Here is a 72089-nt window from a genome sequence, read left to right on the forward strand (position 1 = left end):
GACAATGAAGCAGCAGGGAGATGCCAGGTAGGGATGTGGAGAGGGCAAAGGAGACCTGGCCATCTGCAAGCGCCAGAATTTATGGAGCTTGAGAGGAGGAGGAAGGCAGAAGCTTTGGTCCCTGCGTGTGCGTGCGCGTGAGCCTGCAGAAACCGTTCTGGTTTTCTCTGCTCGCCTTGCGGTGCAGACCTTCCACACTTCTGGTTTCTCTAGTCCTTCAGACTTCTTCCCAGTTCTTGGCAAACAGCCTTATTCCCACTTTCCAATCCAGTGGCAGGTCCCTCACCCTCTTGCTTTCAAATTACTGGTCAATTTTCTGGTCCTTTCCTACTGCGATGGAGGAGCTGCAGTTTGTCTTCAACAAGTCAATGCTTTCCTCCTGTAGTTTGGACCCCATCGCCTCCATGCTTTCAAGGAATTGCTTCTCTTATTTTCCTTCAGTCTCTTCCTTCCATCACAACTGAATGAACAACTCCCACTAGAAGTATTTCAATTTGCCCAAACCTCCTGTATCTTCAAAATAAAATATCCTTGCCCCGCCCCCCGTTTTCCATTACACTTTATATCTTCTCTATCATAGTCCGAATTTTCACGCATATTCCCTTGTATTCCTGGGCTCATTGTCTTTCCTTCTCATTCATTGTTTAGCCTTCTCCAATCTGCTTCAGCCTTCCTTCTCTGTCCGGCTCCTCTTCCTGGGATCATCAGTGATCTGCAGATTTCCAGATCCATAACTCCAGCCCACATTTTCCCGGGAGCTCCATATCTGCTCATCTGCCCTCTGGCATCTCCACTTACACCTTAATGTTTCTACCAGCTGTGGAAATGTTTCTGCCCAAACCTTGGTAACAGACTTTTGACTCTTCCTTGCTCACCTCTCCTTCCCCTCTAATGTCTTCTCCATAACGGAGGCCAAAAGTGAAAACCTGATCATGTAGTACTCTTATTTAAAACCCTTTGACAGCTTCCTATTGGTAGGGGATTAACTGTCAGGGTTGTGATTGGAGTCGACATGGGTCACCATGCTCTGGTCCTCTTACCTTCCTTACCTTATCTGATTCAGGTGTCAGGGGGGCTGGTAAGCCCAGAGTGGTTACAACAGGCATTGTATCCCTAGTTTGCAGGTCCCTCCCCTGGTTTCTCACTGGCTGAGTGCTATGGGGTGTGCAGTCTTCCGGGGCATTGCCTACGTTTTATTATTTCCTACTGGGTTATTTAAAAATATGTCTCCCTTGGGGTTGGTCAAGTTTTAGAAGCAGGCTTTAGTCATCTCCACCTCCCTTTGTGGTGGGAGGGCCTCCCTGTTTGATATGTGCTTTCTGGCATGTACATAGCTTTTACCCATTTCCTCATTTTATCCTGGTTTATCCTTCCCAGTTTAAGTTCCCTCATCAGTTGCCCCCCCTACCCCAACATCCTGTTAGTGACTTTCCAGGTGCATGAGCTTTGTCATGTCTAAGCTCTGTGCTAGCAGTAATTTTCCGTTTGGGGTTAAATGCTTGGCCGTGAAAATGGACCATATCTCCAACACTCATTAATGCTGAGTCTGTCTCCAGCATCACTATTTAGAAAAGCCTTGCTTGACTCCGCCTCAGGTTCTCCTGTGGCATGCCTCTCTACAGTGCCATTGACCCTTCCTTGGAGTAGGAAAAAACCCTGGGTCAGAAGATAGGAAATGTAACTTTTATCTATGCTGAGGTGTGTCTATTTTTGTGAAATTAGGCAGGTAACATAACAAAACTCCAGTTTCTTTATCCGAACTCATTCACTCATTCATCCATTCAAAAGTTGTTTATTGAAGTATTTGCAACAAATGACATCGTTGTTTCTTCAAAAGACTCACAGTCCAAAGAGGGAGACAGACTCAAGGCCCTACCCCGTGAAGACAAGCATAATAACAGAGGAAGTCCTAGGGAGTCACGGCAGGGACCATGGGATGGCAGAAAAAGAGAGAGAGGGTCAGAGTGATCTGTGTGGAGGAGCTGGAGTCTGAGATAAGGCAGGTAGGGCAAAGTGAGTTGGCATGAAGGGAGTTTGAGTCAAAGCAAGGGGAAAGTTCCCTGTATCACCCTTAAGCTTTCCTCCACTTTCCCCTACTTAACAGACTGTGCTTTTGCTTTCAAGTGTCCCAAAGCTGTAGTGGTGTTCCTAAGGAGGAGTCTGTATCAACCTAGGGCCATGGCAGACACTATAGGAGGGCAGGGAAGCAAGCAGCAAGGGACCCAGGCACCTGCTTCCTCCATGAACCCTGCAATGGGACACGGCTTCTCTTGAGAGCTGTTTGCCCTAGTGAGTTCCTTCATGGAACTGCTTGACAAATGTGGGACCTAGCAACTCTGGGTTTGCAAAACAGCTATTGGAAAACTTCCACCATCCACCCAGTAGAAAACTTCCCTCCTCAGTCTTGAAGCAAGCCTGTTCTTGTGATGTGTACCATGGGTCTCATTCAGATAAAGGGTATGGGAACAAGGCAGCTGAGGTTTGTCCTCCTGTGAGGGCTTCTCACTTGGCTTCCCTATCAGCTTTACAGTGTCCCCGAACAGCTGTTGTCTCCCTACTTCTGGTGCCCTCAGCAATGCATGACTGCTACTTGCTTAGGGGCCCATATGGCTTCTAGTAGTTCCAGAATTTCTTGTCTGTACCTAACATTTTTTTTTATCCCGAGTTAATGAGCCCCCTTTCTTTACCTAAGGCTCTATGGACATGAATGGTAGTAAAGGGATATTTAGAGTCCATATAGATGTTTACCTTCACTCCTGCAGTGATCTGGAGTGCCCACATGAGAGCAATGAGCTTGGCTTTTTGTGCAGAGGACCCAACCAGCAGTGTCCAGAGTCACTACTGCATATCCAGCAAAACATGTGCCGTCCCATACAAAGCTGCTGCCATCTGTGAAATACTCAGCGTTCAGATGACTAATAGGCTGGTCAAGCATGGCTGGCTGGAGAACACCTCATTTATAACCTCTGAACAGTCATGCTCTGGGGGACCTGAATCAACTGGCAGTAGGGTGGCCAAGTTTAGAGTCTTAACAACCTTTAGTCAGATACATGGGTTTTTACATAACATGCTTTGATATTTGACCTTTCAGGAGTTTGTCAGCCAATAATTTCCTTTATATTCCATGAGAGTCAAAACAGAGTGGGGAACTTGGACTGTGAGTTTCTGTCCCAAAGTAAGTTTGTCTGCTTTAGCCACCAAGACGGCAGTGGCCAGCAGGGTGCACAGGCAGGGCAGTCAGCCTCAGGAAGCTGCATCAAGTTGCTTTGATAAATAGGCCACTGGGTGGTGCCAGGAACCTAGCAGCTGGGTCAAGACTCCCACAGCTGACCCTAGTCTCCAAGTACATATAGGAAGAAGGGCTTTGTCACATCTGGCAGGCCCAGAGCAGGGACATTTGTGAGTGCCCTCTTAACTTCTTTAAAGGACTTTTCTCACTCCTCTTCTCCTACCATGGGTTTCTCTTCTCCTCCTTTGTGGCTTCATAAAGGGATTTTGCCAAGAGAGAGTAACTGGGGTCCAGATCTGGCAGAAACCTGTAGCTCCTAGAAGTTCTCTAATCTGTTGAAGGGTCTTGGGGGCCAGAAAGGAACAGATTGCCTGTTTCCTCTCAGGGGCCAGTCTACATTGTCCTTGTGACAGGTGAAATCCTAGGCATTTGACAGTATCCTGGCAAATCTGAGCCTCCTTTTGCAGGCCTGCTACAAAAGGGAGAGAAGGAGGTGAATTCCTTCCATACAATCCTCCTGAGTTGGCCTAGCCAACCAAAGGTCATTCATGTGCTGGAGTTGTGTGTAACCATGCTGGTTGGCTGAGAAAGCCTTTAGGTCTGACACCAAGGCAGTCCCAAAGATAGTGGGAGAGTTTTTGAAGTCTGTGGAAACTGAGTCCAAGTCAATTGTCCCTTCTCTCCAGTACTAGAAGTTTCCCATTGGAAGGCAAAGATGAGTTGGCTCTGTGGGGCCAGGTGGATGCAAAAAAATGCATTCTTAAGGTCCAGGCAGGTAAAGAACTTTGCCTCAGCTGGGATAAGGCCCCAAATCATGTATGGTTTGGGACTACAGAGTGTAAAGTAACAGTTACTGAGTTGACTGCATTGGAGGTCCTGAACTGGCCTGAAGTTTTCAGTTCCTGGTTTTTGGATAGGCAGTAAAGGAGTGTTCCAGGGAGACTGACAAGGCCAAAGAATCCCATACTTTAGGAGTCTGTTAAGATGCTTTTGGATCCCAATTTGGGCCTTGTGAGGAATGTAGTATTGGCTCTGGCTAACAGGAATGGTTCCTGGCTTTAAATCTACCACCACCAGAACTTTGTTCTGAGCCAGTCCGGGGTGGGGGGTGTTGTCCTCATCCTGTACTACTGGAATCTTAAAGGGAAGCTCAGGAATCTCCAGAATCTTTTTCTTAGAGGCACAGGGCCACCATTCCCCCTCCTGTGCATCTGTGAGAGTTAGAATCTTGGCCTCAGGCCCTCTCAGCTTTAAGGCTGCTCTACCATCCGAGTCAAAAGTTATCTGTGCCCTCAGTTTGCCCAACAAGTCTCTGCCCATCAAGGCCATAGGGCAATCAGGAAGGTAGAGGAACTCATGCTTTCCAAGATTGCACTTTCTGGACAGGAGGAAGGGGCGGCGAGTCTGATCTCCTGTGGTCCTGACAATGGTTGGATGTCTCGGTGAGAGAGGGCCTCACGGGATGGGTTACAACCAAATGGGTCATACCAGTGTCCACCAGTAGGTCAATGGGACTGCCCCCTATCTTCGTTTGTACCGTAGCCTCCTGGGGGCCCAGTAGAATGGAGCCTGGTCTGTCCTGGTCCCCCTCATAATCCTCAAAAGGGGCCACTTCTCCCTGAGCAGGCTGATACTTTCTTTCAACAACTTGGCCTCTGCCTCTGGTCTGGGGGACCTTCTGGGGGTCCCTGGGCCACTGGGGACATTCATTTTTCCAGTGTCCATCCTGATGACAGTAGGCACACTGGTCTCACCTTAGTTCCTCTCTAGGGTGAGGCCATTCCAGGGATGCTGACTAAAATCCACAGGGATTGCCTCTTCCTCTGCCATGGCCTGCATGCCAGAGCCCAGCCACCTGTTTGGCTAGAGCTGCAGCAAAGAGGTCCACCTGCCTTTTCATCTTTCTATCAGCCTCCTGATCTTGATTGACAAAGACTTTTGTGGCAACCTCCAGAAGCTGGCTGGTGTTCATACCAGTAAACCCCTCAAGCTTTTATAATTTTCACCTTACTATCCCTGTGCCCGACTGACAAATGCTGCATTAATCATCTTCTGGTTTTTGGTTACCTCTGGGTTGAAAGGGGTGTACAGGCAGAAGGCCTCACATAGCCATTCATGACACTGGCTGGGGCTCTTGTCTGGCCCTTGGTGGACTTCTGTTATCTTACTCATGTTCACGGCCTTTTCCCTTCTTCCTTCGTGCCTCCTAATAATGCCTCCTGACACGTCCAAACTGCTGGTAATCTAGGTCATCATTGGGGTCCCAATGGGGGGTCCTCCTTGGGGAACTGGCCTGAGTATAGGCTTGGGCATGATCTTCCAGCCACTTTAGAGCTCCCAAGGTTGTATGGCATCACTCCTCCAATAGAGTCAGAAGAAGCTGTTGGCAGTCTGCCCAGGTGGGCTTACAAGTTTGGATGATGGGCTGCATTAGATCAATCAGAGCCTGAGGCTTTTCCATGAAGGAGGGGTTGTGGGGCTTCCAATTTAGGAGGTCTGTGGTGGTAAAGGGCTGGTAGACTAATGTCTACCTTCCTCCTTGTATCTGGCCATGCTGGTCATAATATATTGGGCCCTGGACCTCTCTCAGGGGCATCTGCAGGGTTGGGGGAGGTCTCAGGGTGGGGGGATGCTAGGCCAGTATTGGGACTGTTTAAATGTTCCTGATTGAACCTAGGGGCTAATTTCACAGGGAGCTGCAAAACGTGGACTAGTGGGCTTGGAGTGAGCATGAGGTTCATGGGGCATGAGGAAGATGGGGTTGTTGCAGTTTCAAGGACTCCTTGCTGCTGGGACTTCCCCATCTGATGCTCCTTCCCTTTCTGAGGGTAGAGGTGAAGAGATGGAAGGCAAAGGTGGGTACAGTGGCACATAAGGGTTGGGGTCTCTTCCAGGTCCCCTGCTAATATGGGTTTCTTTGGCTTTTTACCTTTTTCCCTGCACTTGGGACCTGCTGCCACCCTGGCTACCATGACCCTACATGCTTTCTCTAGGTGGGGCTTTAGCTACATGGGCCAATTGAGGACTGCATCCTGCCAGTCAATATAAGGAAATTGATCTGGGTGTCCAGGCTCCCCTATAACCACTTCAAAAACTCTATTGACCCATCCGAGAGCCATCCTACACCAAAAGCAGTCCACTGTATTTCACAGATGGTCCTAAGCTTGTCAGAAGTCAGCTTGACTCCATAATCTCCATTAAATCCCTATTTAAAGTTCTTAAGCATGTACCCCAGGGGGTATTCTTACTCTGACCTCCTCCCATTCCTCCCATTGCCAGATGTCCAGACAGAGACAGAAACAGACGGGATGAGGATTGTGGAGAGGAGGTAAGAGGTCTTTCTTTCTGGCACACAGGGGAAAACAAATAACACCACTCACTTTGTCTGTCTCTGGCCACTACCCTCATGGAGATTTAGGCATCTCTTGGCCACAGTGACTCCTTATAAACCCTGGACCAGAGGCCCTGTTAGGGCTCACCCATATAAATTCACCACAGATCCACAGATTGGGACCCTGCACTCCTTCATGGCTGGGCAGCGTCTCAGGCTCACACTTTTACACACTCTCACACAGCGCAGTACTTCCACCCCACTCCCTGAATCTGAGAAACATGGTTTCACTCCAAAAGACAGTTACTAGGGTGTCTCCGCTGGAAGTTGATCAAGCTCTCCTTCTGCCTGTTAGGGGCAGGCCTAAATTCAAACCTGGGTTCTTACCAGGCTGATGAATAGGGCTCCCAAGTTAGTTCCTGAGCCTTTCTGGGTTCCTTTGTGTGACTGAAACTCACCTCCTCACTTCACTGGGAGAGAGGCTCCCTCCCCTCAGATCAACACATCTGGTGGCACCTGGCAGGGGCTGCCCTCCTGATGGGCTGGGGAAGCTGAGCAGGCAACAAGGAGGTGAAAACACCACCGTCCAAACCCCAGACAAGCCCCCAGAAATGTTGTAGGATGGCTGAGACAGAGAGACAGGGCACAAAAGCTTTCGGGAAGCAAGTTTATTAAGCAGGCCAGCAGCCAACTCAGAGGATTTGCATCCAAAAGCTGAGCCCTGAGAACAAAGGGGGCTTCCTTAGAGCAGGTTACAGAAATGGGAGGTGGTACATCTTGTCCCATACATGGTCACATACTATTTCATTGGCCATTCTAACCTCTGGGGCGAGGTGACCCTTCTCTGGTCTCACCCCAGGTGCTACTTCCTCAAATCTGGCTTTTTTGTTGTTGTTGTTTTACTGTTGCACTGACTATTTCTCATTGTCTTTCTTATTGTCTCTCATTATCTCCCTTCCCCCTCCCTACCTTCCTGCTCCAGTACCATTGTGCATTTGAAAGAGAGAGTTTCCATGAAATATCTCCTGATTCTGAAATGCTAATTTTAATTTTTTTCTTTTTCAAAATAATAGTTGAAATATTTGAAGAAGCCAAAAAGCACCAGGGGCTTATAGTAAAAAGGGACAATCTTTGCCCACCTTGTCCTAACTAAGAGACAAAGTAACCACTTAAGACTTTTGAAAAAAAAGTCTTTTGCCTGTTTGCTCTGCTTTTTATTTTTATATTTCTAAATAACAAGCTTGACTTGCTATTTCTTGAGTCATCATTCTTGTGACTTCCTGTTGTGGAAGATGAGACTGAGATCCTTTATAACCTGGCTTCTCCCCACATCTAGGCAATCAAATTGGAAACTTCATCAATGTTAAGATCCACTGGGCTCATTAGCATGTTAGGAGCCAAGAGATCCTGCATGAAGAACTGCATTATGGTGCCTCCCTAAGGATCACTGAACCTCTTGGACCACAGAGTCATGGTTCATTGTTTCTTACACTAGTCTGTGTCACTAGCTTCTGTGGAGCACCCTGGCAAGGCTGCCTTAGAATTTTATTCATGAGACAACTGGAGTCCACAGCCTCTGGGCTGCCTAAGGCCTCCAGGTGAACAAACAGAAAGGCAGAATTCAAATAGCCTAGTCTTGCTACTGAGAACCTTGTGGAGGGGACAACTGTGTCTTGGGCTGTCCTGTTGTCTTGTGTATGCTGAGGGGTGTCCAGAGAACCTCTGCCTTCCCCAACACATGCCAGGAGCACCCTGTCCTGCACTTACGACACCTGAAAGTGTCTTCAGATATTGCTGAATGCCTCCCATGAGCAAAGTCACCTGGTTGATTTGTGCTTCTCAAGCTTGGGTGCAAAGCAGAGTCACATGGGGACGGCAAAAGCCAGGCACTGAGTCTTCTCTGTGAGGTTTCAGTCCAGTGGTTCTGGGCAGGGCTGGAGATCAGTGTGTAGTGAGTTCCTGGGTGGTATTGACTTCTGGTCTGTGCTAAGTGGCTGCACAGATGGACATGTCATCCTCTATGAAATCGATGTAACAGCACTCTTGACATTTGCAGAACAGAGAGAGGGTGTGACTAGGTCAGCAAGTGGAGTTTGGGTGTTTAGAAATCAGAGTATTGGGCAGTATTGGGGAGTATTGGGATGGTGGCTCAGGGGTAGATCGCTTGTCTAGCACACATGAAGCCCTGGGTTCCAGCACCAGCACTGCAAAACAAAACAACAACCAAACCAAACCAAAAGAAAAACTGCCATGACAAGAAGATGGAAGGCAACTGAAAAATTTTAGCTTATGGAGCAAATGAAAATTTGGGTTGCACTTGCTATAAATTTAGTGACTTATCTCAAATAATATCACTATAGAGGTGACCAAAAATGAAAAAAAACAATCTCAGGAAAAATGACCAAGACGACTGCAATGAATCTAACTTGACAATACTACTGCCCACCAGCTTCATTGAACACATTCCCAATTGCTCTTGTTAAACTTTCTGTGAGGAATTTCATATCAATTCCCTGGTGCTGTCAAAGGGCTCTCCACCACACTTCAGTTAATGTCACACACTTTTAAATACCTTTCCTGAGCAATTTGTGTAGAACAGCAGAAAACTACTGGAATGAATGCAGGACACGTTTCTGCAAATTGGAGAAAGACTAATAAAAGAAATCACAATAGCCAGAATTTAAACCTAATCTTCAGGGGTTGCTAGGAATGATGGAGGTCCACAGAGGCAGTTTTAATCATGGCTTTTTAGCTCTCATCAGAGCCTGCCCTGCTGCCTGGTGCTAACACTTAATTGTAGCCAAGAGAGTCTGAAAAATACAATCTATCTCCACCCCAGAAAGCTGCAAACAAAATCAATAACCCTGTGCTGGCAACCTTACTTTATTGTTGTCTTCTTAATCTCCCCTACTCATTTGCAATTACTTTTATTACTACTGCTCATTTAATGAAACCATAGAGTTTGGAGTCAGACAGTGACATTCGTTAAATCTGGAAGATGCTAATGGAATTGAGTTCAAACCAGGTTAAAAGTAATAGGATTTACAAGCGTTAGTGGTCAGCACCTCACACACACAGCCTGTGTACCTGTTACATGCCAGAAATTAGTGTCGGCCTCAAATGCAAAGACTGGAACAAAGTTCAGAGGGATCCTGTGTGCAACTTCGCTCACTCATTCAACACACTTGTTGCTTCAGTGTAACGTAAACAAGATGGCTGTGGTCCCTGAATCATGGAGCCTGTAGTCTGCTAGAGGAGAAAGACAATATCAAGCAAGCAACCATAATCACTACCCATGCGTGGTAGTTTTCCTTACAAAACAGGTAACAAAATACCTGACAGAACCAAATTAGAAATAAGAAAGGTTTATTTTGACTCACAGTTTTTGGGGTTTCAGTCCATGACCAATTAGCTTTGTTGCTTTGTGCCTGTGACACCACAGTACAACTGTGCAAGAAGCTTGTGGTAGGGGAAAGCTTTCACCTTGTAACTGAAAGAGGAAGACAGAGGAGGAAAAGGAGGAGACTGGGATCCTACACTCCTCTTGGGGTAAGCCATAGATGACCTAAAACTTCCCACTGAGCCTCACCTCTTAAAGGTTTCCAGAACCTTCCAATAGAGCAAAGCTGAGGATACATGGGCCTCTGGGGGACGTTCCAGATCCCAGCTATAGGAATGGAATCGTCAGAAGCATGATTTCCCACTTTGGGCAGAAGGCAGGCAAAACCTAGCCAGTATTTTGGTGAATAAAGCTGCCTTAGGATCAGCAGAGCCTCACAGGACAGACCACCCCAAATGAGGACAATGACCAAAGATGAAGAAACTGCACGTAGGGACAGGAGTTATCATCTTATGGGAACCAGATTGCTCTCCTCAGGTGATGATAGGAATAACAACTTCTGACGCTCAAAGAACCAGAACTGAGATAGTCACAGCCAGGCCACAGTGGGACAGGGACTGTTTAATAATTATGCATGTCTCTCACTGCCTGCCCTAATTCCTTCTCTATTTAAGCCTGAAGCTTCTGTTTATACCCAAAGGGGTACTGAAGTGACTACTTTGCTTGTGCTTCATAATAAACCTCTTTTCTCTGCCCTTCATCATTACTTGTCATATAATTTGGGGTATTGGAGTGAGTGACAGACCTGATGTGTGGAACTCCTAGAGTTGGACCTCTGGTCTAGAACTCCCAGTTACAATTATGAACCATAAATTGCCAGATCTAAATAGGCAGCAATTTAGGTTCACAATACTGTTGAATATACAAAGGAACAGCCCACACGGAGCTCTGAGTCTCTTGGTGTCTTTTGCTGTGGGCTAAAGTCCCCTGGTGAGGTCTAAACTTCAAAAGTGGCCTCAAATTGGAAATGTTCCATAGGAAAGGTCAGCAGTAAATATTGACCCCAGATCAATTGTTTCTGTTTAAGTTCCAGGCTGCCCCAACAAGTGAGAGCAGCTAGGTCACATTTGACAAAGACAGTGCTCTTAGGAAGACTTGCTATCCTGAAGCCTGACAGAGACAATCTCCCTGGTTCTGAGTTAAACCTCTTCTTCCCACAATGGAGAGGAGGGTGCTGAAGGTATTGGTTGTGTTTGCTCTTGCAGTGGACTACTGGGCTTGCTCAGGTAAGGAACTCAACACCAGGGCCACATGGTCTTAGTGATGCACAGTTACCCTGTCTTATCTCACTGTGGCCATGTGCTGTGTGTCCAGGGTTCCCGGTGTACAACTACGATCCACACTCCCTGCAGGAGGCCCTCAAGGCCTCTGTGGCAAAAGTGAATTCTCAGGACCTGAGTCCATACCTGTTTCGGGCATTCCAAAGTTCATTGAAAAGGGTAAGTGTGAGGTAAAGCCTCTCTGTTCTTTGCACTTCTGTATTTCCTTTGGTTAGGGTCTTAGACAGAATTTTTTTATTATTCCAGTTGAAAAAGATAATAGCTAGTCATCTCCCACTGACTTTTTGGACACAGAAAGGATTTAATTACCAGTTTTGTCCTGAGATTCTTAAAGCTGCTTTAGACAACTGATTCTTCTGCAGTGTTCTCCCTTCTGACCTTGTCTTCTGTTTCTCTGCACCTGCCTTTGAATCTGAAGTCCTCAGGGGTCCTCTGGCCACTTTTTTTTTTATTATTAAGAACTACTCCTTATCAGAAATGAACCTCGTTTCTAATTTACTAATTCTGCTCTGAATACTTACAGGAAAAAAATGCCGACTTTTGAGCCAAAGGAATCCATGTTCCTTTGTCAAATTGATAGTGTTCTGTTTCCTGATAGCCTGGGGACCTAGGGAAGAAAAAAATTTCTTGAGCTTTCACTAAGTCTGTCAAAAGCAAAGGGAAAATATAGGGACACCCTTCAGAGGAAATGAGAAACAGGGAGCAAGTCCCCCCACTCCTTCCTGTCCCCCAAGTAATCACTGCCTACTTATCTTTTTAATGAGAGAGAGGAAAAGAAAAACCCTCAGGCAAATTTAGGGTACGGTGAGAGGTGGGGGAGGTTCCATTAAGGTAGGAGCCATAGGAACTGAAACTGTGCAACTAGATTTATTGGAGTAAAATAGAGCAAGGTCAGGCACCCTGACCTGCCTGCTCCTTTTCCTTTCTCCTTTGCGTCCCCTCCACAGTTCACACTTATCTTGTTCTCCCTGCTACTCACATACAGTCTCCAGACAGGACATGTTTATCTTGACCATACTTTGCAGAAACTAGCTCCAAATTCTAAGCAAATAATTGAATTATCTCAGTTGCTTCTTCTAATTGGATCATAGGTCATGAAGACTTTGAGTTGTGCCTTAGTTAGGGGTCCATCCCAGGACCTGGCTGTCAGGGTCAGAGTAATGTTGTTTAAACCTAGATGTGACAGGGGAGACCCTGAGGTAGGTGGGATCAGCTGCCTAGCCATAGGCCAGACTGTTTGTGGAGAGTAGGGCGTCAGAATGAAGAACTGTCTTCCTAGCTGGGAGTATTGGCCTCTAAATACCAGTGGCCATTTTGTTTGACGAGACCCTCTTGCATTGTGGTGAGAACCATGTCCTCTGGCCAAGCTTGTAGATGAACTGTGAAAATCAACTTGTGATTTAGCTATTGCTCACTGCATAGCAAAGTTAGTAATTCAGTGAGTGAGCACATGAGCACAGATTCTGAGAGACTGTGGAAGTCTGGCCTGTGGAGATGAGCTCGTGTGAGGCATGGCCATCATAGCACGTGTACCATCTGTCAGGTGCACACAGGCCTGAGCCTAGGGGTATGTCTTAAAGATAAGCATGTGTACAGGTGATGCATGTGATCCTTACAAGTACATGAATATGAGGCACCTCCCTGTCTCAAGCCCGTGGGTCTCCTGTTTGCAAGTCTTCCTGTCCTTGCTTGCCTCCAGTCTTTCTTGAATATTCTCTCATTGGTCAAGCTACTTTCGCCATGCCCTATTCTTGAACATCCATTTATTTTCCTCCCCTTATAGGGAAGACCTTCTCCTTTGATCTTTCCTGGTGTATTTCTTTCTTCTTGGAGCTGTTTCACATTTTGCTTTATGTTGTGTGTATTAACCATGTCTTTTACAAATACACTATAGATGACCCCAAATGTACCAATTTTCTCCATCCTTATTGAGATGGGGATAGGATGGGGATACATCAAGATGCAAAGTCCTCAGGAGAGAATTGAGTGAACAGAGCACTGGCACAGACAGTACAAATAATTCACAAAAAAATTGAATAAGAAACATTGGAAAAATATTTAACCTCTCTAACCTCCAAAAAATCAGAATTAAAATAATAAGGTAGAGAGGAAGAACAGTGAGGTGAAAATAAATCTCAAACACTGCTGGAGAGAGTATAACTTGGCAAAAATTTTCTTCAAAGAGCAATTTGGAAATATGTGCTAAGTGTATTTGCAAACACGTCCAGCATTAAAATTAGCAAATATATTAAAGTTTGTATAATTTCACTTCTAGGAAGACCTGGACCAAATGCTGTGAGACTTGATTTCAAGTCTCTATCTCTTGGACTCCAAGTTTAGAAAAGGACAAGAAAGGGTTGCGCTGCATGACTTCAGCAGTGATGGCTTCCTTGCTCCAACTTTTACATTAGCTTCACTTAGACTTTCTCAGCGGACATGAGTGTAGAAAGAAAAGGTGGACTCAGGCCCTGTGCTGGGGACAAGCAGTGAAAAATAGAAACCAGATGAGGTTGGGTGTTCATGGAACTCACATTCTACTGGGGAAAAAGGGGAAGGAGGGAATGGGTGCTGACAGATAGATGATGATGGTAGATAGATAGATAGATGGATAGAGCTCACTTCGGAGTGGTGAGTGCAGTGGAGAAGACAAAGCAGGTTGACAGGTGGATGAGCCAAGACTGAGGCAGTAGTCAGATGGCAAAAGTCTCCACTGAAGCCATCATATTTGCGTTCATTTAATTGACAAGAAGTTCCAGCCAGGGGAAGACCTTTGGAGGAAGTACCAGAGAGTGCTGGGCAGAACAAGTAGGAGGGCACCAAAGCACAGAAAACAAACAAACAAACAAACTTAAGAGCAAGTCTGGCTAGGGTCACTTGAGCAAGAGAGAAAGAAGAAGGAATGGAGAGGTAGGCAGGAGTTGACATGGCTGGGTCATGACTTTGAGGAGCTGGGAGGACAGGAGGCCTTCAAGGAGGTTTCAAACAGAGAATACATTTACATTTGCAGACAATCTCTGTTTTACTCAGCAGGGGCTGCTATAACAAATTACCATAGACCGGATGGCTTCACACAACAGAGATCTATTTCTCATGGTTCTTTAGGCTAGAAATCACAGATCAAAATTTTAACCATGACAAGTTTGTGGTTAGAACTATCTTCTGGGTTGCATATGGTCAACTTCTCATTGCATTCTCACATGGCAGAGAGAGAAGTAAGCTAGCTTTCTGGCCTCTGTTATAGGACACTAATCACATTCATGAGGGCTCCACCCTCATGACCTAATCACCTCCCAAAGACTCTGCCTCCAAATGCCATCTCACTGGGATTAGGATTTCAACATATAAAATTGAGGGGTGGTGAATCATTCAGTCCATTGTACTTTCTCTAGTACAATGTGTGGAGGGGGAGTACAAGGGAGGAAGCCAAGACTGATGAGATCCTGGTGTTGAATCCAGGTAAACGTAGTCTTAGTCTGTATCCTAGTCCATTTTCTCTTGCTATAACAGGTACCTGACACCTAGTAATTTATAAAGAAAAGAGGTTTATGTAGCTGATACTTCTAGAACTGAGAAGCCCACAAGCATGGTGCTGTCATTTGTTCAGTTTCTGGTGAGAGCTTTCTTGCTGCATTATTACATGGTGGAGAGTGTCACACAGCAACACAGAGCAAACATGCCGGAGAGAGCTGTCTTTTATAACTCCAACAATAACCCATTACTTTATGAAGTGATTGATCCACTCATGAGGGCAGAGCTGTCATTATCTGATCACCTCACAAAAGGTCCTGACTCTCAATACCACTGTGTGGGAAAACAAATTTCAAGAACCTGAGCATTTGGAGGACACATTCAAACACAGAAATCCACTTTCTGTTGCTGAAACAGAACACCTGAGATTAAGCAATTTATAAAAAAAAGAAGTTTATTTGGGCTTATGTTTCTGGAGGTTAGGAAGTTTAAGAGCATGGTGACAGAGAGGGTCCCATGCTGCGTCAAGAGGAAGGCAAAGTGGGCAGGTGAAGAAGAGGCCAAATACAAAGTGTGCCCTACTTGTGAAAAACCCATTTTCATAACTAACCCAGTACCACGTGAGCAAGAACTCACTCACTATCACAGGACGTACCCATCTCACAAGAAAGGCACTAATTTATTCATGAGAGCTCCATCCTCATGACCAAACATTTCCCAATAAGCCCCACCTCCCAATGCTGAGACGTTGAGAAATTAAAGTTCCAAAAGTGAACATCAACTTAAATATTAATAACAAAAGACTGTACTGTAAAATAGGTACAGTGTATATAGGGGGGTACTTGTGGGGGGGGTGAAGGAAGGAGATTAAGGTGAGGGTATATGGTAGATGGACTTCTTATACCTATATGAAATAGAACAAAGAAACCTCTTGCAATTGCTTTAAGTGGGGGTGGGGAGGTGTTTTGGGGATAGATGACTAATGTACAATATAAGCCTAATCGGAATTGTCACTATGAATTCCCTATTATTTGGATATGACTACATCCTAATAGAAATTTTATAATAAAAAAAAGTTCCAACAGGTATGTCATATGATAGAGCAGAGATGGTAACTGGTTCTCATTGGGGGTGGAGTGGATGGGAGGAGTGGGTGGATTTGGGGAACATTGGAGGCAACCACAGGATATTTAGGATCTGTTGTGCCCATCCAAGCTCATTTTTGTCCATTATTACCCATTATCTTCTTTTGGGGGTTTTGGTTTTCTATATTATTCTTAAGTATTTCAGAGATAACCATCTATTTCTGGTCTTTACCCATTGTCCAGCATTGGGATTTGTTAGAGAAACAGAACCAATAGGGTCATACATGTGTGCATGCATATGTGTAAGTGTTGTGGGGGGGGACTTAAGAAACTGTCAGATCCCAAGGGCTCTGCCATCATGAATACACTGATGCTCCTATGGAGGCATTGAGTTAGTTATTGCAGGATGGGTTCCTGATAAAAAGGTGGGTTGGCTCCCTTCCCCCTTTCTCGCATGTGCTCTTTTGCCATGTGATACCTTCTGCCAAGTTATGATGCAGCAGGAAGTTCTTACCAGATATAGCCCTTAACTGAGGGCTTCCCAGCCTCCAGAACTGTATGAAATAAATCTCTGTTCTGTATAAATAGTCTAGCTTCAGATAAAATAGATTAAGACAGAAAATAGGTAACCAAGATAGAGACTTTTGTTGTAATAAACACCTGAAAATGTGAAAGCTGCTTTGTAACTGGGTGATGGGTAGAGCATGGAGGAGCGGCCTAGAGAAAGCCTAGATTTCTCTGAATGGAGCATTCTGGGAAGCTTTGGTAGGGGCTCAGAGGAAGAGAAGAGACAGGGAGTATAGCCTAAATCTCCTTAGGGTTTACTGAAGTGGTTGTAAGCACAATGCTGAGGTCTCAGTCAGAAATAAAGAACAACACACTGGAAATGGGAGTAAACGCCACCCTTGTTCTATATTGCTGCAAAAACCTTGGTTGAGTCATGTCCATTTCCTGGGACTTTGAGGAATGCAGAACTTAGAGTGACAAAATAGCCGGGCATCGTGGTGCATGCCTGTCATCCCAGCACTAGGCAGGAGGATCTTGAGTTTGAGATCCATGGCTGCTTTGGCCATATACAGTAAAATGAGAGAAAAGAGAACTGACTTAAGTATGGAGCTTATGATGAAAACGGAAGCAAAACAGAGAGATTTTGAAACTCCCAGCCTGGTCATGGAAGATATGAAAAGATAGACTAAGGGAGAGAATACCAGTGGTGTGGCCAAGAGACTGTCTAAAGGGATCAGTATGGGTAAAGAGAAGCCTGGGTTGAGTCTCTTCCATCTAAGCACCTTCCCAAGGGCTATCATGAATTGTGTGAAACCCCTTCTCTCCAGCATTGCAGTAAATGGTTCTCCCCTGTTCATGTTTGCTCCAGCAACATGGTTCAGACTTCTCCCTGCCCCAGGGCATTGGCTCTGCTTTTTCCTCACATGATGGGTTTCTTCCCACCCTTCAAGTGTGTCAGCTTAAATTTTCCTTCTTCTAGAGGATTTGTCTGGCACTTTCTCTAATGTAGCTATATTCTGTCCCACCACCATTACCGTGTTGTTGCAACTGGAACTGTCTGGAATGGGTTTTCAGCTTTCTTCCATGCATTTTTGGTGTGGCACCCACTGTAGAATCCCAGCTGCCTGGCATTTTCCCCACTCGACCTCTGGTGTTGCACATGTAGTGAACACGTGATAAGTCATAACACCTCTGTGTTTTCAGAGCTTCCAGATTTGTCAGGAAGTTTGGGAGACTTCCCCAGCACCCCACCCTTGGTGGAAAGAAGTAGAGAGTCATGCAAATATCATCATAGCTCAGAACCACTCAAGCAGGAGCCAGGGCTGGAAAATGCTGTGCAGCTGAGATGCACTTGTTGCTCCATTACCGATCCCAGGAATTATTAAGAAATTATGGAGCTTCTGTTTAGGAAAACAACACTTAAGACTCCATCTGGTTGATTCTCATTATTTGTGGTAGTTCTGTTGTTCAAAATTGCCGTAAACATTGAATGTGTGAATACAGAGTCATTGCTCCCAGGAGAAATACAGGGATAGGTTCCTACAAGTCTTGGCTTATGGCATTTTTGTTGACCAATCAATACGCAACCTTGTTTTTGTGGGTTCCTGTTCAAAGATACCTAATCTAATGTGCAGTGTAGATTCATTATCACTGAGCACACAGACAAGGACACCAGGATTCCTGTCTAAAGGAAACTTATCCAACATTGTATTTTTTCTCCATAAGGTGCTTCCCACTATTCTTGACCTTAAGAATACTGGGAAGCTCTTTAGTCTTAGCTGGGGGAGGGGAGAGGGAAGATGAAATTATCAGTGAAAATCACAAAAATGCCAAAAACATGGTGCTAAATAGACCAGCATGTTTGCAGAATGGGAGCTGAAACCAGAAGCAGAGCATCTCCCTGTTTGGCCTCTGGTGAAAACGTGCACGATGGCAACTTAAACTTTCTGCCACTGCATGTGTCCTTGAATGACTGCAAGAATTCTGTGAGTATTAATTTTGGAATTGTGTATAAAGTTTATGAGTAGACAAATTTGCAAGCATAGAATCCATGAATACTGAGGGTGAATTGTTAAAGTAAATCTTTAGATACAATACTGGCCTTGGAGTTAGAATACCTTCCGTCTTTCTTTGTTTCTTTGTCTCTCTCTCTCTCTCTCTCTCTCTCCCTTCATCCCTCCCTTCCTTCCTTGTTTTGAGACAGGATCTTGCTATATAGCCCAGGCTGACCTCAAATTCATCTCCCTTCTGCTTCAGCCTCTCAAGGGCTGGAATTATAGGCATGTACCACAGTGCCCAGTTTCCCTGGTTTCATTTTTGTCAATACTGAATGACTGGTAAATCAGTTTTTCTCTCTGGTCTTTAGAATAAAGGCACACTACCAGGCTCATTGCTAAGATAACTTACAGTTTGCATGGCGGATGATTCTGTAGATGTCTTCTCTTTGGGTAGAGAGAATCATGTCTAACATCATAAACTTCAGAAACACATCTACTGAAAACTGATGCTTTGTTTTTGTGAAGGTCAATGTCCTGGATGAGGACAACTTGATCATGAATTTAGAGTTCACCGTTCGAGAAACTACATGCTTGAGAGATTCCAAAGAAGATCCATCTACCTGTGCCTTCCAAAGGGGCTACTACGTGGTAGGTGTGGCAGAGGTCCTGGGCTAGGAAACTACCACAAGAATCCCACTTCTTCCCTGACCAGAGTGCATTTGGACTCATAGAGGGAGACTGACCACTGCCTGGCTGGCTTTCAGCCACAAACTAAATGTGTCACTACCGTGTTTCCTGGCACAGGCGGTGTTGAGGATATCCATTCTTGAGCCCTGGAACCTGTGGTCCTGGCTGACTCTTTAATCCCTGGTGCCCCTGCTTCCTGCTCTTTAAATTATGACTGGATTTATATCAGATAAAGTAGATACAAAGAGGTCTATATCAAAGAAAAATCCAGACTCATTTCAGATTGTTGTAAATGGATGTAAAACGTGAACTATGCTTGTGGCCTGTGTCACGTTATTTTGTAGTTGGCCGTCCCGTGGTATGTCTCCCTTAGTAGTTCAGGCTCCATGAGTTCAGGAACATGGCAGGTTCATTCCTGTATCATGTCTGTTCATTTCTGTCAGAATAGAGTCTGACATTTGGTCACTCTCTGTGGGCAGGAGTCCCCTCTGGTCAAGGCAACACCATGCATCCAGAATTTTCCTCCCATGGGGTTCATTCAGATGTATGACTTCAGTGATTGTTTCGTTATTTATTTAATGAAACTTTTCACTGAGCCGCTCTGTCTTACAAGGACCCGAGTGTCACCAGCATCTGCTTCTAACAAAATCTGAGGACATAGTTCTGTGGGGCCTTCACCAGTTGCTGATGTTATTCAGATGACAATGGATTCAAGGCAACCCCTCAGTGCTCACAAAGGGATTGCAAGTTTTCCCTAGAGACTTGCAAGGTACCAAAACCTGAGAGACATCTAAATGTCTCATTTGTCTCTGTGTAGTTTTTGAGAAATTTTCATTTTGGAAAGTTGAGCTGTCTCTGTGATTCTTTTCCTTTCTTTTGGCATCTCTTTGTCAAGCCCCACAGCACGGCCCAATCTTTTGTGCAGGGGCTACTCCCCTACACGATGCTGGAGGTGACTGAACATTTTGTTTCGTCTTTTCCAGCCAACAGCTGCTTGCAGAAGCACTGTGCAGCTGTCTGCCGAGCAGGTGCAAGGTGTGTGGGTTCACTGCCGCTGGTCCTCCACGTCTGAGTCTTATAGCAGCGAAGAGGTATGATCAGGGGATGTTGCCTTGTGGAGAGCACATCTTAGGGTCCGTGTGGATCTGTGAAAAGCCAACTGGTTTGATAGGGTAGCTGGATCATCACCCAAGAGTTGTTCGCAGAACTGCTTACATAGCTGGATTCTCCCAGGGGTTCCCCAGTCTCATTTTCTATCTTCTACTTCTCCCAGTCTCCTCTCGTTCTCTCCCCACCCTGAGCTTTGGGACATGATTTTAAAATGATAATAAGCAAATCTTCAAAGCTTTAGAACTAAGAAAGTGGTTGTGTGGAGAGAAGAGGGGTATTTTTGTTGGACCAGTGTTCAAGACTATTTACCAGATGTGCAGTCTAGGTCAGGTTACTTATTAACCTTCACTTCACCCTTAAGAACCACAGCTTGTCATCTGTTAACCTAATAAAGACTGCCTTACAGGTTGTTGAGAGAATTGAGCAAGTCGATGAACATGAAACATCTGCTCCCATGTTTAGAATATAATAGATACTCCGTTAATGGTAGAATCCTTTTTCTCTCTAATTGCATTAGAAGTAATTTACAATAATGGTATGAAATTAATTATATTTATTTCTGGATTGAAATTATTCTACATTATTTAACTGCTTTTCTTGCTAGACTGTGTTTCCTGAGCTCTGCTCTGGGACGTTTGTCTTTATCAGCTTAGGACAATATTTGATGCCTGGTAGATGCTCCCTAAAGACTTGTTGAATGAATAGAAAACTAGGGAAGAAATGGCCGTGAATACAGTGTGAAAAGAAAGCCACTTGACTCTAAACTAGGGATAAAAATATCAGTTATGTTATTGTTCATTCATAATTGGATAATACTTTTGACAGATATTTAAAATTTCTTCAACCATTTTGTAGCTAAATCTAACAACTTTCTCTACATCCTCTATTTTTATTCAGTTTTTCAAGATGTTATTCTATACTGAAAATTACATTAAAAGTGTAAAATTTCCACTTCAAGAACTACACATAAAAGTTAATGTCCCCATGTTATTACCACAATCACACCTTAACTATTTTGCATGAGGTCCATTTTAGAATTAGGAAGGCGTAAAACCAATGGCTGGGGATTGAGGTGGATAAAACACCATTAGGAGTGAAATAATGAAAACACAGGCATAAGGCTACCAGGTAGGGTGATGTTGAACAATACCAGGCCAAGACAGCCTTCTGGGTCATATCCAACATTTCTGGCTTTCTTCTAATGAGAGGAAGGGCCTTGGGTCTGGGTTGGGGGTAGAGTCAGATGAAGAATGGACTGGGACAGGGAAGAGTGGACATGGAGCGCTAGGAGCCGGGCAGAAGAGGTGAGAATGCTAGGGCCTGGTAGTGAATGTGGGGAGAAATAGTTTCTACCTCATTCTATGACCTTCTACACAGTTGACATTAATTTAACAAATGGCCACTTAATGTAGCCCTCTTTCATTTTGGATTAGGAAAGTTGATTCTTATTATACCTTGCATAAGTCTGCTGCAAGTTTCCAACCACATGGGGAAGCCCACTCCCTCTTCTTTTCTCTTCTCTTTCAAGTTTTATGCTCTGATGTTATTATGTTAGCCCCTAGGAAAAACTGAAATAAATTCCAAGGTGCTTGTCCTTAAAGATTAAGCAATAATAAAAAATTATGAAAAATTAAAAAGAAAATAATTCCACAAAATAAAGAATTCTACAGCTTCAAAGAAAAAGAAGAAAACAGGTAGACATTTTAAAGTAACTCTTAGGAACTCTGAAATGGACTTCTTTCTTAAATAAATTTTTAATTGATATAATAACTATAATAATAATATAGGGTATGATGTGATTTTTAACCTATTTATACATTATAGAAATATTTCTCATGTGAAACAAAAAATTAGGAAGTAGTGGTTAACCACTTTTAGTGAAATACATAGTGACATCTCAACCATGAAAGATAATTTACTTGGATAAATTTAGTCATAGAACAAATAAATCATTGTTGGAAGTATAAAATAGAAGAAATGAAGCTAAGAAAGTTCCAGAATATTGAAAATAAAGACCACTTGAAAAACATGTAGAATACAGAAGAATTTCCATAGTGAGGAACATAGTATCAACAAAGATGGAAGCCATGAAAAATAAGGCCAAAAATCCAAATTATGACTGATCAAGTGAAAATAACTCAAGCAAGAAATAATCTAGTAAGGACACAAAGAGAGAAACTGTCCTGAATATGAAAAGTCTGAACTTCCCATTACATAATTTAAAAAATATTGAGAAAATAAATATTTAAATTTGCCAACAGTCTCCTCTCCTTTAAAACAACAGATATTTGAATTATGGGTAGTTTGTACTTTTTTTTTATTCTGAAAGGGGAGCATGCAGAGGAGGAAAGGTGCCTTTGTGGTGCAGAAGCATGAGCTCCACCATGTGACGGTGCCATCTGTCATACGTGTGGTGCCAATGTGGGCACCTGAGTTTTCTTTTAGTCTGCAGCTTCCACCCAGTGGATGGAGCAAGGTTTCAGCCAAGAGTCAACACAGTCCAAAAGAGAGAAACTGAGGAAGAATAACAGCAGGAATTCTCAGCTCAGGAGAGGAATAAATTTACTGCTTTCCATTTCAAAAGACAGGAGTCCAAGAAGGAGTCTAAACCAAGAAGAAGTCTAAGTCAAAACGGGATAATTCCTGGATCACATTTCCAGAAAGGAAAAGGAGATGAATTCATGGATGCCTCCATTTAGGAATCTTCAACACCACGCACCATCTTCTCCTTCTTCCCCTCTTTCCACTCCTTCTCCTCCTCCTAATTTCATCTCCTTATACTCCTCCCCCTCGTCGTCTTCCTTCTATTGTCTCTCCCTCTCCCTCCTTCCTGTACCTCTTCCTCCCATTGCCGTGAGCTTTGTTCTTGCATCAGGAAATAAAGCCACAGCTACTCCACATTGACATCCCCTGAACTTAGAAGGAAAAGGAAACATTTATTTTTTATTTCCAGTTGTAGTAAGTGAAATTTCTTGGCATTGTTGTTAGCAGGCTTTGTTCATGTGCCCCTCATATGTATATATATATATATGTATAGTTCTTTGTTGCTTATTAATTTAACTGTAAATATTTACCATGCACAACATGATGTTTTGTATGGTACCAGGAGTCAACCCCAGGGTCTCACACATGTAAAACACACTGTACCACTGAACTATGTCCCCAGCCCCCCCTTTCTTTGGTATTGGGGGTCACCCTCAGGCCTTGGACATGCTAGGCAGGCACTGTATCCACCCCACAGCACGGTGTTTTGCTATCCTGTGTTTTTAAGCAACACCTTGTGGAGATACAATTCCCAACCATACAATTCACCTTTCAATGTACAGAGTTCAGTGACTTTTCTGTATGTCCACAGGGCTGTCAAGCTGCCACCACTATCGTCACCCTGAAAAGAGACTCCTGGTTTGAGTCATTCCCTATTGCTCGTTAGAACCAGGGAGCTGCTTTCTGTGTCTGTGGACTGCCCATCCTGTCCATTTCATAAATGGAGCCATGTAATATGTGTTTTTTGTGACTGCCTATTGCACTTCATACAACGCTTTGTGGGTTCATATATGCCCCAGGATCTTGAACATGTTTACATGTGACGTGTGAAAAGGACTGGAAGGTACACCATTCCTTTTTAGTCAAATGACTGTCCAGTGTGTGGATATGGCACATTTGACCTATCCACTTGTTATTTGATAAACATTGGATCACTTCCCCTCTTTGGCTGTTGAAGAATGATGTCATGAGCATTCATGTCACAATTTTGGGTGGATATATTTTTAGATTTATTGGAAGTGAAATTGCTGGATCTTATGTAACTTTTTTTTTAAACTTTTTGAGCAATAACCAAACCGTTTCCAATAGCAGCTTACATTCCTACCAATAATGCATGAGAGTTTCAATCCCAGGCCTCGAACACACAGTAGGCATGTGTTCTCTCACTTGGGCCACTTTTGTTTTCACTTTGGTTCTGAGAAGGTCTTGCTAACTTTGTTCAGGCTGGCCTTGAACTCATGATCCTCTTGCTTCCACCTCCTGAGCAAGCTGGAATTACAGATGTGCACTGCCAGGCCCGCCTCTCGTCTAGTGGGTGTGAAGTGGTATTTCATTGTAGTTTATTTGCATTTTCCTATTGGCTAATGATTGGCCATTTGTAAATGTTTTTGGAGAATTGTCTATTCAGATCCTTTCCCCATGTTTTAATGAGGGTACTTATGTTTTTATGGCTGAGTTATTTGCAATTTTTCCTCCACTTTGTGTGTCTTTTCACTTTCTTAATGATGCTCTTTGTTAAGTTTGTTAAGTTCTTTTGTCATTTGTGTGGCCTACATTTACAATCCGTTTTGATTTAATTTTTGTACACAGTGTGAGGAAGGGCTCCAACAGTACTCTTTCACTTATGGTATCCAGTGGTATCAGTGTTTCCTTTCTTTCCTTTTCTTTTTTGAGGTGGGGGGAGTACTGGGATTTGAACTCCAGGCTTTGTGCTTGTTTGGCAGACACTCTACCATTTGAGTCACACATCCATGCTCCCTTCGTTCCTTTCTTCCTCCCTTCCTTTCTCCCTCCTTCCTTCCTTCCTTCCTTCCTTCCTTCCTTCCTTCCTTCCTTCCTTCCTTCCTTCCTTCCTTCCTTCCTTCCTTCCTTCCTCTCTCTCTCCCTCCCTCCCTTCCTCCCTCCTTCCTCCCTTCCCTTTCTCCCTCCTTCCTTCCTTCCTTTTCTTTCTTTCTCACAATATCTTGTTACATAATCTAGGCTGGCCTCAGACTTTCCATCCTCCTGCCGTAATCTTGTAAGTTTGGGGCTTACAGGCATGTACCACCATGCTGGGCTTACCTATGCTTTCTTAAAAATACATGTTTGATATCATATAGTTATTAAACATAGTATATATCCTTATTTATTGAAGTGTATTGTCATAAGAGTCCTGTAGGTGATACTTACAGGTTTTGCAATACATTTCTTTTCTCTTCTGTCACATGCTGATATGTACTAATGCCTATATTTCTTTAGATGATTTTTGGGGACACAGGAAGAGCCTATATGTGGAGAAACAGTTATCCACTTGGTGAGTTGACAGCTCTTCTCTTTAAATGTTTTCCTTAAAACAACTTCATATTACACTTCTTTGTGAGTGAGTCATTTAAAACTAGAAATAACTACATATAAACTTTGAACAATTCCAGTGATGACACAATGTAAACATTTTAGTTTGCTTTTGCTCCTTTCTTCTCACTATTCATTTAGATATTTCTTTATATTTCTATAGACCTTTCCATATATGATCCCTCTTGATAGTCCCAACACCTCTGCATATCAGCAGGGTCAATATTGATTTTCCCCATGCTTGAACCAAACATTTGTTCCCTCCTGGTGCACTGCATATGTTATCGAGCAGGTGTACAGTACGGTGTAGCTGGGAGAATCAGGACTTGCCCTCACCTGACTGGTTGAGGCTGAACTCTGTAATCCTCAAGTCATATGAGTAGAGCTGACCACGTCAGAGTGTCTTCGTTGGGAGAGGAAGGAGGCTCTTTTTCTTCTTCCTTGTATAATATCTAATCTGAAATGGGACTGGGTTACTGTTCTATAGTTTAGGAGCCATTTTTTTATGTTTCTAGTGACTTTTCATATTAGTGCTGATGGCAGCAAAATTCTTTGGTGATCCGCCATTTCTTTGCCTAAGAAGCTTATTTGTGGCATTGGTCACACAATCACAGAACATTCTGGAACTGGGAGGAGAGGTCTAGTCTTACGGCTGTTACTGTGTTTCAGGTCCCGTTCCTGACCCATCAAGAAATGAGCAATTTGACGATCGTGGTAAGTGGTCTGTTTCTTTCCAGAGGACACCATCAGACCCTTTTCTGATCAACCTAGCCTGCGCTGAATCCACGGCATAGGAATCAAACCCCGAAAGACAAAGTAGTTTAAGTGAAAATCAAGAAGAATAGGAATGTACGAACTTGTTTTGCAAGTCATTAAAAAGGTAACTTTGAGTCACTGACTCACTCAGGGGTCACCAGGAATCTAGCTATGAAGTCCAGCCACGAGATCCGCACCTGGAGCATTTTCTGAGCAGCCACTTCTGATTGTCTCTTTTCGATGCCATTTGGGTGGTCTGGGCACCTCCTGGGTGTGAGTGACCCAGGTTCTTGGCTAATTGAACAAAGAATTTGAAAAATGCTCAGAAGTAGCAAGCAAGGCATGGATTCATTGGAAGTGGAGCTACACTCCCGCAGATGGGGCCAACCTGAATTTAAGGTCCAAAGGGAGTTGAGAGGGGATTTTGAGAGGATCATCCCTCTTATGATGGACAGCTTTGATTTGCAGGAGAATGTTAGGTAACTTGTTTTTGGCTGTGCATTTCCTTACCCATAATGCATTCCAATATAATTACATGCATGAGATGCATTATATATGTATGAAGCTTTAAGTGTGTGTGTGCGGGGGGAGTGTCTCAAAAGGTCACCTGAGGACAGGTTCCCCAGCCTGTAGCACATATGCTAGCTCCAGGACTTTCTCCTCTGCCCAAACATCCTCCCTTATGCAGTGGTCACCGAGCTGGCCACAGAGGGGATTCCAAGGATGTTCCCAGTCGGATGCCTCCTTAAGGGAGCATGTCCTAGGCAGGACTTTTTGTGACATTTTATCTGGTCAGTCTCCATCCCATCTTGACCATCCTGTACTTTCCTATTCTCTTTGCCAGATTCGACCAAACCACTCCGTAAGTGGGTGCATCTGGCTCTTTCGTCTCTTCCCTTTAAGACAGTCTTCTCATTCAACCTTCGTAATGGCTCTGAAAGCCAGGTGTGTTTAGCTTATTCAGGTAAAGCAGTGAGTAGCTACTCAGGATATTAATCAGCAGGCATAAAATGCTCATCCCAATTTCCCTCCCCAGCCCACACACCCATCCTAAGAGGTGGTATTGTGTTCTCACCCATTTTGTAGGTGAGCAAACCAAGGCTGGGTGAGCTGCTGTAACTTGCTCGAGGCTGCAGTGCCAACAACCCAGGCTGTCCATGGCAGAGGCAGGACTTGGAGCAGACCTGTCAGAACTGATGGCCTGGGCCTCTCCTGTGCTGCTTCTGGAGCATTTCGAAATCCATTCTGTGCTCAGAGCTCCCCATTTCATTGCATAACCCAGACATGAGTTGCTTGGGGCACTCAGTGTCTCATTTTCATTAGACTCATCTCAATTTATTTGACGTGCCAGGGTTTAAACCTGGAACTTAATTTTTAAGAATACTTAAGTTTTATACCTCTTCTAGGTTGTCACTTTGGGAAAATATACAGTTATTCTGACCACTGTGGAAAATGTTCTTCTGAACATTTCTTTTGGAATTGTCTTCAGAATCTATGGCTTATTCTTTTGAATCTCTGTTGTAGTAGTAAATAGTGACCCTTGGATTTGTTTTGGAAATAGCCAAAAGCTATCAATAGCTACCTATTTCTGTATTGACTTATCCCAAAATGTAGCAGCTTAAAACAGCAAAGATTTATTATCTTATAGTTTCTGGGGATCACGGTCCTAGGAGCAACTTAGCTGGGTGCTTCTGGATCAGAGTCTACTCGAGATTGCAGATAAATTGTTGATGGGGCTACAATGTCAGTTCAAAGTTCTCCCGGGTCCCCAGACCCAGTTTCCAGCTCTCTTACGCAGTTGATGGAAGTGAAGGTCTTGGTTCTTCATAGGGTTTTGGACTGAGGAGTTCAGTTTCTTACCATGTGGACATTTCAACAGGACTCTGTGAGTGTCCTTAAATATGACATTTGGAATCCCCTGGTGACAAGGTTGAGAGAGAGAGAAAGAGGATATGAGAATGAGCAAGCAAGAGAGTACCCGAGTTGAGTCAGAAAGCCTGGTCTTTTTGAACCTAACATGAGACTTGGAAGTGATGTATCATCGTGACTCACATAGACTACTTGGTGCAGTGACAGGGGCTGCCAAAGAATGTGAGCATTAGGAGGCCATCTTGGAGTCTGTTGCACTGGAAAAATGCCATTTGAGATGAAAAATATTGCACAGATAGGAGTGAGTGTGATCAACTCTTTTATATGTCTCAGAAGGTCTCTCTAAGCCAAATATTAACCACATTTTGGGCCCTGAGAGCATCGTTAATGCAGATGTGCAGTCATCTCAGAGATGGCTTTGAATGTGACAATTTAATTTAATTCAACAAATGTGTGTGACAAGCATGGGGCAGATCCTGTGGAGGACTGAAAGAGAAATGTGACAGTCCCTGCCCTTAAGGGCTTGCAGCCATGGCTGGGACAAATCACATGGGTAGCACAGAGTGGGGAGGAATCAGCTCTGGGGTCCACAGTGTAGCGGAGGACAAGAGGCTGAATCAAAAACAGGTTCAGGTCTTCTCTGGGCTGCATGGGTTCAGGTTGTGCTGGTCACAGTTCTCATTAATTTATAGTCACCTAATTGTTGTCTCAGATTGTGACATGACTGACAGAGCCTCTGTCTCCCTCTTCTGTCTTTAGAGATCACAAGAAGAGGTATTCCTCCTGGAAGTCGAAGGTACCCCAATCAATGGCACAGAACAGGAATAAATACTGGCTTTGAGTGACAGCCTTGAGGTAAGGGAATGTGCTGAAAATACATGCCCTTAGGAATAGAAGGTACTTGGAGCCAATGCCATGCAGCTGGCAACCTCCAAGCCTCTGTACTGTGCTACACAATGTCCCCCTGCCTTTCCACTTTTGCTGGCCTCCTCCAGTTACTGCACTTCAATTGTGGCTTCAAACTCTCGACCCTCAATCTTTTCCCATGGCTCTGTAACTGCTGCCATGGACGTTTAAGAGCAAACAACAGAGAACAGCCCTGTCGTTTGACCCAGGCTCACCCAACCCAGCAACTGCCTTTGCTCTATTCTTTCATCCAGGCTGAGCTCTGTGACATTTCTTGTGAAATCTGAACTAGCTTCCTCTCCTGTACCTATAATCTAAATATCGGTGACCACTTGTATTATCTTCTTAGCCAAATTCTATTCCCTGTTCTGCAGATTTCTCTTTCATCTCTTCCTCTTGCTTAACTTTCACTGTCACTGATGTGTGATTATTTTTGAGTGTGTCACACTCTATCACAAGATCCACGTCCTTATGTCAACTGCCTATCTGATGCAGTTGCCATAGGTCTCCTGTGGGCCCTGAAATTCAACTAACTTCTTGCCAAGCTCTCTTTGTTGGTGACATTGCTCTTCACCTAACTTGTTTAACCTAAAACTCTTGGTGGTGTCACTGATTCTGCTTTGTCCTTTGTCTTTTGGCACCCACAAGAGTCCACTATTGTTCATTTCACCCACACATTTTCTGTTTTCTCTGACGTTGGCCCATCATTACCATATATTACCACTGAATAATTGATTTCGTTCTTGCCTCAGGTCTTGATCCCACACCGTCTGCATTTCTGGCTGTCCTCAGCTTTACTTTGAAACACAGGATTCTCCCTCACTTAAGCCTTTTGGTGCTGGTTTCACCTGTGGGGTGAAGCAGAGGTGTGCAAAAGCCAACACCAAGTCAAGCAGGAGAATAGGTTTCATGTTTTCCCCAGTGCTGGAGGGAGCTGGAGGCTGAAACCCAGTTTATCATACACAGCATCACAGAGTCACCAGTATGTAAATTCCCAGTTACTAGGGATTTGGCAAATGTAGCTAAGTATTTTTGAAGACTCCCAAGTATAAAATGGGCATTGTGAAGGGAATCCTAAGACGTGGATTCAGTCACGTTTATATGCACACATACAAGTTATTAATGAAGCTTGAGTGTTCACACACCTTACAGTTTACACCACACCACTTGCCATCAGTATAAAGCATGGTCATTCAGAATGCCCCAGTGTCATTCACAGTGACCTTACTGATCCAGCTTTGCCCACATCTCTAACTTATCTCTCCCAAGTCCACCTGGCCCCTGAGTTTCAGGGGTACTGACTGACATACTTAGCGCCCCCGGGCATCATCCACTCACTCATCCTGACCAGTCCTGCTGGTCATTCAGGTCTCAGCTCAGCTGTTCACTGCCATCCAAACCACCACCACCAAAGCAGACACACTGATGTCCCTTCTGGACCTCCATGGAACCCTTCACCAAGGGCATGGCAACTGCTGGTTTCCTCTCTGCCCATCATGCTCTCTTACTCCCTGAGACAGAGCTCAAGGACACTCCTCTGCCTTTGTCCCCCAGTGTCTTGCACGTAGCCTGGGACACTCGATACACCCACCCTCTGTAAATACCTTTTGGTGGATGATGGAATCTTTCATTTTGGCTTTTGAGACTCTTTTACCTAAAAATAAAGTTAAACCTAGCATAATTAATTTTTAACCATTTAGAATTTGAAAGAAGTCAATTGACATTTTACTAAAATATAAGAAAAATGCACCAGTGAGGCCGTCTTGGATGAAAGATTTTCATTTTAATTTATGATGTACTCTAAAAATAAAAATCAGTTTCATACTGAGATCAAGAAACTACTCATTATGAAGAAACAGATTCATCATTTTCCTTTTATATAAATGTAAAAAAAATGCTTTGCCTTCTAGAAGCATCTTGGCAGGAGGCAGAGGAAGGGTAGCATTCTCAATGGACTGGATGAGTTTTGTTAGTAACATTATTACATTGATGGAGCATACATAATGTATCAAAATATAAATGTGTCATCTGATTTCCAGAAAGAAATTGATGACCTAAGACATGTGTCCTTAAGGCAAAACAGGCTGCAGACTGAATGCTGCAGAGCTGGTTTGGACATTGATTTTGATCGGAGTCCCAGTTATGTCTCTGTCCTCCTGTGACCTTTAGCAGGGCAGGTTTCTACCCTGTGCTCTGAGTTCCCTAGAGTTATAAATTGAAGCTGGCAAGGCCAGCACAGTGGCCCAATTAGGAGGCAGAGCCAGTGGGGTCTGCAATCGTTGTACCTGGCTCTGAACCTGCTCTTTCTCCCTGTAATAGTCACAGCCCTTTTAGCTTCTCAGGACTCACCTTCAAAGCTTTATATTTCTTTCCTCTAGACCAAGAACTCCTTGTCTTTATTATTTTATTTAATACTAAGTAAATATTATTAATGGTATGACTATGTAAAATTATTAACAATATCCTTATCAGCTTCATACTGCTAAGAACAGCATATTGTACTCAATTAGGATGGGAAAAAGGAACGAATTTGTGATTTTCAAATTGTGTGTGACATTTTTCCTATGAGGAGCTCTTTGAACATTGAGACTTTGGCTCATTTATCATGGACTCACCAGATCCTGTCTCAGTCCCTGGAATAAAATAGAAGCTGAGTGTTTCTATGATTTAATGAACACTATTCTAGGATTCTTTCAGGTTTCTAGAAAATGATTTCATATATGAACGGATAGTGAAATGTAATATTTAATAAAAGAGCTCTGAAATTGTTTCTTGATTGAACTCTAAAATACAGAACATCAGAACCTGACTCTCATGTTGAAAGGAGTCTGTTTGAGAGCACTGCACTTTCTTGTTCTTTTGTAGCAGGAGCTGTTTTGACTTCCCAGTTATGGGGCAGGAGACGCTCATCCTCTGAGCCATGGAAACATGAGTGACTTATCTTCCTTTATGTGGCTATGCTGATTTCTGTAAACTATGCCCAAGAGCAGCTCTGATTGAAGCCTTGGTGGAAAGAATCAATCCTGAAATTTCACTATTTGTTTAACTAGTGTTTATCAAATGACTGCTCTGCTCCTGCCCCCTGCACCCAGGAAGATCACAATCTTCAAGTGTGTCTGTGTCTGTATTTGTGCCTTCCACACAGAGCATTGCCCATGTTAACCATGCAACAATCCAAATGAAGACTTATTATCATCTGTGTTTCCTGGATGAGGAGGCAAGGTTCTTAGAGGCCCCTGCTTTCAGAGGCAGTGGCTGGGATTGGAGTTTCACCTAGATTTCTGCTACCAAAGCCCCTCTTTTCCCTTCCTGTGAGGACTCACATCTCTGTGTTTGCAAGATAACTTCAAGGATGATTTGTTTAAGAAATGTTTGTCATATGCTGGGTGGAGCCTCATATGTGCTTGCCAATTGAGATAAAGACTTTGATTGGCAGGGTTAGCAGCAGACCTATCTACCATCACCCATGTGGGAGGTCTGGCCCCTAACACCTGGGCTGCTTCTGCAGGCTCCCCCTAGAGATTTCAGTATTCAGGTATCAGACTCATTAGTGAGAACTTCTTGTCCTGATCTCCCATCATAGACCACCCACTAGAAGGAGCAAGACATGTTCCTCCCCCAAGGTGGAAAAGATCCCACCAAGGCTAGAGAGACAGAAACCTGGCTATGTGCTGCTGTTTATTTATGCTTTTCACTGACATTCATTCACTACACATTCCTACTTATTAGCTCACAGGTGCAGTTACTTCTCATGATTTGTGGTAGTTACAGTCTACAAATGTTGCAAACACTCCATGAGTGAATACTGAACCATTGCTCCTATGGGAAATATAGGCTTAGGTGCCTTTGAGACTTTGGTCACATTTTCCTAAAAAAGACCTGTAGACAACCTCATTTTATGTCTGTTTCTGTTTCGATGCCTTATTTAATATATTTTGTCGATTCATTACCTTTGAATGCATGGTCAATAATATCATAACTCATGGCTGAAAGAAGTTTACCTAACACGTGCTTTTTCTCTACAAGGCATATCCCAACCCTACTGAGCTTAGCTACTGAGCACTGTATTTGGAGCCATTTTGAAGAGTAAAATTATCAACAAAAAGCATAAAAATGCAGAAAGCATGACATTAACTAGACCTTGAGAAGGACACTTGTTTTAGCATGAGAAGTGAAACAAGAAGGCAAAGGACAGCCTTATTTGACCTTAGTGAGGAACATGTGAACAGGACAACACAGGATTACTCAAACTTTTTTCACAGTCTGTGCGTGTATGTGTACGGATGAACAAGAAAGCACTATAAGCCTTGATTTGGAAGACACAAATAAATACCAGTGAGCAGGTGAATTCACCTTCATCCCCAGGCCCCTGATGCTGGAGTTCAACATCCCGCCCAGTTCTCCCAAGTGAGGCTTGCCTGTCTTCTCTAGGAGCAATTGTCCTGGGTGGGGAGCAGGGGGGTGGAGAGGGGTGTCCCCAAAGGCAGATGTCTCTGACATCACATTTACCATGTTATATCTGTGTATCTGTCTTCTCCATTAGTTTGTGTTTTTTTCTTTTTCTCCTTCCTTCCTTCCTTCCTTCCTTCCTTCCTTCCTTCCTTCCTTCCTTCCTTCCTTCCTTCCTTCCTTCCTTCCTTCCTTCCTTCCTCCACCCTTCCCTCCCTTTTTCCTTCTTCCTTCTTTCTGTGTCTTTTTGTCTCTTACTCTGTCTCTCTCTCTCCTCTTTCTCTGTCAGGGCTATGTCTTTTTGATCCTTGTAATCCCCAGTAAATGCTCCACACATCCTTGTTCACTGAATGGATTAATTGATGAGGGAGTGCATGGATGCATAACATTTCTGTCTCCTGCCCCATACCCTCAGAAGACTGCAGCCAGCCTACTCAGTTACTGGCTTGATTGGTTCCTTCCTACAACTCTCATACAACTAGCAACTCCTTAGATGAGCCTGAGTCCCACCACCTGGCCAGAGCCTCTCCTCCCTTTCCTTTTTGACACTTGGGCTTCCTTTCTGAGGCTGTGTCTCTGTTTCCTAACTCCATTAAGACTTCCTCCTGTAGGTGTCTCTCACTCCTTTCTTCCAGGAGCTGGGTATTCCAGTCTGTGGTGCCATCTGCAATCTGTTTTTGAGCAGTGCCCAAAGATCTTGGTTCTGGGCATCTAATGCAGGAATGTGAATACAAGCAGTGATGGTCTAATCCTTCCTTCCTTCTCTCTTCTAACAGCAAAGTGCGTGGAGGGAAGAGAAGCTCCCATGAACAAGGATACTTTATGAGTTGTGGGATTTTTCTTTGAATCATCTCCAGTCTATAATAAATGTCTTCCTTTTCCTGTAAGATTCTTTCTTTCATTGCCTGATTTAAAAAAGAATAAAATTAACTACCACATTTTTGGATGAGAAGTTACTGGCATGAGAAAATTGGTATTAGCTAAGGGTTTTAGGAGTCTAGGCTCACAAAGTGACAGTGTTTAGCGTGTTTTAGATGAATTTACAATGGTTATAATTTCCTTGTTACTAGAAAGACAAGCAGCCCCAAGCAGCTGAGTATCAGAAGAGACAGTGTCTCTTTTATGTCTAGCTTCAATGTTGAAAAATCACCCATGGAGCTGCAGGTTCTTTTAGGGCAGCAAAATGATTCTATACAATGCTGTAACATGACATTTTGCATTTGTTAAAACCCATAGAATGTATGAAAACAAAATCTGAACCCTAAAGTAAACTATGGAATTTATTTCATAATAACACACCAACATTGGTTCACCAGTTTTAACAAATGTGCCACAATAATGCAAGGTGTTAATACTGGAGGAAGTCATGTGGGGTGAGGGAGTACTTCTGCACAATTCTTCTGTAAGATTAAAACTTCTCTAAAAATCAAGTTTGTTAATTTAAAAAGTTCATCTGCTGTCTAAGGAGTAAGAAGCATCACAGTCAACCATGGTTACCCCAAAAACCACTTTTGCTTCTTTTCCTTCAAGTTTTGTAATGTAGGAAATCATCAGGAGCAATGAGCATTCTACCAAAGTAGGTATTGGTGGGCAAGTCCCTGAGGGAATGGGCTGTGTTCTCTAAGCTAACTGGTCAGAGGCTTGCCCTAATTGGGACAGCTTTGTGTGGGGCTGATGGAGAAGTGAGAGGATCTGAGACGTGAAAATCCCCAAAACTGATCCTGACCCCTTACTAGGTCTAACATTGGGGACCCACAATGGTTCCCAAGGCTTTGGTGACAGACACTATGCATCTATCTGGGTTGCTGTCAGTCTGTTGAACCTGGATACAGATGTGACTGCAAAATGCTGCTCCAGGAGCAAATAGCTTTACCCACTCAGCTTTTGAGTCAAATTAACTATATCAAATTTATGGATTAATTTAGGGAAAATTGACATCTTTATATTTTTGAGTTTTGCTCTATATGACTAAGAGACACGTTTCTGTTTACTCAAGTCTCCTTTTTATATTACTTAATAGAGATTAATAGTTTGTTTATATGTGTTCTGCATATTTCTTTTTAAATTTGTTTCTTTGCATTATTCTTTTTTATGATTATTAATGAGATCTTTTGTCATTATAATTTGTAATACAAATTGACTAAGCTGTATAGGTTCTGGGCTTGCCTTCCTGGTGAATATTGATATTGTTGCTAAAAGGTTTTCAGTTGCTACTCTTTAAATTACAGGTATACAGCCATAACTTATGCAAATAATATTAATTTTTACTCTCCTTTCCATTCTTTAAAATGGCACTTATTTCTTCTTCCTACTTTCTTTGATGAGCATATTCTAACAGGTATAAGTAACAGTAATATGATAAGTTTCCTTGTTTTGTTCCTTACTTTGACAGCATCCTAAGAAGCATCAAAGTGTTTCAGCAGTAAGTACAATGCCAGCTTATGACTTGGTGTCCGAGGCATCTACATTTGTAATCATAAGATTATGTCTACTCTTCTACTGTTAAGAGTTTGTAACATAAAGATATATTAGCTTTATCTTATTATTGAAGTTGTCTCATTTTCCTTCTTTGATAACAAGTAGGATGAATGAAGTATGCTAGCAAATCACTGGCATTGAGCCATCTTTGCATTCCTGGAAGAACTGCACTTGGTCATGGCTTACTTTTCTGTGAACATGCCCATTTCAGCTAGAATATTTACATCAATGTTCACAAGTAAGAGGGCTGTGTGATTTATTTTTGTGCTACCTTTGCTTGGTTTTAGTAGCAGTGTTGTAAAATCCTTTCTATCTTTACAGTCCCTGTATGAAACCTCCTTCTGCCCCACTCACCCCCAGTACTCTGGGCAAATAAAAGACCTTATCCTCAAACAACTGTGGTTCCAATATGATATTAACTATCTATAAAGTAATTAATTTATATATATTTGCAATTTTCCAATCTTAGAATTTATAGTCTTTCCCAAACATTGTTGCCAACGCATTGCTTCCACTTTCTTCTGCAAAGAACAGTAGTAAAAACACACTAGGTATGAGATGTGTAATCCTCACCTGGCACTGGTCACTGGCTCATGGGAAGGCTGAGGGTGTAGCAATATCTGCTGACAGAGCTGTCTGATGCGTTCTGTAAACATGTGTATGTGGTTTGTGTGAGCCAATGCCACTGCTGAACATGGATGTCTATGCTGCAGCCCAGCCCAGGCCCTCTTAACGCACTGCTTCTCCTCAGGTGCTAGCCAGCCTGTAAGGCTACAACTCAGTTGGTGGGGAAAGTGGGTTCATCAGCTCTGGCCAGCAATAAAGACATCCTGAAGGAGCACAGAGACCACAGGACCCACCTGCTCTGGATCTGTGCCGAGGTGGTTTCTAAACAAACATGATCTAACTCTTTTAGGCTAGAATTTAGGTGAGCAGTTTTCTGTTAAACAAAGCACCCAGATGGAATTTTTTTTTCATTTTTCTTTTATTATTCATATGTGCATACAAGGCTTGGTTCATTTCTCCCCCCTGCCCCCACCCCCTCCCTTACCACCCACTCCACCCCCTCCCTCTTCCCTCCCCAATACCCAGCAGAAACTATTTTGCCCTTATTTCTAATTTTGTTGTAGAGAGAGTATAAGCAATAATAGGAAGGAACAAGGGTTTTTGCTGGTTGAGATAAGGATAGCTATACAGGGCATTGACTCACATTGATTTCCTGTGCGTGGGTGTTACCTTCTAGGTTAATTCTTTTTGTTCTCACCTTTTCTCTAGTTCCTGGTCCCCTTCTCCTATTGGCCTCAGTTGCTTTAAGGTATCTGCTTTAGTTTCTCTGCGTTAAGGGCAACAAATGCTAGCTAGTTTTTTAGGTGTCTTACCTATCCTCACCCCTCCCTTGTGTGCTCTCGCTTTTATCATGTGCTCATAGTCCAGTCCCCTTGTTGTGTTTGCCCTTGACCAGATGGAATTTTTTGTTGAGTGGTTCACACCTGCCCTCAACCATGGGGTTGAGTAATGTGGTCGATGCTAGAATTGCCTCTCAGCTCTGACACCTGTAGAAATCACAGCATAAGTCAAACAGTGGCAAACCTCTCCATAAAGAGAGGTTTGTGCCACCATAAGGCTTGTGGCAGAAAAATTCTGACCTGCCTCCAGAGGTAGGTGTGACTGGAGCTGCCTGTCAGAAGTGGCTTTTTTACTGTAGAATCATCAGTAGCATCAAGCGTGACAATATGGCATTCTTGAGAGCTCCTGGGAATGTGCACATGGCTTTGCAGACAGTGTTTACCCTCCTATCCTTTCACAGGTAGGGATTAAAAATTGCCCAGAGTTCAAATATTTAATGTTCTTCCTGTTTTTCTGTCCCTGGAATGTCTCAGTGTGGCCTGACTTAATATCAACGTGCCACACACCCTCCCTCACCCAGGTTACCCTGTGCGGGAAAAGCTGGATGATCAGTTCCTATTGACTCCAGGCTTCCTCGGTCTGTAAACCGATCCGTGTCCTCCATAAGTTTGGGGGGAGCTTCCTAAAGCTTTCTGTTCTGTGTTATGTTCCTTTCCAGACTACAAAAAGACATTAATTTTGATAATGAGGATAATTTTGTTCACATTTTACAATGTTTTGTCTTGTTCCTTCAAAGGCCATGGAGAATACAAGCAAGAGAAATGCAAAAGGGGAGGTAAGAATTATTCTGTGCAGTTTCCTATGGCAGAGGTGCTAAGTTCTAGCCTTTTAAAATGAAGCTAGATTTAAAATCTGTTCCTTAACTCTGAGTTTTCCAGATGACCCCCCGCCCCCTTTCTTCCTCTATTTTCTCAACATGCCTGTCACCTAAGTCTGCTTGGAAAGAGGGAGTATTTGAGTGAGGAAGTGGTGCTCCTAGATGTTTGGCAGAGTGGGCTGACATTTGAAGTCACCACAGCCTGCAAGAAGTGTTGTGTGGCCGAGGGCCCAATTACAGTTGCTATGGTAGCAGCTGTGGCCACTGTTTCCACGTAGCACATAAATGTAGTCTCTTATGGAAGTGAGCTGAAGTGTCTTACAAGAGTACACAGGACCTGGGAACACTGATGTCTTAGACTGGCTGCTAGAACAAGATAGCATAGACTGACTTAAACAACAGAAATTCATTTCTTATGGTTCTGGGCCTGGGAAGTCTAAGAACAAGGTGTGGGCAGATTTGGTTCCTGGTGAATGCTCTCTTCCTGGATTGTGGTTGGCAGCCTCCTCGTTGTGTCTTCATACAGTGGAGAGAGGGAGCCCGTGAGCCCTGGTTATGGTTCCCCTTATAAGAACACCAGTCCCATCATGGGGACCTCACTGTCAAGACCTCATCTAAGCCATTTATCTTTTAAAGGTCCCACCTTCAAATGCCATCACTTTAGGAATTAGGGCCAACATATGAATTTGGGGGTACATAAACATTCAATTCGAAGCAAGCAATCATGAGGCATTATACACATCAAAGTCATTACACTTTCCATTGACCCCAGGAACTTTGAGAGGCAGGTCACATATGCTGAAACTGGAATTTTCGGCCCCATGCCCAACTCCAGAGGTACCACACATCAGTTCCAGCCACTCATCTCCAGGATCCAGATAAAGAGACAAGTAATGGTGGAGGGCAGAGAAAGGAGGTTTATTATGTGACACTGACATGCATGGGACGAGGCAAAGTAAGCACTTCAGTCTGTTTTCCACCATCTTCAGGGTGTAGACACTTGCTTTAGTGTGAAAGGTTAAGAATAATTACTAAACAGTCCTGGTCAAAGCTGTGGTCTGGTTAATCATCATCTCAATCCTGGTTTGGGGAGAGTTCTAGAGAAATTGTTATCTTTGTGATCACTTGAGGGCAGCAATCTGGTCAGGATAAGTAAGTCATGGTGGTGCAGAGCTCTGTCCTGCAGAGGCTCTGGTGGTTCCTTTTTTGTGGAGCAGCTTCCTCCTCCCCTCCTTGTAAAGATGTTATCAATCAGTCCTGTCCTTCATGAATTCCAAGGTGACTGCAATGTGAATGGCTCAGAGCAAAGACAGATACAACATGGACATAGGGATGCCAAGACTTTCTTCTGCTCTTAGTTAATTTTGGGGCTCAAGTAAGGAGTCAGTGCAAAAGCACTTCCCTCCCCAGGACAGAGTTGCATTTTGGTTCCACCACTGGACTCTCATAGAGGTTACAGCCCTCCTCAGCTCACCCTGCAAAGGAATGGAACCCCCAATGTAGAAACCAATCCTCCTGGACATGCCAGAAGGCAGAAGGGAAGCCACCCAAGTGCACTCATTCTGATTGACTTTCCAACCACGTTTACAGAACAGCAGCAGGCTGGTGAGAGAAGCCCAGGTCTGAGAGCCCAGATTTCTCATATGCTTGAGTTTGCATATTTACCACAAATCCACAGCCACTCTTCTTTCCTCTTTTCATTCCACCTTCATCTCCGACCTCCACCCCGAAGGGTCTTTTGCACCGTCCTGAGGGTGGCGCAGAGCTGATTTTCCTTTTCATCTCAGATTTGTGCACCTCGCTCCTTGCATTTTCACGGCCCATGGGACATGGTGTGGGGTTGGGATATCTGCTTGGGTCTCTGTTCTTTACTTCCTTAGTAGTATTATCTCTAATGATGCAAAGCATTAGACACTTATTTTCTACTCTCTCTTAAGTCGTTATTAAAATGAACTGAATGCTTCTTTACACTTTCATGTTGTTTTGTGATATATGTTATGCAGGTCAATTTTATTTCAAATGATCTCTACTCATTTCTAGCATACTCTTTGAATGTGGCCAGACTAGCATAGTTAATGGTTAGTTTTGCAATCAATAATTTTCTTGCTAATAGATTTACCCCGAATGAACCTTTGGACTGTTGACCAAGAGGAAATCACTTGTATAAAAAAGTACTTACATTTTCTGGCCCAGTATGTAACAGGCTTAGAGGTCATAATAAAAAGTAAAAATCTGATCAGACTGAGAATCAACAATTCTTCTTAGATTTGTCAGAAAAATGAGGTTACAGGGCACACTGATGGCTCCAAAATCAGAGAGACAGAGCAGCAGATAGGAGGAGTCAACTTACCAGAGCAGAAATTCATAAGGAAAAACTTCCAAGGGAACTGTTCTAGGGTAGAAAACCTGAACTGCAATTGACAAATTTCTAGCTCAGGATAGACAAGTCTGAGAGTCAGCCACTCCACAGGGGACAGTCATAGGTATAGTTGTGCCCCACACTTTTGACTCCAGAACCTCTACTAGGTCCACAAAGTGAATATCCCCCCAGTACACCATGTCTACCTTTTAACAAGAATTATAAAGCATACTAAAAGAGGGAGAATCACACACACACACACACACACACACACAGAGCAAGAGAGAGAGAGAGAGAGAGAGAGAGAGAGTCTTAAAGAGACTGAACAAGCATCAGAATCAGGCAGATATGGCAGGAATGTTGGAATTATCACATTTGTGTCTTGGGGTCTCAGTTTTCTACTGCTATAACAGAATACCACAGACTGAATAACTGATAAACAACAGAAGTGCTTTTGTCTCACGGCTTGGAGGCTGGAAAGTCCAGTTGAGAGGTATCTATAGAGGGCCTTTTTGCTGCGTCATAACATGACAAAAGACATTGAATGGCAAGAGTGCTCATGAGAGAGACAGAAAAGGCCAGTCTCTCCTCTTTTATAACTAATGGTCTTATTCCATTCACGAGAGTGGCATTCTGATGACCTAATCACCTCTTAAAGTTCCTACCTCAATATCATCACAATGGCAATTAATTTTTAATGTGAGTTTTGGAGAAGCGTTTAAGCCACAGCAACAGAGAAGTAACACATACATATATAGTACATATATATATCATATATATGATTAATATGCTAAGGGCTTTAATGGAAAAATTATACAATGTGGAGAAAGTAATCAGAGAGATGGAAATTCTCAGGAAAAATAGAAAAGAAATGTTAGAGTCCCCCAAAGGTTCAACAGAAATTAAGAGTGCCTTTGATATGTTCCTTAACAGTCTGGGCAGTGCTGAGGAAAGAAATCTCTGAGCTTGAGAATAAATTAATAGGAATTTTCAGAGAGGCAAGGAACAAAGACAGAACAAAACAGAGGATCAAATGACTGTAGGGTGATTGTAAAAGGTATAACATCTGTGCAGTGAGAATATTAGAAGGAAAAGAGAAGAGGACAAAGCAATATTTGGAGTAATAATGACTAAGATTTTCTCCAAATTAATGCCAGACACCAAAACATAGATCCAGGAAGCTCAGCGAAAACAAGAAAGGATAAATACCAAAACCAAATACAACTAGGCATATCATATTCAACCTTTAGAAAACCAAAGGTTGATAAGAATTAGATTTAGGATGGTTGCCTAAAAGGTGGTTGACACTAGGTGGGGCCCAGTGGGAAGACTGAGGTCATTAGGATTACACCCTTGAAGGCAATAGTGGACTCCCAGTCCCTTCCTTTACCTCTCCTTTTCATTCCAGTACTGAGGTGAGCAGCTTTGCCCGACCATGTGTCTCCATCATGATATGCCACCTTGCCAAAGGCCCAAAGCAATGGGGCCTATGAACTGAAACCTCCACAGCTGTGAGCCAAAATAACCCTCTTCTCCTTATTTGTTCTTATCTTAAGTATTTGTTACAATAATGAAAAACTGACTATCACAAAGATAAAGGGAGACAATCTTGAAAGAAGTCAGTGTAGGAGGAAGGAGTATGTGTGGACATTTTACTTAATGATGAACAAAGATATGAATTATATCTGACTTCTCAAAACCATGCAATCAAGGAGAGAATGGAGTGAAATACATGAAATATTCAGAGGAAAAACAAAACCCATGAACAAATTCTTTCCTCTATGAAATTATTCTTCAAAAGTCAAGGAGAAATAAAGACTTTGCTTGATAAAATTTAATGGAATTTGTTGCCAGTAGTCCTATGTTTCTAGAAATGCTAAAATAAGTTCTTTAGAGAGAAGCAAATAATGTAGATCAGAAACACGGGACTACATAAAGAAACGAAGAGCACTGGAGAAGGAATAAGTGAAAGTAAACACATATATTTCTCATTTGTAATTGAGCTAACAGATAATAGTGTCCTAGAAACAATAATAGTAGCAATGTATCCTCATACATTGTATGTGCTTCTGTATAAGTGAAGTGGATGATAGCAGTGAATAAGGAATAAGAGGGGAATTTAGGGATTTTTTGTGTTATAAGGTACTTTTCCTATATGTGAAGTGATAAAAGTGTTATTCTAAAGTGAGCTTAGATTCATTATAAGCATATATTGCAAGCTCTGAGGAAATCACTAAAAAATACAACTGTTAAGAAAGGAAAGAAAATAGAATTATATAAAAGGCTCAACTAACACACAAAAGGAAAATAAAGTGTTGAAGACAAAAATAGGAACAGAGAAAAATGGCAGCATGTAGAAAACAGCAACAAACATGGTAGATATTAATCCAATCATATTAATAACCATTTAAGCAGTAAGTGTCTGAATATATTGATTAAAAGGCAGAAATTGTCAGGATGGATCAAAAAAACAATACCTAAGTATATCTTGTTCACAAAATCCCACTTTAAATATAGAGACACGTATAGATTAAAAGTAAACACGTGAAACAGTCATACCATGCTAACACTAACCAAACTAAAGCAAGAGTAGCTATATTAATTTCAGGTAGAGTGGACTGCAGGGAACGTGATCAGGAATAGAGAGGCTCTAGATGATGACAGAAAGACAATACTTCCAGAAGACGTAACAGCTCTCAGTGTGCATGCACCTAACAACAGAGCATCAAAATACATAAGGCAAAAGCCAATCACTTTCCTGGAGACCAGCAATGGAAAAGTATAATTTGAAATTAAAAACATATTACCATTTATGTTAGAACTTCCCCCCAATATAAAATACTTAGGTATAAGTTCTAACAAAATATGTGAACGGTCTTAAGAGTAAAATTATACAACTTTCATGAATGCTGTCAGAGGGTGGTGGTGCACACCTGTAATTCCAGCACTTGGGAGGCAGAAGTAGGAGGATCATGAGTTCAAAGTCAGCCTCAGCTGCATAGCATGACCCTGTCTCAAAAGAGAATAAATAAACCAGGGAAGATTCATTCCACATTCATGGATAAGAAGTTTCAAAATTGTCAAGATACTAGTTTTTCCCAACTTTGTCTATAGATAAAATAAAAATTCCAATATATTACTTTGTGGCTATCAACACTGGTTGTAAAATTTATATGGAGATGAAAATGACCCCAAATAGACAACTCAGTATGGAAGGACAAGAAGAAAGTCAGAGAGGACATGACTGTACTTCAAGATACACGTAGACCTCACAGAAGAAGACATGCGGGTGGTAAATGAGCACATGAAAAAATGTTAAGCAGTATGTGTCATTAAGGAATTGCAAATTAAGAGGAGGAGCTACCACTCCACACCTATTAGAATGGCCAAAACCCAAAACATCGAACGTATGCTGGTGTGGAGCAACAGGAATGCTTGTTCATTGCTGTGGCATGCAGATGGTACAGCTGCTTTGGAAGACAGTCTGAGAGTTTCTTATAAAACCAAACACACTCTTACCACATAAGCCAGAAAACATGATTCTTGGTATTTACCCAAATGAATTTAAAACTATGGCTACACTTGAATACACATTTACAGCAGCCTCATTCACAGTTGCTCAAAGTTGGAAGCATCCGAGAGGTCCCTCAGGAGGTGAGTGGATAAATAAATTATGGTATATCCACACAGTGGAATATTATTTGGCAATTAAAAAGTAATGAAATATCGATCCACGCAAAGACTTGGAGGAAACTAAATTGCCCTTTATTTAAGGGAAAGAAGCCAATCTAAAAAGGCTGCATATGGTTTCGTTCCGAACAGATGACATATTAGAAAAGGCAAAACTATGAAGCCAGTGAAAAGGTTAGTGGTGCAACATTTTAGGGAGGAGGCAAGGATGAGTAGATGGAACAGTGGAGGTTTTTAGGACAGTGAAACAATTTTGTATGGTACTACAATATAGATGCATGTCTCTGTGATTTGTCCAAACTCATAGAAGGTCCAACATCAAGAGGGAGCCCTAAGAAAGCTGTGGACTTGGGCGTGAATGTTGATAACCAGGGAAGCTATGCCCGTACAGTGGCAGGGAAAATATAAGAAAAACTTTGTATCTTCTGTTTGATTTTGCTCTGAACCTAAAACTGCTCTACAAAATAAATCTTCTCAATTTAAAATAAGAGCCTGAATCAATGTGAAAGAACTGAGGATTTGGTAAATTTATATCAGTTTCTTATTGCTGCTAAACAAAAGACCACAATCTCAATGTATTAAAATAATACCAAATTACCATCTTATACTTCTGGAGAACAGAAATCTGAAGTGAGTTTCACTGGACTAAAATTATGGTGCTGACGGGGCTGTTTTCTTCTGGAGGCCCCAGGGGAGAATCCCTTCTCTTGCCCTTCCAGTTTCTGGATTGACCTCCTTCTCCATCCTTGTAATGCAAGACTCCAATCTATGAACATCATCACATGGTCTTCTGACGCTGACCTTCTTCCTCTTATAAGAACTCTTGTGATTCCATTGGGTCCATGGGATACATCAGGATAATCTACCCTTCTCAAGATTCTTAATAACACCTGCCAAATCCCTTTTACCTAGTAAGGTAACTGTTATGACGGACTGTGGCCCCAAAAATTCATATGTTGAAATTCTAGTCCCAAGTTCCTCAGAATGTGACTGTATTTGGACATGGCATCTTTAAAGAGGTAATTAGGGTAACATGAGGTCACATGACTGGGTCCTAATCCAATATGACCAGCACCCTTATAAGAAGAGGATATTTGGACACAGGCATACACAGAGGAGAGACCTCATGAAGACACAGCGGGAAGAGAAATGACCATGTCCAGGGCAAGTGGACCGGCTCAGAAGAATCCTAACCTGCAGACACTCTGATATGGGCTTCCAGTCCCCAAGAACTGTAAGGAAATAGATTTCTGTGGTTTGAGCCACTCCATCTGTGGTATTTTGTTATGGCAGCCCTAGAAAAACTAATACAGTTAATATACTCACAAATTTGTAGATGAGAACATGGATGTCTTTAGGGGTTGGGAAGCCCTTATTCAGGTGCCACAAGAGCCACAATCAAATCTTTCAGATAGCTGACTTTTATTGAAAGCAGTGGGCCACATAAGCACTTTGTATTAAACAGTTAATTCTTAGAACAGCTCTATTGAGTATTGACCACTATCAATGAGGACGGTTTAGGAAAACATCTGTCCATCATTAGTACGAGGCAAAATCAGGGCTTACTTCTTAGCTCTCTGAATTCTGTTCTCCCCTCCTTCTAAAAAAGAAAAAAACTTAAGGTAGGGGGGTTGCTGCTGTCTGGAAATATATGGCACAAAGGGTTGCATTAAGTGCAACCTTGGTCCTCTAAGTCCACTGTAGGACCTCTGTGCAGGGGTAGGGTAGGGGCCTACTCTAGTCCAAAAGACCCTGTTAAACTCTGACACTCCTGCCTGTCAGCTTCTTCTCCAGATGGAAGGCCTGCAGTTCTCAGCTTCCAACATTTGACAGGAGTTGGGGTATTTCCAAGTTCTTTGCCCATGACCCTGACATTTTTTCTTTTGATATCCAAATAGACACTCCCTTGGCTCTCACTCAACAGAAAGCTGGCATCCTTCAAAGCCAAATAAAACTTGCCTGGGAAGGAAAAACAAATTTAATGAACAAATAGGAAATCTGAGCCTTATTTTTTCTCTGAATGAGGGTATTGGGGAGGCTTTGTGAATAACCTGGAGGAGGGGGGAAAGAAGAACAAAGCTGATGTTTAATGTTGGTTCTGCCGCTGCCATGGGGCCTGCTGAGCCCAAGGGCACTAGGTGGCAGAACTTGCTAAGCACAGCTCCCTGAGCTGTCAGAGCCGTGGGCTTGTGGCAAAGAGAGAAGGACTGTTTTGCCAGGGTCTATAACTAGGTCACAGTTACATGGGAGAATGTGTGTTCTGTGGGCAGAAGTGCAGGGGCTGTGGCAGCTTACTGCAAAGCAGAGCTCTGCCTGGTTGCTGCAAATACAAAACTACCTGCCGGTCTCAGCCTCTGCTCCTGTCCTTTCTTTGTCTGGCCACACCATGTGCCCCTCCTGTGGACCTACAGGGATATCACCCAGTATAACACTGCTGGCATCTCAAAGGACAGGGGACTTTACTGCTTCACACCTCAACCACACATCCAGTTAGAAGCATTCCTTTCTCAACCCTTACAAGGTAGCCTCTGGTGGCAAAACTCAGCTTTTCAAGAAAATGCATTGTAAAAGAAAACATTCGAGTTAAAAGATAAAGTAATTCATCAGAAACGCTTCACTTCTATTTGTCTCCTAGGCTTCCTTTCAGAACTCATATGGAAATCTTCCTCAGCCACGAATGAGAATGCTGGCTGGACATGGCCACTTTCAGATAATAACAAACTCTCTAGTTTCAGCCCTAAAATACATTCAGGTCTTCCATTAGGATAATGTCATATGATAATCTACATGGGTAGACTATAATAACACGCCTGTTAGCAGATGTCCTATGATACTGTCAACATTCTAAGCTGGGCGCCATTGCCCTCTTTCCTGCCACCTCTCAGATATGTTTGGAACTGGGCCTGGAATGAGAAGGGGCTGTGATTCTCTACACTTACTCCTTGCAAACTGAACCAGGCCATGGACAGTTCTGAAAGGACTCAGTACCTTTGTGACCCAGGCATAAAGGGCACAACTAGCCTTCCTTGGTTTCCTTTGGCTGGACCTTGAGTGAAGCCAGATCCATCTTAGAGAGTACCTTCATCCTCCTGCACACCACCCTCCTTCTTAGGTCTCGTGCCCCTCCACAGAGCCAAATGGGACTAACTCAAGATGACCCTGTCCTGTACCGGGTAGACAGCTGTATTGGGTTGAACTGTGTCTCCCTAAATTTCATGTCCCTGAAGAACCTCAGGATGTGACTTTTTTGGGAAATATGGTCTTGCAGATATAATTAGATAAGATGAGCTCATACTGGAATAGAGTGGGCTCTAGTCCAGTGATTGGTGTCCTTATGAGAAAGAAAGCAGAGGCTCAGAGACAGAGGGAAGAAGTCTGTGGTGATGGAGGCAGACATCTGAGTTACAGGTCCACATGCCAAGGAATGCCTAGGTTGGTGGGAACTAGAAGAGAGGCTCACTCAGAGATTCTAGAAGCCTTGATGATCCCTTTAATCTCAGACTTTTGGCCTCGAGAACTAGGGAAGAATAAATATTTGTTGTTTTTAAGGCCTCAGTTTGTGGTGCTTCTTTTTGGTAGCACTAGGAAATAAGTAAACTGACTGTCTTCCAATTAATCCATGTCTGTTCCTAGGAAACACCATGTCTCCATAAAACCATGAACAGGCAGGTTCTCCAAGAGAAGCCTTCTCCTGACTCCAAAGCCCTTGGAGCACCTTTCACTTGTCTGCCAATCTCCCCAGTCTTCTATCCACTCCACTTTTCCTTCCCAGGTGCAGATCAGTTATGAGTCCTCAGTATCACTGACTTCAAATGGGTCCCTTGAGCCTCCCTCTTTGGCACTAGTAGCTCCTTCCTGTTCCCTATGGGGTGACCTCCCACCACAGATCTTCACCTGTGTCCCCAGAGCCTCTCTCCCTCTGAGACTTTGCAAATCAGTGGCGGTGCTAAGAGTTTCATGCTTCCGGCCACCAGTTCTCCTTCATTTCTTTTGAGAACTCTGCATATGAGGGCAGTGACAGTGTCTTTTCACACTCATTTGAGTTCTAGTATTTTGTTATACATGTATATTTTTACCTTATTGAAATAAGGCTGCATATAGTTATATACATTGCTTTTCTAATTAATTCTAGTGGGCTGAATTGTGTCCCCCTCCCCTTTCAGAGAGTAAGGCCCACTCAAAGCTTGTGAATGTGTCCTTATATTGAAAAAGGGTCTTTGCAGATATAATTCAATTAAGAATCTTGAGATGAGATCATCCTGGACTTAGGGTAGACCCCAAACCCAAGAATAGATGTCCTTATAAGAAGGGCAATCAGAGACACATATGGAGATGGCTGTGTGACCACAAAGCAGAGGTTGGAGTGATGCTGCCACCACCTAGGAAAATTTGGAGTCACCAGCAGCTGGAAAAGATGTGGACTGATCCTCTGTTGGGGTCTGCAGAGGGAGCCGACCCCATCAACACCTGGATTTAGACTTGTGTCCTTCACAAGGGTGACAGAATACATTTCTAATGTTGGAAGCCACCCAGTTGGCGGTAATTTGCTATGCCAATCAAGGAAACTAATATTCTAATAATATAAACATTTTTCCTAATGCTTATGTTCTGTGGTATGAAGGAGTGAGTCCATCCTCTCTTGTAAGCTATTTAATGTTTAAAGACTGCACTATAATAAATACAAAGGAATTAAATTTGCTTAAACATCCATTTTGAGTATCTGACTATCTCTCAGGAGGGTTTCCTAGAGGTGGAATTACTGAGACAAAGGGCACACCCTTGATTTTGGCACTGTGCAAGCCCTCTTGCATAAAGCCTGTCACTCAAAGCCTGTAATTTCTGAAAATATTATTTTATACTAGTTGGTGCAAGACGTAATAACTCTGTGACTCATTCATGTAACAGTGATTACAAATGTCTTCCTTGTGAGTGTGAAAAGCAACCTTCTGAAAACCAGGCACAACCCAGTACTTAGGCTGTCTGGGTTACCCATGTGATATATTTTAGTCACAGTGAGCTCATCTCCCTCAGTTTTGGTACCAGATGTGTATTTAAAATGTGCTTCTTTGTGATTTTCTTTTATTGGTCTCAACTCTAAAAGCCCGTTCTGAAATACAGCAAATCATCCTTAAGTACTTAGAACGTAAGTGGTTTGGGCCACTTTTTTCCTCATTTTCTAATAGTTAGTGAAATAGAGTCTGGAAGTCATGAGAGCCCATGTGGTCTCTGAGAACCTTTGTCCTGACAATGTCCACGTGGCAAAGTCAGTGAAGCTATGTTCACTTGCTCTTTGCTAACATCAGATGTGTCAGAACCACATCACTGGGACAAGTCTTTCTAAGTGCTTTGCTCCAAGGTGATGTTTTGTGTGTGTGTGTGTGTGGTGGGGGAGGACTAGGGTTTGAACTCAGGTTATCACACTTGCAAAGCAGACTACTACTTCAGCCACACCTCCAGTCTATTTTGTTGTGGTTAATTTTCTGGAGATGGGGTCTCATGAACTATTTGTTCCCACTGGCCTCCAACTGTGATCCTTTGGTTTCAGCCTCCCAATTAGCTAGGATTATAGGTGTGAGCCACCAGCACCTGGCCTCAAGGTGGTATCTTAAGTAAAGACCTAGCCAAAACAACCGCTAGTGTCAAAATTACATTAAGCAGATGCAATTGTACCAGGGGCCTACCTAACTTTTTCATTAGCATAAAACATTTAATCTTCATACACAAGGTTATAGTTAGAAACAAAAAATGAAATCATAGAATTATACTCAACTCCCTGTGTGCATAGGCACAAATATGAATTGCAAATTTATAAGAGCTCTATGGTCAGGCACAAACTTATCCTAAGAGTCTGTAATTTTGATGTGGAGTCTGAAAATGATTAAAAGTTTAGTCTAGAAAGAAGTGAATTAAAGCCAAATTAGAGATTCATTAATACTTTGGCCAATAATAATAATAATAATAATTCAATAATAATCTTTGATTCTGCAAGATGACCGTGCACAATACATATACATACATGTATGTATATGTGCATCCACCCTAAAAAGTCTATATGGATACAAGACAGCTCTTCACCTTCCTCCTCTTTGCCCCTTTGTGGTAGAGCCTCTTCTTCAGGATGATGTAGCAATATATATCAGAGGACAGGCCTGTCCTATAAAATTAGCATAGGAATGGATGTTTCCTATGTAACAACCCTCTTGAAGTTTGTAAAAACCCAGTAGGCACCGGTCCTTAAGTTGCACATGGTATCATTAGAAGACCCAGGTGCAATTTTAAGTAAATTATTTGGATTTATTTTCCTTCAGTGTTTAGTCACTATTTTGGTTTCCTTAACTTTTCTAATTTATTATCTAATTTTTATTATTTGATGAGACCTGTTGACTTTTTAGAGTTAGATGAAACCTTGGAGACTTTCTACAGTAGAGCACAAAGTCTCTTTGCCCCCTTCCTGTCTGTCTTAGAGTTGAGCCAATATGGGAAGATGGATACACTCCATCAACTGGCTCAGAAATGTACCTGTGGCCATCTCGGCCAGAGATGACAAGGGAGAGCTTGCTGGGAGATGCTGCTGCATTGGCTTTCAGGGTCTCTCCTTCCCCCGCAAAGCTGGAAATGAAGTTGACACATGGCAGGGGCAGAGCTGAGAGAATCAGAAACCGGTGGGCAGAGTTACTGGACTCAATTAAGCTTCACCCTACCCTACATGTGCACTTCTGGAGTCTCCATGTTCTTTATCCTTCACGTCATTATGGGATGTCCGTTATTGCAAAAGGGTGATGAGTGTGATACACTGTCATGCTCAACACATCTCATTTTATATAAGAAACCAGTGTCCATTTGTTTAAAGACAAGAACTTGCCGAAGAAGCTGTGAATTGCTGGGAAAGATCAGAAGCCAGCCCCAGTCTCATGTGTGTGTGTGTGTGTGTGTGTGTGTGTGTGTGTGTGTGTGTGTTGGGACTGGTGTTTGAACTCAGGGCTTAGCACTTGCAAAACAGGCACTTCACTGCTTGAGCCACATCTTCAGTCCAGGACCCAGTCTCCTGATGACCAATTCTTTCCACTTTATAGTCCTACTGTGATTTTGGATGATCTTTAATGTTCAGAGAAAACAGATGAAGTCAGTGAGGCCATGTTGTTTGGTAGACCAACTTATCAAGGTCCTTTTGAAGCTTACTCAGGCCTCAAGGTGCTTGTCTGGCTAATAACATCTTAGAGTTTTTGTACTCACAGATATACTAATTGTGATTCCTGTTCTTTAATTGGTTCTTGCCTTTTGATTGGAATATTTCTGCCTATTGCTGTTATCATGCCCAGAAAAGGGTGCAGGCTCCTGAGGACATCTGACAGATATACTGGCTCTAGCCTGAGCCTCCCAGGGCAGAGAGGATGTGGGGGAAGCTGTAGGCTCTTCCCATGTGCCTGACCATTTTTAAATAGTGTGCATACACATTCCCTATACATTCCTTTCTCTTCTTTGTGGCTTACAGTATCCTTTCTCTGACTCCTCCCCCAATTAACACATCGTGTTGTTATTGTCGTTGTTCTGGGTAGTATATTAAAGGCAAAGTATACTAGACTACCACAAATCAACCGGCTTTAGCACCTGGAAATGAAAACATGAATGGAGCAGAACAATGGAGCAGAGCCCAGACTCTGCTCACTCATCAACAATACCCACCAAGCACATCTCTTACCTGAGCTGCTTCTCCCCCACTCCTGACCTGTTACATCAATCAGTTCCCCAACACATTTTGGATGCCCACTATGTAAACAGCACATTGCTAGGGAGAAAGTATAAATGTAAGTCACAGAGTATTATTCAAATACATAGTCTTGGTACCATTACTCAAACACTCATCTGCAAACTACAGAAAATATTTTATTTCTTCCTAAACTACTTCTTGTCTTCCACGTCCATAAACTTCCCAGCTCTTCTAGTTCTCACATTAGCAGTGGAAACAAAATGTCACCTTTTTCATGCGCTGCCACTTTCTTCCACTGAGCAATAACTGTGTCAACCAGAAATATTATAAAAGTCATCTGAATGAAGTGTTTGTTTTACAGTTGTTCATCATTGGTTTTGAGAGCACTGGCTGAACATGGCAAGTGATGGATGTCCCGGCCGCTTCTCATTTCTAATCAGTCAGTAATAACAACCCCATGATTGAGATCAAAACAGATAAAAGTTTGTTTAAGCCAGAATATGGTAGCATGTTAATTAAATCATCTTTGGATATAAATTCCTTAATACTTCTGAATGTAGTTTTGTTCCAAAATAGGGTCCTTGCCAATGTGATTAGTTAAATTGAGATGAGTTTATACTGTCATAGGACGGGACCCCAATCCTGTATGACTGTAGTCTCATAAGATGAGTGTGAAGACACACAGGGAGAACACCATTTGACAACAGAGGCAGAGATCAGAGTAATGCAGTCTTAGCCAAGGAATGCCAAGGACTGAAGCTACCACCAAAAGGCAAGAAGAGGACAGAAAAGATTTCCTCCTACAAGTTTCGGAGTGAGCATGACTCCGCTAACACGTTGATTTTGAACTTCTAGTCTCCAGAATTGTAAGACAATGGATTTCTGTTATTTTAAGCTGTCCAGTTTGTTATAGAAATTAATACAGAAGTCTGAGAAGAGGATGTTTTTCAAATAGTGGTGTAGTAGCCATCTATTGCTGTGTAACAAATTGTCACAAATTTAGCAGCTTAAAACAATCATTGATTTTTTTTTCAGAGTTTCTGTGGGTCATGAACCTGAGCATAGGTTAGCGGATCTTTTGCTTCAAAGTTGTGCACAGGTGCAATCAAGTTGGGGTCCAGGGTTGGTGTCTCATCTGAAGGCATAATTGGGGAGGACCCATCTTGGCTGTGCATGGTGCAGTTGTAGGAAGGACAGAGAGGACAGAGGAGGCCTGTGGGCGGACTCTTGGGAAGCAATGCAAGTTTTCGTCTACCCTCAGGTACTAAGGAAAAATCATTCATCTTGGTCCTATCAGTTCAATTCTTTAGATATAAAAGAGCAGAGTATATTTAATATAAGCTGTTAGCTACATTAAGACTATAGGTTTGGTTACCTTTTTTTGAGTTCTTATGTTTTTGGAAATGTGATTTTGTTTTTACTCTGCCAAAATAGAATAGATTTATGAAATTAATCTTTCTTATCATTTCCTTTTTTGATATTTTAGGGAAATCTGTGGTGAAAGCTCTGTCCTCTCAAATGTTAAGACTGTAGTGAAATCAGAATAGCAGCTTGACTGGCAGTGAGAACCAACTTATTATAGGACCAGCATGGTGCCAGGTACTTGTACTTACAAACTCCATTACTTTTCCAGAGGAAGCCTATTAATACCTCCATACTCAGTTTTAATTGCATGTTGGGTATCTACTGCATGCCAGATACAAGGCTTGAAACTGGAGACACAGTCGAGAACAAAACTAGACTTTTGGCTGAGGTCTAAAGGGGCTGAACAATCAAATCCACTGTCCTCAGAATCCTGAACAGTGGAAATTAGAAACACGACTATCAGGTATGCATGAAAATTCCTGCTTAGTGACTGATGGGTTATAAATCACAGTGTGGTCCCAAGTCCAAAATTGTCTTCCTACTTGTCTACCACATTATAGTGTAGGGGTAGGGTGGAGAGGAGAGAGAGAGAGAGAGAGAGAAAGGTGAGAAAGTCAGACAAACAGAAGTGGGGACAGAAAGAGATAAGTAAAGAGAGGTGGGGGGCAGGGGCAGTTCTTTCTTGGGGACTTCCTTTCTGTCCTCCAGGGAGTAGGTGGATATAGATAAAGTGGATGGTGATTACAGATTTGACTCCTAGTCACCACCTCATCAGAGGTGTGGGTGTCTGTAAGGTATTTTGGGGGAGGGTCCATTGCCTTGTTCACCTGTAGGGACATTTCTTAGACTTCTCTGGGGCAAAGGCAGCACCAAAGACACCCAGAGTTAAATATGACTTTTCTAAATAGTGCCCTTTGACTTCAGGTAGGTTATTCTTCCCCCTTGAACTTTAGTTGCTTTCCTCTAGGGTCAGATGATCCTGTCTACCACAGATCGTTGGGAGGATTGAGAATGAGCCTGGTATAATTCCAGCCATGTTATATAGTATGCAATAGCTATACAGCCAGTGTTGGCTTCCTTTCCTCCTCCTTTCCATTCTTACTGCTTTCTTTTTAAGATTCTTTCATTCTGAGAAGGGTGAGCTCAAGTCTCTTTTGAAGTTTTACAAGTGTTTCAGGGAAAATTAGGAAGGTCTTTTGCCTCCAACTTTATTGCACTTTGGGTCTTCTATGATTTTTCAAGGGATGGGATGAGAAGAGAAGGTGCCATATACTCTTGGAGTCATCCATGTCAACAGATAACCCCAAGGCTGGACAATCAAAGGCAGTAAAGCCCACCCATGAGTCTGTGAGACTCAAGCAAGAGAAAGACAAGATGAGTTCGGAGCACACCAAACCATTGGATGGCAGAGGTTCTTCTGTAATAGAGGATTCTGGGTAGCTGCTTCCTGTCAGTGAATGCTGATGGGGAGTAGCTCTCTGAGTTTTTAGTAGGGACCTTGCATACATCTGATGGGAGTATATTTGAATTCAACTACAGTTTAGTCACTTTTCAGCTAGATTTCTCTAAGCCTTAGTTTCTTGATAGGGTCTTTAGAGGATCACACGGAAGAATTTCTGCAAGGTGTTCACTAAAGAGTCATTTTGTTTATTTTGGTACATGTGCAACCCAGGTCCCAGCTGTCTCTCTTGGCATCCAGTATGCTCTATCTTAACTTACACAAGCCAGTCCCTTTGCCATCTAAGGTAATACAGTCACAAGTCCCAGGAATTTGGATTTGCACCTCTCCGGGAGTGTGTATGTGTGTCAGGGAATGCTATTCTACCAACCAAAATAATAAATAAGAAGCAGAACTCCCATTGCTATTCCTGGGGTGAGGACTGCAGCAGTCACAAATGCTTCCCTTGTGATTCTCAGTTGGGATTGGACTGTTGCTTCCATTGTTGCTGTCTTCCTGGTGGAGCTCTGTGTAAAGATGGCTGCTTTTCCTTTTCTTCCTCTTGTCTAAATGTTCCCAATAAACTGGTAACTTTAGGATATATATTTAGGCTATATATATATATATATATATATATATATATGCTCTAGGATTTGCTGAAGGGTTCTAATTAGCTAGAAGGAATTGCAACGGAAGGAGGAAGTGGAAAGGAAGACAAGTGTAGCTGTTCTAATAGTTCCAAGAGAAAGAGTAATAAATGAACTGACTAATCCACTCACACAAAAAATACATAAATCCTGGTTTTATCCCTGGTTTTAAGGACAGCCTCCTGTTGTCCACTCTGCCCCCCTCCCCCAGTAAAAGGTAAAACCACAAACCTTTGTTTAGAAATGTAAGGATATGACATTCTCCACACCTAGTTTGGCACCAAAGCACTGAAATAGGTCCATACAGGCAGGCCATGTGGGTAGAAATCAGTTTGTGAGGGAACGAGGAGTGTTCAAAAACTGAACTGAGGGCACCTCTGCAGCTGTCCATCCCTGTTGACTGTGGAAGTTGGAGCTAAAACATAGGAAAGAACTCACACACTGCCTGTATCCAGAAGAACCTCACTGGGCTCTGCAAAAAATTCCTTCTAGTCATGGACCAGAGAAGCCTCTCGCATTCAGTTTTCCCAAGAGCTTAACTCATTAATAGTTAAGTATTAATAAAGAAGGAAATAATACAGAATCTATACAATAGAACAAAATAGATAAAGCAGGTAAATAAGCCTCACTTGAATATTGCTATCATGCCCATAAGTAGCACGATCAAACCTATTGCCAAGAATTTAAAAATCTTCTGAAAGAAAGGAGACTTTCACAAAAAAAATAAATCAAATTCTTTATAAAAGCAGAGCTCAGGGACAGCACCATAAGCCCAGAGAATGAGGTGAGGCATGAGCCAAGAGAGCTCCTGAAAGGTGAGAAAGAGAAATAAAACAGTTTCAGGAAAGAAAGTCAAGTAGGAAGCCATGCGGAAGGGCAAAGCTGATGTTGAAACTACATTTAATTTATGGATGACAGAATTGAGAAAGACAGGAAATGTAAAATTAATATGAGCCCAGAAAGAGAAAGAATTGGAGAGACAAAGGAGGTCAAAACATAACTGATGTTGTCAAAGAAGATGACAAAATAATATAAGAAACAGAATTTGAAGATGGTTGGGAGCCAGGCATGGTTGTGCATGCTTATAACTCCAGCTATGCAGGAGGTGTAGATAGGAGGATCACCGGCTGAGGCCAGCCCTGGGCAAAAGTGTGAGAACCTACCCAAAAAAATAACTAAAGCAAAAAGGGCTGAAGGTGTGGCTCAGGGGGTAGAGCACTGGCCTAGCAAGTGCAAGGCCCTGAGTTCAAACCCCAGAGTCACCAAAGTAACAATAATAATAATAATAAAATAAAGATAAGTAAAGATGCTTGAGAAAGGTTAGGGAGATTCTGGCTAAAGCATACAAAGTTTCACTTAGAAGAAATCAGTTCAAGAGACCTGTTATATGTGATAACTATAGTTAATTATATATTGTTTCTTTGAAAAATGTTGAGTCTATGTAAATTGTTCTCATCACAAAAATGATAACCTTGTGATGTAATGCATATGTTAAGTAGCTAGAGTTAGTCATTCTACAATGTTTATTTTAAAAGAATATATTGTACATAGTAAATACATATGATTTTATTTATCAATTAAACAATCCAACATTCCTACAAAAATAAATAGAAAGTAAACATATAATTTAATTATGATTCCCAAAAATAAAAGGAGATTGGGCTTTCTGGTATGAAAGATCACAACAGATGCTCTAGAGGAAAACACTGACACAGAACTGTCAATGTGGGGATTCATTGAATAGGGTTACTGAATTTTCCAGGGAAAGAAAGGATCCTTTGGATAGCTACATCAAGAGATCAAATTACCTTATAAGGGGAAATGTCAGTGTGGTTCAGAGCACTGAGAACCTCAGTCAACCCTGAAGTCTGCATAACAAGGCCTACAAAGTCCTAAAGAAAAACAAGTGTACTCAAGCCTGTTGTGTTCTCTGTACCACACAGGGATAAGGCAACCAGAAAGCACGCATGAACCTGTAAGGGCTTGGGACTATAATTTCCGTGAGTAACATTTGAAGAAATGAAGTTTCAGCCTGTTAAAAACGTGAATGAGGAAGAATACAGCAAAAAAATACCACCAGTGGGTACGGAGTCCATTATAATGTAGGGTCAAGACCAAAGCATTGTGGTTAGAATTGTGTAGAGATTCTTTAAATGACAAAAGTATGGGGGACAAACAAGGGAACTGTGCATCTGGAAGAACTGAAGGAGACGGATACTTGTCATTATATAGTATTTGTTTTAAAGTTTTATCCCACATATGTTTATTATCCATTCCTCCCCCAAAATAATGTATTCAAAAATAACATGAGAGGGATGGGGAAACATTTTAAGTGTTACTGTCCCTTCGGCTAGAGATCAAAAGATGATGTATGGCTTTTTTATTCTCTTAACCACAACCAAAGACGGTAGAAAGAAGCTACCCTCTCATAAAACCAGAAAAAAAAAAAAAAAAAAGGAACCATAGTGTTCTGAGTTGGGTTTGATTTTGTGGACATGGCATTTTTCTTTGCAAAGATTCCAGTGGTCTTCCTACAAGACACCATGTGTTGTTACTGTGCATTTTGGGGAAGAGGAGAGTCCTAAGGCAATTTTGTATATCCATTGACTTCCACTGTTATCTTGTGGCTTTTCGTCATGGGAGGCTCCCCGTAGCTCATGACTGCACTCACCTGTCTTCCCCTTGGTAATTCTACCCTTCTCCTGGTTCCTGAGTGGCCCAACTTCAGCAACTAACCTTTGGTGGCTCAGTCCTGGCACCTCCCTAACCCTCAGAGTCAGCCATGTTGTAGCCTCATGCCTCTCTGTGGGCCTTTGTTTCCTGGCTTCCACTTTGCTTTGTTTTGCTCTGTGTGGCTTCTTCCAACTCTTCCCTTAAGAGAATATGGCCTTCTTGAATTTCAGGGTGGTGGCAAAACCCACACAATACCCTAGAAAGCTCTGCTGGATTGTGAAGACTGTACGATCTCTCTCTCCACTGAGTCACAGGCTCCTCATTGGGGCCCTTAGCTGTTTTTTGCCATTGTCCAGTGCTGCTTGTTGAACTCTTGAAACAAGATCTCTGAAATGAAAGATATTGAGCTGTTACAGATGCTAGTCAAAGATAAAAGGACCAGACTAGGACGAATACCCTAAATTATCAGCACCATGGCAGGTAACAGCTGGGAAAAGATCCACCCAACCTAAGGAGCCAGGATGCTTTATAACAACGTAGGATGAAGAAAACACAAAGTTTTTACGCTGAGCTTACGTTGACTTCAGATGACTGGACAGGACAGCGTGAAACAAGTAATGTCCTGAGCCTGAAGGTTCATCCACAAACAGAAGCTCTTGCTGCTTCTTGGTGGATTGAATGTGATGAGGCCTGGATAGATCACCTTTAGTCTATAGGAGAGGATTGTGGAGCAGGTTTTTTTTTCTCTTTGTTGATTTGGTTTGAAGATATCAATTAAAATAAACTGTCATCTCCTTTTCCCCTTCACTCTCTGGCTTGTAACTTAATTTTGGGTATCTCACGATTTTTCTGTTATCAGGCTCGTCATTGTTAGTGTTGGTGTTGTTTGACCACAGTCAAGTTGCATTGATCTCTGCTACAGTTTGGATCTTGAGTGCCCTCAAAAGCTCATGTGTTAAATGCTTGGTCCTCAGAGCAGCTCTGTTGGGAGATGGAAGAACCTTTAAGAGGCGGGGCCTAATGGAGGCTTTTTAGGTCTTTGGGAGCATGTCCCCAAACAAGATTATGGAACCTCAATCTCCTCTTCTCTCTTGCTTCCTGGTATGGGGTGAGCAGTTTTTCTCCACCATGAACTCCTGTCATGTCATGCTGTCTTGCCACAGGCACACCGTAACAGGGCCAATCCACCATGGACTGAAACCTCTAAAACCTGTGGGCCCAACTAAACCTTTTCTTTGTACAAGTTGATTCTCTCAGATGTTTTGTTAGAGTGATGAAAAACTGACTAACCCATCTATCAGCACCTTGCCTGTGAACTTTTCAACCTGTAACTTGAAGGTATAGATTTCCTGCCAGCCCTAAAATTTCCCCATTTTTTTCTTGGCCTCTGTTGGGACAAGGAATTGCTAATTCTTATGCCTGATTATTTAAATAAATTACCCATTGTTGGAGTGCATCTTGAATTTTAATGTGCATATGAATTACCTAAGATTCTTATTAAAATGCAAATTCTAGTTCATTAGATCTGGGGTTGGACCTAAGACTGTACATATTTAACAAGCTCTCAGATGATGCCATCAGGCACTTAGTCATGAACCACACTTTGAGTAGCAAGAGATTCATAGTATAGCATTTTAATTGATGAGAGCAGGACTAAGTGATTTTAAGTGGAACAAAACTATGACCCCTGATCCTTAATATTTAAAATGGCAACTCCTAATCCACCAGACAGTCTTCCCCCTCCTTTGGCCTACTGGATGAATCTGCATTTAGATCACTGGTGGCTTTGGATCTATGGAACCAAACCCAATGACAAATTATTATATACCACACTTAACATAAACCTCCCCTGGTGAAGTTGCATCTGGGGCTGGTTCTCCACAGGAGACGTAGGGCACATGACACTTGTAGAAGCCCTGGAAAATCCTTTATTTTAAAATCAGAAGGAAACAAAAGAGCTTTTGGAGGTAAAAGCATGTTTTAATTTTTAATCTATCCTGGATTAACTTTGACCTTCTCCACATGGAGTTGTAAAACATACTTCTTAGTTATTTTTATGGAGATAGGGTCCCATGGAGGCCTAGAGCCCAGAGAAGTCATAATATGGTTCTGATCGCATGGTAATGGCCATGAATTAAGGGATGGAACCATAGAATACAAAGCAACAATAGCTTTTCTGGGATCTTTGCTCTTCCTTTGGTAATCAGTTGATTTAATAAATAACAACCTGCAGTGCATTGCTCCTAGACATACTGGCAGGACAGACTTGGAACTAGCTGTCCTCTGGATCAGCAGTAGTGATGATGAGAAGCAAAGGCAAGACAACCTCACATTTGTCCCCTGGAACCATGTAGATCTGCTGCTCACAGAATCTCCTGGGAGCTTTAACATATTCCTTCTGCCTAGGCTACCTCCATGCCAGAGAAATCTGAACCTGTGAACCAAGAACTAAGGCAACAGTTGGGTGTTTCAACATATCTCATGATTCCAGTGTGCAATGGAGTTTGAGGACCAATGGCCTGGTTTGTTCTAGGAAGTGCCTGTAACAGGGCAATAATTCACAGAGTGTATTCTAGGGTACACCAGCCCATAACTTCTTCAACAAGGCCAAGGGTTTTTAATGATCTTCCTTAGACAAAAGGAAAATATCTTTAGGAAACAATGGGTTAAAAATAGTCCATCAGTTGCCTCTACTATAGGACTTCTAGGAGAATTAATAAACTAATGTGAACCTAAAATCCTTAAGGCAGCATTTTCAACATTAATTTCATCATAGATTGTCCCTGCTCCTTTTATGAGAAGCTTCCTGAGGGTCACTTTGAGAAGTGCTCACCTAGAGTTAAACTTTAGTAAATAAAATATGAAGCTATAATGGTTGTCTGATCTGACTTCTGGGTTTAGGGAAGATGCGCTCTTGGAATTGCAACTTGGAATTCAGGAAGCCCCTTCCACAGAATGATGTTGCTAGATGTACTTGCAATGGTGCCATCAGAGCTATAATCTGCGTGTATGTGTGTTACATAAGATTTTGTGGACTCGTCTGGAAGCCACACCACTAGGAATAAAGTAGTTGGTGAGGAAAAATCCATTTTGACAGCAACCATCTCACATGCGGAACTCAACCTGGGCTTCATTCAGCTGAGTTGGCTGGAATTCTTGAAGCAAAACTCTCTCAAGCTGAAAAAAAGTATGTCACTTTTTGAATGACTGAACCTCACTTTTGAATGGTTCTTACTTGTTACCAACTTACGTGCCTTGAAATTCTGAGACATGTTGTTTCATGTTGAATTTTTCTTAAGGATTAAAAAGAAACCCTGAATAAATGTCTTACAGTTATAATCAACTATAATTACTTGTTGCTATGGAGTTTTGCTTGGTTACAAATTCCTCATCTGTTGCTCGTAATTCAACTCAAGTTTCAGCAGCCACAGGGATATTCTGACTCTAATGAGAGATAATACATAAATTTTTAAATAGTTTAGTCTATTCAAAGAGTGCCAAGAAAATAAAGCAAAACAGGAGGGAGAGATATTTCATAAGAGCTTTAATACAGATTTTCAAGAAGAAAGATCTGGAATGTTTTCTTTTTCCAGGATGGAAACTGTGTCATAACAGCTTGAGAACGAGAGGAAAAAAGTATTTGTCGAAAGACTCATTTTAAAGCTCAAGCTGTTCATTGGAAGGCAGGTTCCTCACTACAAATCTGATGCTCACTGTTTTTTCCCTTAAAAATGAGCTTAATATTTATCAAAATGGTTATGATGGTTTCATTTATGTTTGATGGAGGAAAATAAAAACCAATGGCAGACCAGGCCAGGTGAATTTAACAAAGTCTTTTTTTTTTTTTAATGAAGATTTGTATGAGGAAGTAAAATCAAAGTGCAACAAGACTAGCTTTGTTCCAAATACATGATACCCATGCTCCACACAAGAGTCCAGCATCTGCCACTTAAGGAGCATAAGGAACTTCATAAGGAACTTGGACAGGAAGGTTGAAGTAAGTAGGGCTGAAGTGGCAACATTTTTGAAACTTACTTTGAAATGGCTTTGATTGGCCTATGTTTCCCAGCATTCCCTCTCCTGTAGGTTTCTGGTTAGGGGCCACAAAAGACAGTCTTGGGCAATTCTGAGGGCAGAGAGATGCTCTTGTCATCATTGCTGAGGAGCTGGCTCACCTCTCATCTCTCTGGCACAAGGAAGCAGCTATTTGTCCCTCCTTGGAGTTTCACGTTCATACTAGTAGGTGCCAGGTTGTCCTGATTGCCTCCATTTGACACTTACTGTTGTCCTGTGGATTTCCAGCTACACAAGAGATAGGAGTAGGAGAATCATAGTCAGCCCAAGGCAAAAGCAAGAAAAATAAACTAAATCTGAAAGGACTGAGGGTGTAGGTCAAATAGTAGAGCACTTACTTAGCAAGTGCAAGCCCCTGAGGTCAAACTCCAGTACCACCAAAAAAAGAAAAAAGAAGAAAAGAAAAGAAATTAAGCACAATAAATTGTCAACAATTATTGAACATAAATAGTGAGTACATAAATGTTTTATTTGGCTATTCATTCTTTTTGTATGTTTGAAGTTTTCCATGTAAATAATTTAGATAAAGAAAGAATGTTCTTAGTAAGGTGTAATTTTCCCATTCTCAGTCTATAGAGCTAGGCAGTAATGACTCAGCAAAAGCTTTCTAAAAATGAGATTAAGTAATTTATTCATTCAATAACTATTTCAATGGCCCACAAAGTACCAGTACTGTCCTAGATGCTGAGAAGTCATTGGTGAGCAAGGCCACAGCACTTCCTGCCTTTGAAGAGTTTACATTCTAGTGTTTCTTTAGACTCTTATAATTCTTTGGAAGTCTTCCATTCATTCCTACATAGCCACTCCTGGTGTCAACAAATAGTGCAAATGGGCATCACCAATTCTAGATTTCCCCTGTTCTCTGAAGACTAGCTATTGACCAATGCTCTTTCATTTCCAACTGAGCCTCATCTGTGGACTATTCATGGTCGTCCAGTTGTGCATAGAGAGTAAAAATGAACCACACAAAGGAACTGTTGGCTTTCCTAGGGCCCTTTTCTTTAGGGACTAGATACTGAATTGTTTATGTGGACAGTGCTATGGGGGGGATATGCAGGGAGAATGTTAGAAGAATGATGCAGATCCAGATAGCTGGACACAGAGGTAGGAGGACAATGCACAGGACATGTTGAAGACATGCATGGGTCCCTCCTCCACTAACAAGGGTCAGTGCTTTTGCTGTAGCTTGTGTCTTTTTTAGTAAAGGTTTTAGTGTCTTAGATGATAATATTTGGGGATTGTGCCTTTTGGTTTTTGGCAAAGCCAACACAGGGGGAAAAGCCTTTCTAGTTTTGAGAGGGAAAGAGTAAGTGAAAGATTAAAGTTTTGAGTTGGTAAAAAGGACCATTCAGTTTCTACAAGCTCAACACCAGGGGGAAAGTTATCAGTTACAGTATGTGTGTTTGCTGGTAAATCATGTCCAGGTCAGCATCGTCTCCCTGACTAGTGATGGCTTCAGTCTCCAGTTGTTGCTCACCTCAGGGTTGCCTCTCTGACTCCTGCTGGGCTTCACAGCATAAAAACCTCAAGCAATATGCATAAAACAAAACATAAACATATATATATCTACATACATAGTGATTGTACATAATATTGACTAACATTTTCAGCAAGTTTGTTGTTCCCAGGGGTACAGCCCCACTGCCTGTTAATAGCACCATTATTGACCATGCTGTATTACTCAGCTTCCATTGTTGTGACAAAATATCTGAGAAAATCATCTTAAAGGGAAGAAGGATTTGTTTTGGCTCATAGTTTCAGAGGCTTCAGTCCGTGGTCAGCTGGCTCCATTGCTATGGCCCTGTAGTGAGGCAGAGCGTCATGGTGGCAGAACAAAGCTGCCCACCTCAGGGCAGCCAGGAAGCAGAGAGAGCAAGGGAAAAGGGGGCTGAGGATGAGATAAATCCTTCAGAAGCACACACTAGTGACCCACTTCCTCTAACTAGGCTCCACCTCCTAGTTTCTACCACTTCCCAATAAGGCCATCAAATTACAAACCTATCATTGGATTAATCCATTGATTATGTTGGAGTTCTTGTGGTATAATCACTTCCCAACAGTACCTCCAGCTGGGGGCCAGGCTTTTAACACACATGCCTTGGGGTGTTTTATATTCAGACCATAGCACATGCCATTATTCTATCAAAAGCAATTTTCATTTGTGGCAGGAATATTTTTATACATAGTGAGCATTAATTCAAGTTATGTATTTCTGATGGGAAAAATAAAAGCAATAACATTGGTCTAAGATGCCTATAGGAAATATTGGCTATGAGATTGGCTAGTTTTCATTTATTGCCCTAAGCAGTATATTACTACACAGACCTTTACGTAAGATAATGCAACTCACCATGACATTTCTGCCTATTTTTCTGTAATAGGGTGCTCCTGAGGTGGCCACCAGTGATCCTCATCTTCTTGTGTGTGCCAATGTGGAGCAGTACGCTCCGCCCTGAACCACGGCTAGCTGTGTGCCCCATACAATGACAGAGCCTGTCTTCTCAGACTAGGTCATAAAAGGCATTTAACAACCTTCTTGATCTCTTGTTCAAGTTTTTGATATCTTTCCTGATTTTTATCTGTTTGTTCTATATTTTACTGAGAGAGAGAGCAGGATTGAAATCTCTCAGCTCATAATTGTGGATTGCCCAATTGCTTTTCATTTCTATCAGTTTTTCTCTTTTTGCTTTATGTGTATGTCTGTTTTTACATACATACATGTGTAATGTGGTGTCTTCTTCAGGAATTAACTCATTTATCATTATAAGATGCCTCTCCTTTATCCCTTTTAATATTGCTTGTTCTAAAATTACTTTGATATTCAAAAAGCCACTCTAGCTTTCTTTTGATCAATGTTTATATTAAATATATGTATACTTAGATTTTTTCCAGTATTCTACTTTTAATGTACTTGTGTCTTTATATTTAAAATAGGCTTCTTATAAATAGCATATAGTCAAGCTTTGGTGTTTTAACTACTCAGAGTTGCTCTGCCTTTCTGGGTCCATAAATTGGGGGTCAAGCAGAGAAGCAGAACCCATAGGAGAAACATATAATTATCAAATGTGATCGTGAGTGCTGGATAGAAAAGTCTGACATCACAGAGCAGGTCACCAGGAAGGAGGAACTGAAATCCTTAGGGATGACCGATGCTGCTGTCTGTGGATGGGATTTCTTCATCAGAGACACTTCAGCTCTGCTTTTGTAACCTTGAAGCTGATTCACTGAGGCTCACTGAGCATCTAGGATTATTTCATTCTCTTAGAGTTACCTGAATATGGACTGGAATCACATTTACAAAGCCACTTCAGAGCAACACCTAGATCTATCTTAGTGTTTGATTAAGAGATGTCAAACCACAGCCCAGACAAGCTGACATCACAGGGAGGTTGATCACAGAGGGACCATTGGCATTTAGTGCGACTATTGGGTTTAAATCTATCAGCTTGCTATTATTTTATATTTGTTTCCTTTTTCCCTTATAATTTTTTCTTCCCCTGGCTTCTTTTAGATTGATTGCTTTTTTTATGATAGTTTTATTCCTCTTCATTTTACTTTTTCAATGGTTCCTTGAGAATTTCCAATTTTAAAATCTCCACTCAACGAAGTCTTCTAAGTTGATAGACCTTTTCTATCAGCACTCTGAAGTGTTGCTTTGCTGTTTTTTAACATGTATGATCTCTGATGAGAAGTCTCCTGTCATTTTCTCCCTTTGTTTTAAAAATGTCCTTTTAGGGCAGATTTTAATATTGTTTTCTTTGTGAACAGGTTAGAAATTTAGTTATGAGCCTGGGGTGTAGCTTGGTGGGTGTACTTGCCTAACATGTGTGAGTTCTTGGATTCAATCCCCAGGAGTGAAAAAAAATTAAAAGGCACAGAATTTTGGTCATGATGTGCCGTGTGGTTTTAAAGTTTATTTACTTCACTTTCTTAGATCTGAGATTCATAGTTTTCATAAAGTTTATAAAACATCAAATTCAGCCATTATTTCTTCCAGTGTTTTCTCTGTTAGACCTAGGCAATGCCTAGGCTAGTAGCCTCCCTATTAAAGAAATTCTTCTCTGAAAAAATTGTCTTTCTATTCTGGAGGATGGAAACAGCCCTGTGAAAGCTCAGAAAATTGTTCTACATTCTACTTTCTGGTGGCTCTTTTCCTGAACTTAGTCACCTCTCAGTACTCTCAGATCAACATGGTTTGATGACCCCTTTCTGGCAATCTCTAGAACTCTCTCTCTTTATAACTCTTCCCTCTCCAGTATGCTGCCCTGAAAATTCTTGCCACCTCTGTCTTCTCAAACCTCCATCTTTTTTTCAACTCAGGGAGACCACTAGGCTCTGTTGGATTCCCCTGCCTGTGCTATAGTTGGAAAATGCTTCCGGGAGTCAAGCTGGGACAATACTTTACTTCCCTTCTCTAAGGAATTCTCTCTTAGTGTTGTCTGCTTGCTACAAAACATTATTTTCTATTTTCTACATTCTCTAGTTGGTTAAGGCAATAAGACTACTGTTACTCCATCTTGGCCAGCCTCAGAAATGTGTAATTATTGTATTTGTTGTCAAATAATCTTTGAACATTGAAATTATAATGTCATAGAGAAGGAAAGAGACACATTTATAACCACAGAAGCAACCTTGGAATTGTACATCTTACCTTTCTCACTTTAACACACAGTAACTGAAGTGTGAACAGCTCACAGGGTATTTAAATTAGCAAACCATTACCCTTTCCCAGTTTTAGTGGCAAGTTTTGTATCACAGCAGGGAGTCCTTTGGGCTCCATGAATTTGGTTACAATTTCTGCTTGATAGGAATGTGGGTCAGGCTGCAAAGCCTTGAGTCTCTTCCCCACCTTGAGCTGTGTAAGTATATTTTTAGACACATTTGAATTGAAAATGAGCTCCTGTCTTCACCCTCGTGATTGGCTAGGTCAACCCCAAGTCTAGCAGTGCTGGCAGCCCAGCAACTTCTTTTGAAGATCACATAGCAAACAGCCAAAATTACTTAGCTAGACAGCAACAGAGAAGTGATTTGAGAACTTCAAGTTCACTGAGTTTCTGGGATTGAGTTTTGCAATTTGACTTCATTATAGTGCATTTAATGCCTCTTTTCATTTGAACACGGTTTTAATTTTTCAACTTTTCTGTACTAGTTATTTGGAGAACTAAAGTTTTGTTTTATAGCATTCAAATGTCAGTACTGTACACTGATTTCATAATATTTTCTTAATACATTAACCACATTACCATCGTCACTTCTGTAAACCCCTTCCCCCTGAATAATTCAACTCTTCTAAAAGAGAAGTTGCTTTGGGCTTCAAAATCCTGCAGCCACTCCTTACTTCTTCCAAGTTGTGTTGAAACATTCCTCATTTCTCTTAAATCATAAATACAGTACTTTTTGTTCACTTTGAAGCACATTTTTCAAAGTCTGTAACCCTTAGTATTTGGTAAATATATGATCATTTAAGTTTATATCCATGACCATAAATCATTTGATTCATGAGAATGGCCACCATGTGGAAGCATGAAAAGAGAGTCATTGAGGACCATGGAGCCAAAATACCAGCCTCGGGCTGATCTCTGGCCATCTCTTGAGAAAGAGACAAAACCTTCTATTTTGTTTAAGCCACCGTATTTCACATTTTCTATTATATACAACAGAAACTAATCCTAACCACTAGTACAATAGTGATATCATTTCAAAAACAATTAAAAAATCTCAAATTATATGCATAAAATACAGAAATAGCTAACTATAAGATGTAATAGATACACATATATAGTGATTCCATATATACAGTGATTGGTATGTATTTCAGGAAGTTCAAATTTCCTTTGCATTTGGTGACCTGTTTCCTTTCACCAATGCTGTAACAGACCATATCACAATTTCTCAAATAAGTCTTTATTTTTGTGACCATACTTTTATAACCTGTATGTGTATGTTCCAGTTACTTTTCATTAATGAGGAACAGCAACCTTGCTTTTATTAAAATGTTCATGGAAATATAAGCAGATTGGCCACTGTTCTTTCACTGCAGGAAAAGATGTTTCATTGTGTTATCTCACAATCTAGGATGACGACAATCTCATCCATGACATTTTAGCCCTTGTGATTCATAATAGCCAGCCTCCGAGTTGGTCCTTTGGGATTCTTATCTCCTGTTGTGTATCCCCTTTTAGATTCTTATCCACATTGACTAAGTACTGGCTTTTTATGCCCAGATGGAATATGGCAGAAGGAAAAGTGTGTGACTTCTGAGGCTGGGCTATAAAATATATCTTAACTTCCATCTGGGTCCTTTGATCTCTCACTCTGAAGAAAGCCCGCGCCATGTTGTAGGACACTTGAACAGTCCCATAGTGAGGTCCACTTGGAGAGGAAAGAGCTTGCCAGAACCAGGCTGCCAGGTGTGTGTATGCACAGCCCCCCAACCATGGCTCTCCAGCCTCCATCAAGCGTTTGGATGACTGCAGCCCCACTGCCATTGGACTCAGCCTCTTCATTAGCAGGGCCACCTGACCAAGCTGCTCTGGAACTCCTGACCCACAGAATCCATGAGAGGTTAAAACACGATTAGAGTTGTTTTAAAACACTATGTTTTGTGTTTATTTTTCATACAGCAAAAGTAAATAATAATATGTATAAGATAATAATAGGTATGCAAATAATTTCTTTAGAATTTTGGCTATTTTTATGGAAGTCAAATAGAGTTCTTCCTTCTCTTTCATCCTTCACTCAAGTTCTAATAATTCACAAAGGCTTTTTGTTGTGTGTGTGTCCAGGAAAACAAAAACTCAACAATGGTGGTCACATGTTTCCAAGAAACAGAAAATTTTCAACTCTTAGCTTTAAGTGTATTTTACACTACTTTTTTCTAATTGTTTTGACTAAGTTGGTGATAATGTATTAGCCATAGTTTCATTTTTAAAAAGATATACTTCAAAATTATCATTATTCCAGTCATCTCAGGCATTTCACTTCAAATTTGTTAAAAGTTTCTAGAGTTGTTTCCCCAGACAGAAACTCCTTGTGCCATAATTGGATTTTTTACACAACTAATTTTCTTATTGGCACAACACTTGGCATGACTGAAATGTTAAAACGATGCATCTGTGGAAACTCAATTCAAACTATTGAAAATCTGAAATTTGAGGTTCTTTGCCATCTTGCAATTGGCCTGAATTTTTTGGTTTTTTTGGAAGAAAGAGTTTTATTGTTGCCCATAGTCCAATGTGCCTCAATGTGCTCTGGTCTGCACTCTGGCTTTAATTCCTGAAGACCCACGTCTAGAATGGCAGAACCTTAGCCTTGCTCCAATATGCAAATCCCCAGTGTCTAGGGGATGCGTCCAGATTACCTGGATGGGAGGACTGATCTTTCTAATTTACTCTGTGTGATACAGGCCCCTGACAGGTACTGCGGGAGCCATCACAGGTACCACGAGTAGATAACTGCATCCCAGTCTCAAGTAAAACTTAAGCTCTCAGAGTGATGGGAGCTGGACAAAGGAAGGCCAGTAATACTTACTCTATTCAGAGTAGAACAATAAGAAATCCAAGATCTTGGAACTTTTTAGCTAAAAAATAGAGTAAGCATTTTTAAAATGCTCAGAGGCTCCTGTGAGATCAAGTTCACTGTGCAGATGGATGGAAGCCAAGGGGAAGCTTTGGCCTTTGGCTACTCCTTTCCCACGAAGCATCTGGAATTCAGAACAAGAAAGAAAAGAAGGATGCCCAAACCTTGTCTGTGATTTTCCTCACCATGGAAACAAAGGGCAGAGCTGAACTTGCTTTGTTAGCCTGTGCATGAGGGACCTGCCTCTGGACAGAAGGAAGAGGGTGTAATGGTGGTTCTTCACACGTGTTGACACCATCTGACTCTGCAGTGAGACAGATACACCGTTAGCTTTCTATCCACCAACTACGGCCCTTGGGAAAAATTTACCCAAACTCATTATACCTCAGTCATCTTATCTATAAAATTAAGAAAACAAAACATCCTTCAAAGATCCATTGTCAGGATTAAATAAGGGGGAGGGTCCATTTCTTTGTTGCTGTGAGACCAGTGTTCAAATGATGAGAGAAATTACCCGTACCATCCAAATAACTAGAGATGGGTGTTCAGGTTGTAGCAGATAACACCTGGTCTACACTCCTCTCCACTCTCTACTGAGTCCTCCAGGCCACACGAGTCTCAAACCTGAGACAAAGACTCAAAGAAACCTTTGAAAAAAGACATCTAAGCATAACAGCCAACAGATTCTTTCAGAAGCAACTTTCCTCTCCCAAGACCTAGGGAGTAAGTAGGGGATGGAGAAGGCTGTGGGGAAGAGGAGCCAGAGCAGAATCCTCCCAGAACAGAAGCATTCATCGGATTGTCCCCAGGGCAGAGTGGGTAGCATGTAGTGACAGCACTCACCTTCCTTGAGTATGGACCCCACTGGCACATCTTCTGCAGACAAGTGTGATCACTTCTAATTCCAGCTCTGAGTGCAGGGTGGGACCTGGGCACCACATGCCAAGAACAAGGATGTGAAACACAAGCCTCATCCCCTGGACCCAGCAAATGGGGAAAGACTTGCTGAGAAGGGCCCTGTGGCCAGCACAATGGTGGACATCTTCTTTGCCCTCTGCTGAGTTCCTGTCACCTTCCTTAGTCAACACATGATGGGTATGGATGCTAGAGGGATCACTCACAGATCCATTGATAACATTGCTCACAAGAACTTACAGATTTTGGAAACCATATATGTTGAGAAAGTTTTGTTTATAAAGATGATGTTAAGCTGGGTACAGTGGCTCATGTCTGTCGTACCAGCTATTGAGGAGGTGAAGATCAGGAGGACTGCAGTTTGAGGTCAGCCCTGGCAAAAAGTTAGGAAAACCATCTAAACCAATAAAAATCTAGTCATGATGACACATACTTGTTATCCCAGCTATGCAGGAGGCATGAATAAAAGAAACACGGTCTAGGCAGGCCTGGGCAAAAATATGAAATCCTATTCTAAAAACAACAAAAAGCATAAAGGGCTGGAGGTGTGGCTTCAGTGGTCAAATGCCTGCCTAGCAAGCATAAAGTCCTGAGTTCAAACCCCAGTATTTCCCCAAAACAAAAATAAGTAAAGAAAACACAAAGATGATTTAAAAGAAACAAGCAACCTTCTTTTACCAAAGGAAGTTCATTCTAATTTAAGAAGGACGACATGAGAATGAAGGAGATATTTAAGAATATGGGTTTGCTTCAAAATTCTAGGGCCCTTTGTTCCTCTCCTCATTGAAGATGGAAGAGCCTACCTGTGCCCAACACTGGACAGGGGACCTCCCTGAGGCTCCATGCTGAGCCCTGTGTTCCTTAGGGGTGCTTGCTTTGGGACGGCCTCTGGGTTTGGTCCTGAGGTCTGTGTGGCCTCAGGAGAATGGTTTGGCTTCTTGGGTGATGGTTGATTCTTCAGTAACATTGGAATGTAAGTTCCCACCAAATGGAGTTGTCCTGAGTATATATTAGGCTTCTGTCAGTAAGGCACTTAGCTCAAGCATCCAGAATTAGGAAAGGGGTTAGTAAGTGGGAGCTGCTATTAGTTTTCATTCTTTTAACTTCAAACCACCCAACAATTGCTATGCTGCTTCTCCAGGCAGTACTATTTCTGCGAATTCACTTACCTCTTCAGTTGGCTGTTGTACATACTCACACATGCCCAAGGAGAGGGCACTTCCACTGAGTTTCTGAGAACTCTAGTACAAGCTTTACAATAGCTTCAGTTGAACCAGGAGAAGGGTCTGAGCCTCACCAGCTTGGTCACCCTTCACCTCCCAGCGTTGGATCCTGAGGCTTTGGGCAGAAAGTGTTAAGCACAAGGTGGGTCTCACTGGAAGGAGAGTCTGACCAGTCCCCTGGGTCTTAAATGTAGGTGAGTCTGGAGTTCCTGGAGGCCTCTGAGACCTTATCCGAAGGGTTATTTGGGGGCTTCTTAATTTCTTCCTCTCTCTTCCTTCTCTTCTTCCCACACCCCACCCTTTTCTTCAGACAACAGGTAGATGATTATCTGAGAGGCAACCTGATCTGCACAGTGCATGTCTGCACAGAGCCACAGAGAGTGGACACAGAACGCTGTGTGGCACAGTGTCCAGCACACAGCTCTCCAACCACAGATGACCCACAAAGCAAACCCTGTTCAATTTCTTACTCTCACCCTTCCCCTACTTTCATCTCAGTTTCTTGGCTTAAATCTAAATGTTGAAAGTGCTCAAGCTAAGCTCATTTGG

General features: G+C 42.2%; 1 protein-coding gene across 4 annotated transcripts; it reads left to right on the forward strand.

Moving 5' to 3' along the window:
• The first annotated feature begins 10992 nt into the window (after nucleotides 1–10992).
• Nucleotides 10993–34106, forward strand: Spp2 (secreted phosphoprotein 2). Of its 4 annotated transcripts, none has more exons than XM_074072046.1 (9): nucleotides 10993–11186; nucleotides 11275–11399; nucleotides 18823–18945; nucleotides 19968–20075; nucleotides 25096–25150; nucleotides 25858–25902; nucleotides 26789–26889; nucleotides 28573–28668; nucleotides 31585–31753. In XM_074072046.1, exons 1-8 carry the CDS (start codon nucleotides 11120–11122, stop codon nucleotides 28639–28641), a joined length of 693 nt encoding a protein of 230 aa, XP_073928147.1. In that variant the 5' UTR covers nucleotides 10993–11119; the 3' UTR covers nucleotides 28642–28668; nucleotides 31585–31753. The 4 variants fall into 4 exon arrangements, with proteins under 4 accessions (XP_073928147.1, XP_073928146.1, XP_073928149.1 ...); XM_074072045.1 differs by lacking the exon at nucleotides 31585–31753 and adding an exon at nucleotides 33945–34106 and having other exon boundaries at nucleotides 10994–11186; XM_074072048.1 differs by lacking the exon at nucleotides 26789–26889 and having other exon boundaries at nucleotides 10996–11186.
• Nucleotides 34107–72089: the final 37983 nt, after the last annotated feature.

Source organism: Castor canadensis, chromosome 4 (genome assembly GCF_047511655.1).
Source record: "Castor canadensis chromosome 4, mCasCan1.hap1v2, whole genome shotgun sequence".
NCBI classification, from domain to species: domain Eukaryota; kingdom Metazoa; phylum Chordata; class Mammalia; order Rodentia; family Castoridae; genus Castor; species Castor canadensis.

What these genes read in the sequence shown, in the direction of transcription:
- Spp2 (XM_074072046.1), top strand. Translation starts at nt 11,120, where the DNA reads ATGGAGAGGAGGGTGCTGAAGGTATTGGTTGTGTTTGCTCTTGCAGTG. An exon ending in TCCAAAGTTCATTGAAAAGG is followed by an intron (nt 11,400 to 18,822) that starts GTAAGTGTGAGG and finishes GTTTTTGTGAAG; the next exon opens with GTCAATGTCCTGGATGAGGA. An exon ending in GAGAAACAGTTATCCACTTG is followed by an intron (nt 25,151 to 25,857) that starts GTGAGTTGACAG and finishes ACTGTGTTTCAG; the next exon opens with GTCCCGTTCCTGACCCATCA.